This window comes from Macaca mulatta, chromosome 16, assembly GCF_049350105.2.
Source record: "Macaca mulatta isolate MMU2019108-1 chromosome 16, T2T-MMU8v2.0, whole genome shotgun sequence".
NCBI classification, from domain to species: Eukaryota; Metazoa; Chordata; class Mammalia; order Primates; family Cercopithecidae; genus Macaca; species Macaca mulatta.
Window position 1 is genome coordinate 54,542,674 of NC_133421.1, and position 72,089 is coordinate 54,614,762.

General features: G+C 42.2%; 1 protein-coding gene and 1 long non-coding RNA gene across 3 annotated transcripts; one reads left to right on the plus strand and one right to left on the minus strand.

Annotated features, from left to right (window-relative positions):
* Positions 1–3,261: 3,261 nt before the first annotated feature.
* On the plus strand, positions 3,262–32,349 carry MMD (monocyte to macrophage differentiation associated). Of its 2 annotated transcripts, none has more exons than XM_001103680.5 (7): positions 3,262–3,570; positions 11,031–11,112; positions 13,828–13,988; positions 17,428–17,502; positions 21,104–21,205; positions 23,412–23,481; positions 30,416–32,345. In XM_001103680.5, exons 1-7 carry the CDS (start codon positions 3,545–3,547, stop codon positions 30,614–30,616), a joined length of 717 nt encoding a protein of 238 aa, XP_001103680.1. In that variant the 5' UTR covers positions 3,262–3,544; the 3' UTR covers positions 30,617–32,345.
* LOC144335552 (uncharacterized) lies at positions 5,110–7,116 on the minus strand. The gene is made up of 2 exons (XR_013406486.1): positions 7,014–7,116; positions 5,110–5,141 (listed from the first exon to the last, which is right to left on the minus strand). It is a non-coding gene; the product is annotated as an uncharacterized LOC144335552 (long non-coding RNA).
* Positions 32,350–72,089: the final 39,740 nt, after the last annotated feature.

Consider the following 72,089-nt stretch of genomic DNA (forward strand, 5'->3'; position numbering starts at 1 on the left):
AAGTGATACCCAGCCAGCATCTCAATCAAAATCCATCTGCAGACTTCCTTCTTTCTGGCACCCCTTCCTCATTATGCTCGTCATACTCAGTTCACTTCTTATCTCTGCACACTCCTACGTCACTAATAAGATGTGATCTAGGCCAAGTGCAGTGGCTCAAGCCTGTAATCCCAGCACTGTGGGAGGCAGAGGTGGGTGGATCACGAGGTCAGGAGATCGAGACCATCCTAGCTAACACAGTGAAATCCTGTCTCTACTAAAAATACAAAAAAAAATTAGCCAGGCATGGTGCCGGGCGCCTGTAGTCCGAGCTACTCTGGAGGCTGGAGAACAGCATGAACCTGGGAGGCGGAGCTTGCAGTGAGCCAAGATCGGGCCACTGCACTCCAGCCTGGGTGACAGGGCCAGCCCAGACTCCATCTCAAAAAAAAAAAACAAAAAACAAACAAAAAAAACCACAAAGATGTGATCTGGCATCTGTTGGCTCATTGTGCTGTTGTTGTTTTCAGTTATTTTTTAATTAAGTTCATTAACTAACTGTTTATTGGGGACCTACTGCGTGTGAGTTTCTGTTAAAAGTCTCCAGGAAATACAAACATGAATAAGACAATCTCTGTGCTCCAGATATTTTTATTTCGACCTTTTTACAGAAAGTAAAATTTTTCAAAATCTTTTAACAGCTTTATTAAGATAGAATTCCTATGCCATACAATGTACCCACTTAAAGTGTATGGTTCAATGGCTTTTATATATTCACAGAATTGTACTTCCATTATCACAATTTGAGAACATTTTCATTAGACCCCAAAGACCATTACACCTCTTAGCCATCACTTCTCAATCCCCTCCCATTCCCCTGCCCTAGGCAACCACTAATCTATTTTAAAGATTTGCCTATTCTGGGACATACTAATGGAATTTTGTATGAATGGAATTGTACAATCTGCAGTTCTTTTTGACTGGTTTCTTTCATTTAACATAATGTTTTCAAGGTTCATCCATGTTGTAACATGTATCAGCACTGCCTGCCTCCCTGCCTTTCTGTCTGCCTGCCTTCCTTCCTTGCTGCCTTCCTTCCTTGCTGCCTTCCTTCCTTCCTTCCTTCCTTCTTTCCTTCCTTCCTTCCTGCCTGCCTGCCTGCCTGCCTTTTTAATTTTTTTTGACAGGATCTCACTCTGCGGCCCAGTTTCAAGTCATCCTCCCACCTCAACCTCCCAAGTAACTGGGACTACAGGTGCCTGCCACAACACCTGGCTAATTTTGTTGTTGTTGTTGTTAGAGATGGACTCTTGCTTGGGTGCTCAGGCTAGTTTCAATCTCCAGGCTTCAAGCGATCCTCCCACCTAGATCTCCCAAAGTGCTGGGATTACAGGCGCAAACCACCGTGCCTGGCCCCCTTTTAAAAAAAAAAACCAAAAGACTATTTTTTTCCAGAGAAGTTTTAGGATCACTCAAAAATTGAGAGTAAAGTACAGGGATTTCCCATACATACATAGCCTCTCCCGTTATCAACATCCCCCAACAGTGTGGTACATCTGTTACAATTGAGCTTCCTTGTTTTTTTTTTTTTTTTTTTTTTTTTTAACCCTTCTTATGTTATTTCACAAGGCTATTTTTCATCTATCTTTATTAGCTGTCTCCTTTGTTACCTTCACCTCTCGCACTGATGGCTTAGCCCAGTGGCCCAACATAGCTGATAAGAAGTAGACTTACTTCCAGGCTCATTTTCAGGCTCATTTTCCTGATTTAGTGTTGAGGGTACGGGTGGACTAAGTTTTGTTTTGTTTGTTTTGTTTTAGAGAAGTGTATTGCTTTAAAACAGGGAGAGACAGTCCCACTACTGAAAGGAGCTGGGTCTTTAATGTTAGAGAAAGGTAGGTAGGAGCCTTAGTTTTTGCCTTTGGCAAGTCTATTGACCACTGTGAGCCTCAGCCTCATCTGTTAAATGAGCTGGATAATGCCCATCCAGAGGAGTTCTTGGGAAGATTAATGCAGTAAGCATGGAAAGCACCTCTCTGGAAGGTTCAAGGAAAGGGAACTGGAATTATGGGTGACAGAATTCCCCGGCTTTCCAATGCATCACTGTAGGACGACTTAGCACTCCTAGCAGGCTGGCCTCATGCCCCTCCAGAGTCTCTAGCTTGTGGGCTGGGGGCCGGATATGGACAGGATATCTGGAAGCGAACACATTTAACTTCCATGGGTGATCCTGGAAAGGCTCGGCAAATCACCCATTCAGTGTGTGTGTGTGTGTGTGTGTGTGTGTGTGTGTGTGTGTCAAAGTCTCACTCCATCACCCAGGCTGGAACGCAGTGGCGCAATCTCGGTTCACTGCAACCTCTGCCTCCCAAGTTCAAGCGATTCTCCCATCTCAGCCCCCCGAGTAGCTGGGATTACAGGCGCCCGCCACCATGCCCGGCTGATTTTTGTATTTTTAGTAGAGACGGGGTTTCACCATGTTGGCCAGGCTGGTTTCGAACTACTGACCTCAGGTGATCCGCCCACCTTGACTTCCCAAAGTGCTGGGATTACAGGCATGAGCCACCGCACCTGGCCCATTCATTTATTTTTATTTGAACCTCTCTTCCAGGAGGCCCTCTGAGTTTAGAAGGTTTAGCGACAGGACCCTGATTCAAGTCTACTCGTTTATTTGAAAGCTGCTTGGATAAAAATAAAATAAAATAAAAAGTAAACTGGAGGATAACATAAAGGGATCCTTGCAGAGGATTCCTCCGTTCGTGGATCTCACTGAATCTCGGAGTTAGAACACGGCTCAGAGACCTCAACTCCCTCATGGGTCAGACAAGGACAGGTTTTTCATTCGGCCCTGGATCCTCTCACAATAGCCTCGCGGGAGCTGGCCCTCAAAATGATGAAGGAATAAATGAATGGAGGGATGGAGAAATGAATCATGAAGAAAAAATGAATGAGGTAGGCCTGCTTGTTTGCTGCTATTTTCTTCACAATGCTTTTAAGATTTCCTGGTCCATCTCCTCCTTCACCACTTCTCTCGCTCCCCTCGGTCTCTTCTCCCGCTTGTCTCTTAAAGAAGGGTGCCGCGTTCCCGCGCTCCTCCCCTTCCCCTCGCCCCGCCCCTCCCCCGCGAGGCTCCGCCCCGCCGCCCGACCCCAGCGGGAATGAATGGCAGCGTAGCCGCCGCGCCGCTCGGGGTGCCGATTGGCTGACAGGCGCGCTGACGCGCCGGCGACCGCGGGTGCACGCAGGCGAACAGAGCCGGCGGGGGCGGAGCCGTGCTCCGGGGCGGGGCGCAGGAGCCCCGGGGCGGAGGAGCCGGGGAGGCGGGAGGCGGGAGGCGGGAGGCGTCGGGGCCGTTGAAGCGGCCTCCCTCCCGCCCCCAGCCGCCCGGTCTGGCCCCAGCCCTGTCCCGACCCCCGGCCTGGCCCACTCCGACCCTACCCGGCCGAAGGGTTCCGCTGGACACGCAGGCGGCCTCCGGAGCAGCCCAAGCCCATGAGGGCCGCGCGCCCGGCCGCCGGTGCTGACGAGACGGAGCTCCTGGCCCCCGAAGAGGAGCAGAGGATCAATGCGGTTCAAGAATCGATTCCAGCGGTGAGAGGGATGGCGTCCCGGTCCCGCTGCCCGTGTCGGGAGCGGGTCCCCAAGTCCCGCCGTTAAGCGCACGGCTCCCCGCTCCTCACCTGGATCCATCCTGGGTGGATCCAGCACCTTGGCCCGGGATCAGCTCCCGGGGGATTCCCCAGCCTGCTGTCCCTGGGCGATCCCCTTCCTCCGAGGATGGGAGCTCCTGCCTGACCCGGGTCTCCCCTCGCAACCTGCGGACCTCGGATGGATTCCCGGACCTGGGACCCCAAGCCTGTCCTCCTTCCTGGGGATCCCTTTGCTCCTGGGGCTCACCCTCCCGATCCCCATACAGGGTGGGCTCTGGCTCTCTCTGGGAACCCGAACCCCAGCCCCGGGCGCCGCCCCCGAGTCCTCCGACTTGGCTTTGGCCTCCATCCCTTTACCTCCAGGGTGGGGGGTCTCCCGGGGCGCGCGGAACCGGGTGGCGCCCTGCGGAGAGATTTGTCGTAAAGCGGGGTGCTAGGCATTTTGGGTGCTTTGTCTGTGAACGGCCCTAGGAACAGGGAAACTGAGGCACGCTCCGCCAGCCTAGCCCTGCCTGGCCGTGTAGGGGCCCTGCTGGTTCTCCAGCTGAGCGTCCCAGGGCGGTGCTATTTTGGGCTCTGCGAAGGGGCATGTTAGCTTTCGGGTGGCGAGACCTGCTGTGGAGGCGCCGGTGTTCGGAAACGAGGAGGAGGAACCGTGGAGGCGCCACCGGAAGGCTGGCCGCTGCTCATTCACTGTAGAGCTGGTGGAAATGCCGGGCTGGGGGGCGCCATGGCCTTACTCCCCTCTGGGGCTCCACCGTCTAACAATGGATGGAGGTTAGCCCAAGGCTCTGAGAGGAACTCCGGGCTTTTCTTTTCTGTTTAAGTGGGTGAAAGTTCACCTCTCCAGGGCTTGTGGTAACTCCGCATCCCTTTGTGTAAATTCCCGGACCTTCACCGCCAGCAGGTTTGCTGGGGGTGCAGGGACAGGGGAAATTGTAAGAAATGCATGAAATCTTCCCAGAAGATTGCTGAGTTTTTAGACACTACCTTTTATTTCCGAATTTTAAAGTACACATTTTTTTTTTCTTTCCAGTCTCCATACCCTCACTGCCCACTCACCCATCTCATTCCTCCCCTAGTCCCAAAGGGTAAAGGAGGCAACAAATGCACAGAAGAGTTGACATGGTCTGGGCCACCAGGAAGGGGATCAGCTTGAAGACTTGGATTGACTTCTGAATATATTGCTTATCAGTCAGGGTGTTGAATGCCTGGCACTGTTCCCCCAGTGGGAACTCCATATCGGTGTGTCTAATGGCAAAATGGAACCATAGTGTTCCGACTTTAGAACCTGATGTCAGAAATGAAGACCGGAGGGGCTTTTAGAGAGAATGTAACATGCACTCAGGCATGATCAGTGAAGCCCTGTGCATGCGGTTTGTTTGATTTGGTTTTACTTCTCTACACGTCTGTGCTCTTCCTGTTTTCAGAGAACAGTAGCAATATTCTGTGAAATTGCCTCTTCCTTATTTGATTAAGAGTTTGTCTTTCTTACGTATTCCTTTGGATTCTCTAAAAAGAAAAAAAAAAAAGACCCTGTTCAATTATTTGTTGCACAAATGTTAAAACAGTGTTACAACAACAACAACAAAAAACTTCATTTAGGATGCTACCCTCTCAGCTTATCGAACTGACTTTTTAATTATTTTTGCTGGACACTGATCCATTCCTTATTAGACAGTTGTAATGTGATTTTTGCGCTCTCTATTATTAACTTAAAAACTAAAAATACAGGCATTTTCTTTTGGTGTGGCATAGACTGTAATTTTCTTGGGGGCTTGTGTTTTGCTCAGTGGATATTTAACAGTTTCTTTCTTGATGACATCTAGACCCACCCTGATTTTCTTTGAAGATTTGTGTGATCTCATAATTTCCTGGTTCTCTATCATAGGTTAGGTTGGAAACATATTTCTAAGCATCAATTTTAACTTGGAAATAAAGCCTATAAACAAAAAGTAATGTAATGAGAATGTCCTGATTTTTGTGGTTCACACATTAAAATGCTGAGGGTACTATTCTGCACCTTTTCATGCTGTGTTTATGATATATCTTTCTGAGCATTCCCAGGTAGGTAAATTACAAAGGAACTGGAGGACGGTACAAACACACTGTCTCTGAGGGGAGATGTGCTTCCTCCCTGATAGATTTATTGGGACTGAATAGAGGAGCACGAGGAGGGGTTTATGCAATGATGGCTTCTTAACAAACTTAGGATGTGAAAAATTCCACTGGAACACAGAGGCATATTTTATCTTCCTTGTTTTATCTGTTTCACACTTGACTATCCCCAAGATACCTACACACACATAGACAAACACAAAGTCGTCCTCTCCCCTTCACAGCATCTCTGATTGATGGCAATAACTGCTAACATTTGTTGAGTGCCATTTATCTATGCCAGGCACTGGCTGGGCACTTGTATATTACTCATCCTCAACTGTAACTCTGGAAGACATAAATTCTATACCCATTTGATAGAAGAGTAAATAGGTTTAGAGAATGAAGGGAAACTTGCCCATAGTCATACAGCTAGGAAGGGGTAGATCCAAGAGTTCAACTTCATGTCTGTCTCTCCACCACTCATGCTGCTAGCTCACCACTTTCTCTCTCTAACTCCCTGCCCACACCACATCTGTGTGTATTGCATATAGGTATAAGATCCACAGAACTTCTACTGTATCTTCTTGTTGGTGTGTACTCATTTCAACAGTCTTGCAACCAAAGATCCAAGGGAAAAAAAGCCCTTTTCCTCAGCCCCAACCTCATGATCATGTAGCTAGCTTCAAAAGTGGATATGTGGGAAAGCATTTTAATCTAAAGTATTAGAATCTTACAGGGCTACCTATTGTCTTTTTCCCCAAGTTCTTAAAGCACTAAATCATAGGCATGGGGTAGTCTCCTTATATACGCCATCTTCCTTTATTTAATAATGAAGTCAAGATTGGCACTATTGACAGTGGACGCTTTTCCTGAACAAATAGGCTCAGTCATAAAGGGGAGCTAATAGTAAGAAGGGTGCACTCATACATTGCAACATAAGAGATGTTGAAGGGGCCCTTGGAACATCCATTGTCTTGGCTTTTAAGTGTTTTTTTGTGAGATTCGGGGTTCTCTTGGTTCCAAGGCTGCGTGTTTCTCTTACTTACAGAACCTGCCGTGTCCACAGTAAAACTAATTGACTATGGGATATCTTTGTTAAGACGAAATAGTTCAGCAGTAGCTGGAATGTCTTTCTATTCTTTCAACAATCATTAAGCTCTAGCAATAAGCTGGGCATTGTACTTGAGTTTGGTAATGGAAAGGTGAACAAGATAGCCTGTGGAATTCACACTACAGTGGGAAAAGATGAAATAAAAAATAAGCTAAAACAAATCAAAGTCTTACCAATTGTGACACAGGGCTCTGGTTGGATATGGAGGGTTGAAATGATACTTCAGTTAGGATAGTCTGGAAAACCTCTCTGAGGAGGTGACATCTGAGCTGAGCTGAAAGGATGAGAAGAGAGCTGAGCATTCTGGAGAAGATCTTAGACAGAAGTAAACAGCAAGTACACACACCCAGAGGCAGACACAACCTTGATGTGTTTAAGGAGCAGAAAAGAGGTGGTATAGCCAGAGGGTGGAGAGAGAGAAAGATGCCACCCTGAGACTGGAGGGGGAGTGAGGCCCAGACCACTCAGGGCTTTTGGGCCTATGAACACTGTGTTTCAGTGCTATTGTAAGCACTTTGGGAAGCCAGAGGCAGACTTTAAGCTGGGATTGGGGTGTGTGATGTGATCTGGGTTTTTTGTTGTTGTTTGTTTTTGAGACAGGGTCTTGTTCTGTCACCCAGACTGGAGTGCAGTGGTGCCATCAGAACTCACTGTTGCAGCCTTGACCTCCGAGGCTCAAGCAGTCCTTCCACCTCAGTCCCAAGTAGCTGGGACTACAGGCGTACACCACCACACCGGGCTAATTTTTACATTTTTTGTGTGTAGAGATGGGATCTCACTATATCGCCCAGGCTGGTCTCAAACTCTTGGGCTCAAGCGACCTCCTGCCTCAGCTCCCCCAAAGTGCTGGGATTACAGGTGTGAGCCACCATGCCCAGCCCCTGATCTGTTTCTAATGGAAAACTGTAGCTGCTATATAAAGAAGACAGTCTATAGGGGGTCAAGCAGGAAGACTAGTTAAGAGACTATGTATTTGCACAGACTTGAGATGTTAGGTCTTTATTTAAGGTAGGAGCTGTGAAGCTGGGATTGCAGGTGCACGCCACCATGCCAGGCTAATTTTTATATTTTTGTAGAGATGGAGTTTCTCCATGTTGGCCAGGCTGGTCTTGAACTCCTGACCTCAAGTGATGAGGCGGACTTATTTGAAATATATTTTGAAGGTAGCGTTGACGGTACTTGCACTCGGAGAATGAGGAACACTTGCGGGATTTGATCTACTGAGATCAGCCTCTGAGATCTGCTGGTGGGCTGCAGATCTACTCAGTGGGCACAGTGCTTTGGGCTGAATTTCAAGTGTGTTAGTGTGCTGAGGAGCGTTCCCAGGCCTCTGATCTGTTCTTTCCCTCCACGGTTTTGAAATTCTGTCATGGCATGGGAGAGGGGTACGGGGGAAGGAGGAGGTGATAAGAACATTGGGCAAGGGGGAAGGCAGGAGAGTTTTGAAAGAGAAAGTGAAGGGATGAGTGAAAAAACCCTGCTTCACTAGTAGTTTTATTAAGTGCAATTCCCACTCCCAGGACTAAATCACCTTCCTTCAAACCCTCTAGAGCTTGCTGGTTACTCAGGCATTGAGTAACCATTAGGGCCACTCCGCCTTAAATAGAGATGTCTTCCATAAATGGATGCTGTTTTCCATAACCAGCACTTGAACCTTTCCCATTTCTTTTTTTGGGGAAGAGATGAAGGCCAGAGTGTGGGAGTTGATTTACATTTTACATCTGCTTTTCCATTTAGGTCTTAGGAGTGGTTTCTTCAGGAGGCTGTGGAGGAGGCTTGATTGCACCCTGGCAGGTTAGAGAGAAATGGGAAAATTGTATTGTACTTTCCCAGCAGAACAATTATGCTGTCTATCCTGCTGAGCCTCAGATTTAGAGAACTGCTTCCAGGATACTTACCCTTATCTTTCCCTATTGCCCGTGTCTTGCTCTGTGCATCAGGAGAGAGTGCCTTGAGTCACCATGGGTGGGATATTTTTCTGTATAACTTTCTATTTTATTTTTTAATGTGAATGATTCCAGGTGATCAGGGACTCAGCTGTCATAAACATGGCCATCCAGTTTATTTGTTTTTAGGAGAAAATGTGAAAGTCTATCCCTGTTGCTGGGTAATGGCTTGACTATTTTTAGATTGGGCTGCCAGAGATATAAATTGCTATTTTAGTCTGCAGCCTGGTGGTGGGTAGACAAATCCTACTTACTGCACCCTACACAGAGCACTTTCAATTTCATCTAACTTCAGCCATCTTGGGGCCTTGCCGTTTACCCTTGAAAATTCCTAATAGGGTATGCTACTTACAGCTCTGTTGTTATATCTCAGGGCAACGATGTGGTGTATCCTCCAATACTTGGGACACTTTTAAAGCATTCTTCCCAAGAGTGTAATTATTTTCTTTTTTGCTAATAAGAACTGTATAGCAACACTCTTGTCCCTTAGGAAATAGTAAAATTATTTAAAATATTAGCGGGGGAGAAAAGATGATGCTTGATAATAGTTAACTATATTTGAGAATAGCTTGGATAAATTTTGAAGCTAGTAGCTGTATATTTCTCTTTAACAGTTGATTTTCAAACCATCTGGTAGATTATACTCAGTAAGTACATATTTTGTACACTAGTTAAATATCTTAACCCATCAGTGGGCCAAGTGAAATATCTTCACTGTCCCAAATTCATTCCACAGTGGATTTTCCACCTGAACTATCTGTATTGTGTTAATAGTGGCTGCCACTTTATTTTTATTTATTTGATCTAAGGATAACAGGCTCTTCCTAACTCAGGGAGAGAGTATTGGATGGTCTTTTATTTGTAAACTGGGCACTCTCTAAAATGGCATGGTCATGCGTTTTAGCCAATTTTTGGCAACTTGGTTCTACCATTTGGTTCAGCCTTGTACCATTTTTTATTGTGTGTATGAATAAGGTAATGAGTAGTTACAACTCATTAGTGGCACAAAATACCAACCACCTCCCCCTGCCATTCACACTTCTTTAAACTAGCTTGAGCAAAAGGATGATTTATTGTGCAAAGCCTGTTGACGTCTTACAGACTCTTAAGCACAGGAATGCAGTGGACCTCTGCGACCTGAATGCTCTTGAAGTTGTTTTTTTTTTTTCTTTTTTTTTTTTTTTGCCTCCATCTGTTTCTGTGCATCTGTTTCTTTCTTTTATTCAGACAGCTGCTTTTTTCTCTTCTTCTGAGAAAAAAAAGGATGAGTTAGACTAATCCAGAGTCCCTCATGAAACCTGTTGTGGGTATGGGTTGGGTTTTTGGTGAGGAGGGCATCCTCACTCAGCATACTGAAATGGAAGAATGCTATCCTCTCTAGGTTCTGTGGTATTCATGCCTTTCGCCGTACTACTGATCATCACAAAGTTAGCCTAAAGGGAAGTGTGGAATATGGGCATATGTCTATATATGTAACAGATTTTGATATTTAGATACATACACACATTTGTGTGTATATATGAATTTTGTCGCCAAAAGAATCAGGTAGTAGTCATGTGTTTGGTCTTTAAAGCAGACTCTTGGAATTCAGGAATAATGAAGGTGAAAAACATACCTCCTGTTTTAAGTTGCCTGGAGGTAGCCAGGCATCATTTATTTAAGCTGTCTAGTGACAGGTAATACAATGTAGGGAAACTAGTGGGACAGGCCTGTTAATCATGGGATGTAGGGTTTAAAGATGTGCCTGTATAAAGTTTTGTAAATTTTAAGAGAGAAAATAGAAACTTTGTGTTTCAAATGTAGTCTATCCCTTTTCACTAAATGACAATAAAATTTAGAAAAATTTGTTTCTTTTTTAGTTGTACCGTGTGTGTGTGTGTGTGTGTGTGTGTGTGTGTGTGTGTGTGTGTATGTGTGTGAATGGAGGAGGAGGGTTCCAGTTGAAGGGGTGGATATGGTTTCTGTTTGCTTTTGGTTGTAGAAGTTTGCTTTTGGTTATAGAAGGTTTTTCTTTTGAATAAACTGAAAGACTGCTTAATCTAGTAAACTAGGGTATTTGCTTAAGGATCATCGCTGTTGGCTCGTTTGACTCCTCTTTAGTGGCTTTGGCTTTATTACTGCAACTAGATATTTCCACCAGTCACTTCCTCGCTTAGAATAGACCACATGCCCACTGGTAGGTTTACTCATTGTTCTTCACACACTTTGAGTTTTTCTTACGTCACGTTCTTTTTGTTTTTACAGGTTCATGAACCATCGAGCTCCAGCCAATGGCCGCTACAAGCCAACTTGCTATGAACATGCTGCTAACTGTTACACACACGCAGTGAGTACAAGTTTTCCGCCATTGCCACCTTTCCACAGGGCTTTGTGGGGAGGAAGGGGTAGTTACTCTAGTAACCTCAGCGCAATTAGTTGGATTTACCCATCTCTGTGACCTTATCTACCAGGAAATCAGTGCTGGGTCACGTCACCAGAAGCTATATAAGCATGTAGAACGCTTTGTGTGTTCTAACCTACAGTCAGCTCTGTCCTGGATTTGCTTTCTCCAACAAGATCTTTAAGGGAATAATAATAGTATATACCCTAGTTATAGAAAAACCAAAGACACCTATTTATGAAGACTCTCACCCCTAGAATGAAATGAATCGCCTTTTCAAGACAATCAGCTGTGTTCATTTGGCAAGGAGAGTTCACAATTTGTTGAAAACGATGCATTTTTAAATTAAGTGATCCTCTGAAATGGGGAGGGGAGCCATGGCCTCCCACCCCTACAGTGGCCACTGCTCCCCAGAGGAGATGTTATTCCATATTGGTGAAGAAAAAGCTGATGTGATCCATAAATTTTTTTGTTAATTTTTTTCTGCATTATAAAAGCAAAACATGCTCATTATTAGAAACTTTAAAAAATACTGAAAAACGTATACGAAAAACAAAACTAACTAGGAATAAACTGTTAACACTTTAGTGCATTTCTTTGTGTGTGTGTGTGTGTGTGTGTGTCTGTCTGTCTGTGTTGGGGATGTTTGTGAATATGTATGTATTTTCAGTTTTCCTGTTAATGTGACATTAATGGCATTTTCTTATGTCATTATAAATTTTTTACTTTATCTGTGGTTTCATTATTCCCTTGCATTTAGTGACTTTGAGGGAAAAATAGTGGCTGGGATACAGTCTGAAAACAAGAAATAGAGAAAAGACCAGTTTACTTCTTTAACAATGAATGTTTAGAACAGGCTAGTTTATGATAGACACTGTTGGTACAATACAATTATTCAGATATTGAGACACACAGCTTACCTTTAGGAATAATATTTACTCAGGATGAACCTGAATAAACTAACTTGTCTCTTCTGAGTGTGTCACAGGTTAAGGAACACTTGTGTAAACTGTAGTTAAGGGAAACCTGACAAAACCTCCATATTAAGTTTTTAGAACAGAAAATATAATCTTATTAAACCATATCTTGAATTTTTGGATTTCAGGGACCAATAATATTTCTAACACAAACAAAACACCCCTTTTGTCATCATTTCACTGGAGAGAACATACTTAAACATGAAAAGTAGAAAGGACATGGTCTCAAGATCTCAAGATAAAGGGCATTCCTTTCAATGAAATACATTTTGTTTTATGAAAAACTTTATTGTACTTAAATATACTTAAATCCTCTGAAATAGGGAGGGGAGCCATAGACTCCCACCCCTACAGTGGCCATTGCAGCAGAGATGCAATTGTATTTAATGTTCTAATTTTGCTTGGGCCAATGAAAACTTCAGCATCTGAAAAACTCATGCCAGTCTCATCTAGGGGATTTAACATTCTGTTGCAAGATGGCAAATGTAGGTTTGGGGAGAAAAAAGATAAGCAAATTGCTAACGATTGTATTCTTTGTCAAGTATACTTATTCTAATATCTAATAAAGTCGTTTATCCTCCTGGGAGTTTCTGTCATGATAAGATGTTTACTAGTCATAATCATACACGTATGACTAGACCTTAAAGTTTGTGACCATGTGGACTATGAAATATGGTGCAGAAAGCAAAATTCTCTCTAAAATTCTCAGGAGTTTTTGAATAGATGGGCCTTGGAAATGGATTGCTCTTGCTTATTTAAAAGGCTCTGTTAAAAATGAAGTGACCCCAAAACACTCTCTGCAGTAGTTCTCAAATTGGTGGAATGTACCGATCCAAAGTGAAAATCAGGGTGTATAACTTCAACAATTGACTTTTTGTATGTGTGTGTTGCTATGTACTTTATAATACCTATTACTTGATTTGTTCAATTATCTTGACCTGAAATATTGAGATATCAATTGCAACAGGACAGATGTTTTAAAATGAGGACCTCCCTGAAAACTCTGTGTATATGCTTGGGTTTTTTTTTTTTGAAACGGGGTCTCACTCTGCCTCCCAGGCTGGAGTTCAATGGTACAATCACGGCTCACTATAGCCTCAGCCTTTCAGGCCCAAGCAGTCTTCCCACCTCAACCTGCCAAATAGCTGGGACTACAGGTGTTTGCCACCATGCCTGGCTAATTTTTTAAATTTTTGTAGAGACTGAGTCTTGCTGTGTTACCCAGGCTGGTCTCGAACTCCAGGGCTCAAGCGATTCTCCTGCCTCAGCCTCCCAAAGTGCTGGGATTACAGTCATGAGCTACCACACCCAGACTGCTTGCTATTTGAATCTTTCAAGTAATTACTCTAAATCAGATTACAAAGTAGAATGAAACATGTCCTTATTTAATGAAATTAGGATAAAGAACATCTGTTTTGCAACAGCTGAATAATGTTGCATCCTTGATGGCTTAATTGTATCCCCACTGGTTGGCACAATTCCTGGGCCCTGAATGGTATTACGTGCTTTCCAGTGTAGCAGCTAATTTCATCTGGCTCTCGTTACGATTATCCAGGAGAGACAAATACTTGCTTTAAGATTATTTTACTAAAATTGTTCCTGGTAAACCTCTGTACTTTTAGTAAAAGACTCAATTCCATAAAAGCCAGAATATTCCATTCACCATTCTTTATCTTTCCCTCAGTTCCTCATTGTTCCGGCCATCGTGGGCAGTGCCCTCCTCCATCGGCTGTCTGATGACTGCTGGGAAAAGATAACAGCATGGATTTATGGAATGGGACTCTGTGCCCTCTTCATCGTTTCTACAGTATTTCACATTGTATCGTGGAAAAAGAGCCACTTAAGGTACAGTGGATGGCATGCTGTTTCAACAGATCCAAATAGTTGACTCAACATGTTTGGTAGCCTCCCACGCTGGCATGCTTTAGTCAAGTAGGGCAAAGAGTAGACATTTTTCTGCCTTGTAGACTAGAATACTATCCCATTATTCAGGACTTGTTCTTTGGACTGGATGAAGTTTGAGGACTCCTCCCCAGTATGCATCTAAAAAGGCAGGCCTTTGCTCAGTAACCCCAAACAAAACCTCACTGATTCCCCAGGACTTACCACTTAAAAACCTGACAGCTATTTTCCAATACTATCAAGCACACTAAGGATATGATGGGCGCAGCAGCTGTGGGGTAGTGACAAAGCACACTGAGCTTGGAGTCAGCAGGCAGGCTTTGAGGCCCAGCCCTACTCTTTAATGTTGGGTAAATCACTTGACCTTGTGGAGCCTCAGTATCTGTATCACTTAAATGAGAATAATAATATCTGAGTCACACAGTCAGTGTGATAGGTGAATGAGATAAGGTACTTGAAAATAACTTGAAAATTACAAAAGACCCCACAAGTGTGTGAAGTATGGAGGTATACTTATTGTTTGAGTTTACCATTTTGCAAAGTTTAGCTTTCAGAATTGAGTCTTGTGTGTATTATTCAAAGTTCACATATTTTGCTATTAATAGCCATCAAGCACTTTCAAAACAATACTATAGCTCTTGGCCTGCCAACAAGAAGAACATAAAAGCTTTCCTCCTCTGAGTGAAGGATTGATTTTGGAGCACCACACCATTGAGGTGGGAATGGGTTGCTTGTGAAATGGATTCTGCACAACCCTAAAGGGCAAAACTTCTTTTCAAAACAGGAAGATTCAGAGCAGAGTATGAGCAATTTAAAGAAATACTCGAATATGCCTTTTGGTTTTAAAGAATGTCCAAAAAAACCTCAAACTATTCAAACAATCTGATATTTAAAAGATATGCTTCATTTTCAAGCAGGATTTGAGATTTATGAGATGATTACTGGTTCCCTCACATGTAGAATCCTAGAGTTTTAGAGCTGGGAGGATCTTTATATATCATCTAATTCAAATCACTTAATTTTTATTTGGGGGAACTGAGGCTCAGAGAAGTGACCTGACTTGTCTGAGTCAGTGAAACCAGCAGAATCCGATTATTCCAAGACCTCAGACTCCAAGTCCTAGTTTTTTCCACCATATCTTTTACAATATTGCATATAGCTTGCAGTCTGCTACCTTTTCCTGTAAGGTGACAGTTTCCTGGGCTTAAAATAAAACTACAGCATTGAATCACAAGGGCACTCTGGGACACTCACAAGAGAACCACACAAGTGCCTGTCCTGGCTCCTTAGGACACACTGCCGCAGCGCCCAGAGGCCAGGTTAGAAGCAGAGTACTTTATTATCTTCCTGGCACAATTTAGTGCTTGTGGTTGTCTCAGCAAACTTGGCTTCGATATCTAGATTCTGGATCAATAAAAAGTTGTAGGTACCTACTTCAGTATTCTGGATCTTCCTGCCAGAGGTGTAATAGAAACTAGATTCTCTTGAACTTTGAATAGCACTGCTAGAATCATATGCCATGTGTAGATTTTTGCTCTTATAGAATTTTTAAATATCAAAAAAGGCTTATTTAAGTAAAAGTGAGAAGGGAATTAGCATTTATTACATGGTAGGTGCTCCCGTGTGCTAGGTACTATGCTAGATACATGGCCTACATTATCTCATTTAATGTTCACACATACTTCATGAGAAAGATCTTATTTTCACTTTAGCTATGAGGAAAGTGAGAGTCAGAGAGGTCGGTGGCAGATCTTGGATAAGACTCCAGATCCGTCTACCTACTCTAACAGCGTATAACAATCTAGAAAACAGAATTAGAAAGGCCCAAAACCTTGCTAGGAATCACAGTCATCCAAGGAGTTATAAAAACTTGTTCTTCCCCTTCCTCCAACCTCTATCTCACCTCCTAGCCCTTCAGAGTCTTCTGAACTGGAGACCATCACAGTATTTTATAAGTTCCCCAGGTGATGATGTGCAGTCAAGTTTGAAAAGCATTGATGTAGTGTTCACTTCTTTAGACCTATGGCGTAAAGTATCATCTATGGGTATGCTATAGCTTCTGATGACTAATAGACTGAAACCCATTCTTTCTCACAAATGTATTTTTCATTCCATTAAAACTTTTTTTTTTATTTTTAATTTTTGTGGATACATGGTAGGTATATATATTTATGGAATACATTTTTCTTTTTTTTTTTTGTGAGACAGACTCTCACTCTGTTGCCCAGACTGGAGTGCAGTGGTGCAATCTCAGCTCACTGCCACCTCTGCCTCCCGGGTTCAAGTGATTCTTGTGCTTCAGCCACCTGAGTAGCTTGGACTACAGGCCTGTGCCACCACACCTGGCTAATTTTTGTATTTTTAGTAGAGACAGTGTTTCACGGTGTTGGCCAGGCTGGTCTCAAATTCCTGACCTCAAGTGATCCACCTGCCTCAGCCTCCCAAAGTGCTGTGATTATCGGTGTGAGCCACCACGCCCAGCCTTTATGGGGTATATTTTTTCACTTACACAAGTCCTTATTAGTTTGCTTTGGTCAATGTTACGTGTAGGGGGAGGCAAAGTCTAATACTGGTGTTCCCTCAAATTATAGTTATACCTGCTTGGACAGTGAAAATAGATTCAAGATGATACTACAAATTTGTACTTTTAAATTACCTCAGTAAAGGGCAGATTCCGTCTAATCCATTTTATGAATAGACCTCAGTGAACCAAACTCTTTGTACGTAGACCCCTGACTTTTCAGTTTTGGAAGGAGGAACTTGCTTAGAAATACAGGTGGCCATGCTTTTGTAGTAAATGTGCCTTTCTTTGTTTTTGTTACTGTTTTTCCTAAGTTAGTTTCTGAATTTCCTTTATTACTATTTACTATCCACACCAGGGTATTTGAAGTAAAAACAGTAAATACACTCTAAAAAGATACAAAGAATGTGATTTCAGCTCAGGGAGTGTTTACTGAACATCAGGACTTTGCCCTGCACTGATAGGAGCTGGGGTGAGGGGGGGAAGGTGGTCTGCCCTCCAGGAACTTCATTTTTCTGTTAGATGGGATCCAAAAGAAATGGAAAACATCAGAAAAGACAGATTCTGTTTGTTTGCTTTAACCACTTCAGATTTCCTGACTATCATGGAGCTCTGTCCCTATGTCTCATATATGCTGAGAGTATCTATTGTATGTGCAACCTAAAAAATAATACAAAGCTTTTACTCATGACTTCATAACATTAGCAACAACAAAAATGTGTGTGACCTTGGCAGAACGAGTGTAAAGGCCATGAGAACAAGAACAAGAATGGAAATTGCAACATAGTGGAGTGATAACCCATACTTCCTATCTGAACACTTTCTGAAAAATTTACTTAACTTTTTTTTCCCCCTCACTAGGACAGTGGAGCATTGTTTTCACATGTGTGATAGAATGGTTATCTATTTCTTCATTGCTGCTTCTTATGCTCCATGGTAAGATACAGTCTTCCTATTTTTGAAGGTAGTGATTTTATGATTAGAATTCCTCACTCCTCCTTTCCTCTCTTCCTCTTGTCCCCACCCTCAGCCCTCATGTGTACACCACCTCCCCTCCTCCTGAATACATATATGCATGCATTTTTTTTCCCATTCGATGTACTTGGGTCAGATTGCATATTTGAAGGGGAGAATATTGCTGCTGTTTATAATATCTGGGTATTGGATTGTTCAAGAAGAAGTGCAAAGGTTTTGGTGGAGATAGGATTTCACCATGTGTGCAGATAGCTTGCTCACTCTTGAAATCTGTAACCTTTGCTCTCCATATTGTTTCCCTGTACCTCTGCTATTGTTCAGAACACTAGAAAATTGAATTGTTTAAGTGGAAATGCTGTAAATATGTATGAGGAAAGCGAGCTTATTTACTTATTTTATTGGTTTTTTTTGAGACAAGAGTCTCGCTCTGTAGCCCAGGCTGCAGTGCAGTGACATAATCTCGGCTCACTGCAACCTCCGCCTCCCGAGTTCAAGAGATTCTCCTGCCTCAGCCTCCTGAGTAACTGGGATTACAGGCACGTGCTGCCATGTCTGGCTAATTTTTGTATTTTTAGTAGAGATGGGGTTTCACCATGTTGACCAGACTGGTCAGGAACTCCTGACCTCAAGTGATCCGCCCACCTTGATCTCCCAAAGTGCTGGGATTATAGGCGTGAGCCACCATGTCCGGCCTATTTTTTTTTATTTTCTGAGACAGGGTCTCACTCTGTCTCCCAGGCTGGAATGCAGTGGTGCCATCTCAGCTTACTACAACTTCCACCTCCCAGGTTCAAGTCATTCTCCCATCTCATTCTCCCAGGTAGCTGGGACTACAGGCATGTGCCACCACACCCAGCTAATTTTTGATAGGGTTTCACCATGTTGTCGATACCAGGTTGCTATCAAACTCCGACCTCAAGTGATATGCCTGCCTCTGCCTCCCAAAGTGTTGGGATTACAGGCATGAGCCACCATACTCAGCCATTTTTGTTTGTTTGTTAGTTTTGAGACGGAGTCTCACTATGTTGCCCAGGCTGGAGTGCAGTGGCAGTGGCCCGTGGTCTCAGCTCACTGCAACCTCTGTCTCCCAGGTTCAAGTGATTCTCCTGTGTCAGCCTTTGAGTAGCTGGGGCTACAGGCATGTGCCACCATGCCTGGCTAATTTTTGTATTTTTAGTAGAGACAAGGTTTCACCACGTTGCCCAGGCTGGTCTCAAACTCCTGACCTCAAATGATCTGCCCGCCTCAGCCTCCCAAAGTGCTGGGATTACAGGTGTGAGCCACTGCACCCAGCCTGTTTTTGAAATTTAAGCCATTTGTCTTCAATTCACCTCAAGTGCAGTAGCTACTATATAGCAAGTGTGTTTATCATTTCTTTTGCGGAGTAAGAGAACCGGCCACATGAGTTAACTATTTAAAATACCTAGTATTCTGTTCAGTGCCTTTGATCTTTCTGCCTTTTTGGTGCTGATCAAATATAATCTTTTGTTGCTTTGAAACTCTTAAAGAAACATTAGCTTTCCTCTACAAGACATAATCCAGTTTTAAAAACTCAGAAGCTTATATTTTGCTGTCATCTACTGCAGTCATTAGAAACAGGATGCCTCTAGATTCTGGCTAATGCAGCATCCATGATTCAAAAGAAACCTGATTATCTGAAGGAGTAAAAAGTAAGTGCTATCTGTGCCCAGCATCTGACTAAATTATAGGTTGGCTTCACGTTGGAAGAAGCACACTGAAAGGCCTTTATGAATGGATATTAAATGCCCAGAACAGTGCTTATTTCAGTAGGAACCTACAGGGTTTTCCAAACAGGATTCCTTACTTTAGTTATTTTAAATTCTTTAATTTAAAATAAGTAAATGAATAAAAAGAATATAAATGTGAGCTGAGGAGTTAAATATCAGAGTAGGCAATTTGTTTACCTGTAGTTTTAGATATGTAGGCTGTACTTTTTCCATTTGGAAATGTGACTTTTGTAGTTATAGATAATCAGGACAACATTTGTTTTTTTCTCATTTATTCTTTTTTTTTTTTTTCTTGAGACGGAGTTTTGCTCTTGTTGCCCAGGCTGGACTGGAGTACAATGGTGTGATCTCAGCTTACCACAACCTCTGCCTCCTGGGTTCAAGAGATTCTCCTGCCTCAGCCTCCCAAGTAGCTGGGATTAGAGGCACATGCCACCATGGGCACATGCCCAGCTAATTTTTTTGTATTTTTAGGAGACACGGGGTTTCACCATGTTGGTCAGGCTGGTCTCCAACCCCTGACCTCAGGTGATCCACCCATGTAGGCTTCCTAAAGTGCTGAGATTATAGGTGTGAGCCACCGCACCTGGCCTCATTTATTTTATTTATTTTTTTGAGACAGAGTCTTGTTCTGTCACCCAGGCTAGAATTTAGTGGCGCTTTCTCAGCTCACTGCAACCTCTACCTCCTGGGTTCAAGTGATTCTCCTGCCTCAGCCTCCCTAGCTGGAATTACAGGTGCCCACCACCATACCCAGCTAATTTTTATATTTTTAGTAGAGACTGGGTTCCACCATGTTGGCCAGGCTGGTCTTGAACTCCTGACCTGAAGTGGTCTGCCAGCCTCGGCCTCCCAAAGTGCTGGGATTACAGGTGTGAGCCAAGTTCCCAGACTTCTCATGTATTCTTAATATGAAGTTAGTACAAATGAATTTGCAGCATTTTAAAATTCAGACCTCACAACAGTCCATGGTTAAATTCCAACAAAATGTCTTCCATAATATATGTTAGGAGTAATTCTTCTCATGTTCTCTCTTGGCAGAGAGATTGATAATGGAGACAGTTGGTTTGTGTATTAGGTATCCACTGCGGATATGTGATCCTGGTTCAGGATTTTGTTCCAGGTTCTCATTAAGCTTTGTAAGCAATCCACTCCCAAATACACAGTCAGAAATTAAAGGGCAAGCAGTCTTGACCTCATTCTGCCTAATAGGGTAAGTTAGGCATCACAAGAGTGCTGGGACTCCCTTCTACTTGTCTGCTTTTAGCTGGTTCTATTTTTAAACCATGTCGAAACTAATTCTAAGGGGTTTTTTTTTTTTTTTTTTTTTTTTTTTAGTCAAAATCTTGCTCTGTCACCCAGGCTGGAGTGCAGTGGTGTGATCTCAGCTCACTGCAACTTCCGCCTCCCGGGCTCAAGTGTTCTCCTGTCTCAGCCTCCTGAGCAACTTGGATTACAGGCACATGCCACCACGCCTGGCTAATTTTTGTGTTTTTAATACAGATGGGGTTTCACCATGTTGGCCAGGCTGGTCTTGAACTCCTGACCTCAAGGGATCCGTCCGCCTCGGCCTCCCAAAGTGCTGGGATTACAGATGTGAGCTCCCGGCCTAATTCTGAGTCTTAAAGGTTGACTGACAAATTTGTCTTTTAGTTGCTTAATTTTACCTAAATTGCCCAAATGCCTCCTTGATGTGTTGAGTGCCTTTTCTTCCTGCTCTTATCCTAAGTCTTTCTCAGTTTTCAATGACACAGGTTCTATTAATTCCCTTCATTTATCACTTCTATTCTTTGTTGTCATGTTTACATTTTTAGGTTAAATCTTCGTGAACTTGGACCCCTGGCATCTCACATGCGTTGGTTTATCTGGCTCATGGCAGCTGGAGGAACCATTTATGTATTTCTCTACCATGAAAAGTAAGAGAAAATAATTTACATTTGATAGTTTTAAAATCAACTGCCTAAATATTACATGCATTGCAATATAATTTACTTTTATTCGTACTTCAAAATAGTAGAAATACATAAATAGAATATGTTTTTTTAATAAATCTTCAAAACCATTTGGTATCCATTATTAGTGGAAAGATTGCTGTGGAAAAACAAGAGTGGTACAGGTGTGGTATAATGCAGTTGAGGGGACATGGTGACCAGCCCCTTTGGAGTCCGTCAGACTTCATTTCTATAGCATGAGGCAAATTGGCCTTATTCTCTGTGATTCAGTCATGTGAGAAAAACAGCCGCTTGTCAAGGTGTTTATGAAGATCGGAGAAAATAGGTATTAAATGCCCAGCACAATACTTACCTAAAGAAGGGCATATAGGGTATTCCAAAAAGGGTATCTTGAGAAAAAGGATGTTGGGAAGGACATTGGAACTCTTAATATCCTAGCTCTAGGTTACTGCTTTTTAGCCAATTATTCATAGCTGACAGTCCTAATTATTGAGCAATATAAAAACAAAAGCTTATTGAAATTTAGCATCTTCGCTCTAGAGGAGACCTTCAAGATCCCCTATTCCAGCTTCATGATTAAAAAATCAGAACATTTAGGATATGCATCAAATTAGTGACTCATCTGGAAATTAGGACCCAAACATCCCAGTTCTGATTCCATTGCTCTTTTTGTTACCCTGTATGTTTGGATTTGAGAAACACACAACCATGAAATCTTTGTCATTGGGTTTATTTACAGTTCATTAAATTCTTTATCTATTGTGCTTGGCAGAATGGCTCTCAGAATTGAACATAATTTGTGTTTATCAGAAAGTACCAAATTGTTTTCCCCTTTCAGAAGAAGAAAATGGTAGTTTTCACTACTTTTTGGCTCTGAAATTCACTTAAATACCTTTTTACCATAATTAGCATTGCTGAGTACTGTAATATATTATAGTATATATAAGTCCGAGGGAACAGTTTGCTTCTTGGACTCAAATCTCTTATTTATATCCTTGAATAAACTAGGAAGTCAAGAAAGGCAACTATCTTTTCTCCTTTTGCCGGCCTTCTGGTATAAACAAACCCCATAAACCCATTCTTCCCCTATATGATTATTTCATGGTAGGCTTTGAGTATAAAACACGATGAATGAGGTATGAGTCACCTTTGGCCATTCAGTTTGGCGGACATTAGGGAGTACCTAAATTGTGTCGGGTACTATTCTAGGATTTACAGATCAAAACATAATTAAATCTTGGTTCCTGCCTTTGAGGAGCTTATAGTCTGATTTGATTAGGCTAAAAGGTAATTTGAATTTCAGTGCAATGTATTTCTTGGAGTTTTTAAATCTTTTGTAGTCTAATGTGATGAACCTTAAAATTACAGTTTGTGCAGGTGCAAAATAAAGAGACAAACAGAATTACAGGTCCTTTCCTTAGGGTTTGCCGTTCCTTTTTGCTGATAAACTAGGCTCCAGGCTGCATCTCCATTCATCTTCTGAATTTCACTTATAGCTATGGATTGGAATGGTAATGAAAGCAGACACTCTAGGATCAGACGAGGAAATCTTTTACAAGGTGGAGTGGGTTAAACGATAACTACTTTTGGCAGAAAACATTTTCTTTTTTTTTTTTTTTTTTTTGAGATGGAGTCTCGCTTTGTCGCCCAGGCTGGATGGAGTGCAGTGGCGTGATCTCGGCTCACTGCAAGCTCCGCCTCCCGGTTTCACGCCATTCTCCTGCCTCAGCCTCCTGAGTAGCTGGGACTACAGGCACCCACCACCACGCCCGGCTAATTTTTTTTGTATTTTTAGTAGAGACGGGGTTTCACGGTGTTAATGTTAACCAGGATGGTCTCGATCTCCTGACATCGTGATCTGCCTGCCTCAGCCTCCCAAAGTGCTAGAATTACAGGCATGAGCCACTGCACCCGGCTGGCAGAAAACATTTTCTAGGTAGCATGTGGGATTTGATGCCTTTTCAACCCTGAAAGAAATGCTAGTTCCTTATTACTCAACTACTGTGTTTTAGTTAGAGGCCTAGTGGTTGCCTGCTGAGAAATAACGTTGTATTTGAATAGTTAAGAGTTTACATTTCTTTCTCAAAAGTAGAAAGGAAAGGCTGGTATGTAAATTGTTAGGTGTTATAGAAATGCATAAGTTAAATTAACTGCACTTCTGTTCCTACAGGTATAAGGTGGTTGAACTCTTTTTCTATCTCACAATGGGATTCTCTCCAGCCTTGGTGGTGACATCAATGGTAAGACATGGCTTCAGAATTTTAGTTATTTTCTTTTAAACTGCTGGAACTTAATATGATTATAGATATGATATATAGCTTTTCTTTCTGAAGTTATGTCCATTAAATAGAGACTCAAAAATAACTTATAAATAATGAAGTGTTTAGCTGGGCATGGTGGCATGTGCCTGTGGTCCCAGCTACATGGGAGGCTGAGGCAGGAGGATTGCTTGAGCCCAGGAGGTTGAGGCTGTGGTGAGCTTTGTTCATGCCACTGCGCTATAGCCTGAGGAACAGAGCGAGACCCTGTCTCAAAAAAATAATAAAAATAATGAAGTGTGCCAGCAACTCGTAAGCTTGCACTAGGCACCATGTACATTTCGGGAAAGCTATAAATTTAGGTATGTTTATGTCTTTATGGTACTTTCCTGAATCAGAACCAGAATAGGTTCAGAGAGATATTTTTCAAATCCCTTTACTCTTACTTTTCCTTTCCCTTGCTTTTAAGTCATAAGTCAAGCACTTTTTTTTGTTTGTTCTGTTTTCTAAGGCAAGCACTTTTTTTTTTTTTCCTTTTACTTTGCTTGACTATATCTTTTGGGGATTTTTGTGGGTAAAGTGTAACATTACCTGTAATAGGCAGTTGCATGTATATATTTGAATTCCCTTTCAAATTGAATTACTGTTGAGAAGTCTGTATGTCTCTGTCCTTTTGAAATGAAAATATATTATTACAACTTCATGGTTCCATCCACCTGGTTACCAGGCCTTTGGCTTATATATTCCAGTATCTTAGGCTCTAGGCACTATATTAATTAAAGAGGTCCCAATGAGTTTAGTTTGAACTCTTCTGAGCCTATGTCATTCAGAAGAACTGTACTTATGATTTCACTCCTAATCTCATAGGCACATTGTAAGAACTTTTTTTTTTTTTTGGGGGGGGGGGTCGGGGGACAGAGCCTTGCTCTGTCGCCCAGGCTGGAGTGCAGTGGTGCAATCTTGGCTCACTGCAACCTCTGCCTTCTGAGTTCAAGTGATTCTCCCGCCTCAGCCTCCTAAGTAGCTGGGATTACAGATGCCGGCTGCAACCCTTGGCTAATTTTTTGTATTTTTAGTAGAGACAGGGTTTCACCATATTGGCCAGTCTGATCTTGAACTCCTGAGCTCAGGTGATCCACCCGCCTCGGTCTCCCAAAGTGCTGGGATTATAGGCATAAGCTTCACGCCTAGCTATAGGAACATAATTCTGTGATAGTTTTTTTCCTGGTCACAGAAACACCTATAAAAGGTTTAAGACTTTCAAATCTTGTTCTATTTTTTCAGGGGATGTCTTTATGAGACTATAACAAAATACATTTCTTTGAGATATGAGGTTTATGATGGTTTTAATAATTACCTAGCACCCAAAATACATATAGATGGTATAAGCAACAGGGAATGGTTAGGAGGAGGAGTTTAGTGACAGAAATGAGAAAATCAGCCTTGAAGGCCATGTAGTTAGAGGGCATTTCAGGACACCCAAAGCAATATAAGCAAGGTTTGTGCAGCCTAATTATTAGAGTAGAATTTCAAGCAAATTCCCTCTGGGTATCATAAGAGCAGGTTTATCCAGTAATTTTACTAGCCTAAATCTGTAATTGATATTTCCATAAGTGGTACAATAGCGGGTGAGTAATGTTTCTGATAATCAAGCAGGATGATCCCCCACATTGCCTTCATAGAAAGGATAAAATTGATCCTCTAGTAAATAAACTGCCTAACAGAACGAAACTCAACAATTTTTAAAGGAATACAACAGAATCTTTACTGTAACAACCTAGCATATACCATAAGTAAATATTATCAGAAATCAATAATAATGTAATAAAATAAATAATAAATATATAATAAATAAATATTACCAGTTAGGCAAGAAACTGGAAAATGACACACACCTAAGGGAAAGCAAATCAATAGAATCAAGCAGGCAAATACAGTTCCTACTAAAGAAAAAGAGATCATGAAATTTGATAAAATATTTTTTTGGGAAAGTTCAGGCTGCTATGGGAGCATTACAGGAGTACCAGAGGAAGTGATATTTCAGCTGATTTGGAAAAACATGTAGGAGCTGAGAGATGGAAGGGGTGAGGCAAATGTTACAGGTAGAAAATACAGCATGAAGGAAGCCCAGAGAAGGGGAAAGCACCAGCATCTTTGGAGAAATGAAAATAGTTCATTGTTTGTAACATAAAATACATGTACCAGCTTCAGTTACGTACATATGCATAGTGGGGGCAGGTATGCAGGTAGCACAAGTCTTGTAACAAAGCTGGAGAGCTAGACAAGAGTCCAGATCAAAAAGGACCTCATAAACCACTAACAAAGTAACAGAATGAATGAAGTAACAAAGCAACTAACACAGTAACAGAATGAATGAAAATGCGAATCTTTGGTTCTGGTCAGAATCATGGGTACTATACTTATACTTATCCTTCTGCCATAAAGAACTGTAAAACTGGAAAAGGAATAAAGGTAACTGTTTTTTGGCTCTGAACACAGTACAGGACTGTGATCCCTGAGGGAAGAGAAACCAAGAAAATGAGCTTTGAATTCACCCAGTTGTTTCCTTGGAGACACTTTCCAAACAACAACAAAAGGAGGTAAAGCCCAGAGAATAGCAGCCTGGGTGGAGGAAACAGAAATTACACTTCAAGCTACCGACAAGGCTGCAGTTTGTGGGGCAGGGTATGGAAGAGGGGGGAGCTGCTCAGGGAGGATGCTTCAGAAATCCATAAAGCAGTTTCCTTGAGTCGTTGTCCAGATATCAAGCTGAATTTGTGCAGGGCAAAACTCTGCAAGCTCCAGTTGCAAATAACTCTTAGAAGGCTGGAAGATAAATGGAGATTCCAGACAGTGCCCAGTGCTGAGAGACATTGAAGTTCCAACCAGCCAGAGTTCACAGATGGTGCTGGACATCCCAGGCACTCAGCTGACGCTGCCAAGGCCACAGCTTAGGCGTAGAGCTACTCTATCCCTAGAGAGAGGGCTACTCTAGAACTACCATAACAAGGCCCAAACAAACCTCGAAAGGATAAAATTGATCCTCCAGTAAGTAAACCGCCTAACAGAACAAAACTCAACCATTTTTAAAGGAATACAACAGAATCTTTACTGTAACAACTTAGCGTGTACCATAAGTAAATATTATCAGAAATCAATAATAATGTAATAAAATAAATAATAAATATATAATAAATATTACCAGTTAGGCAAGAAACTGGAAAGTGACACATACCTAAGGGAAAACGATCAATAGACACAGATCAAAAGACGGGAGAGATATTGAGATTCCCACACGAGGAGTTTAAAACAGATGAGGAATCTCAGGAAATACATGGAGACTATGAAGAAGAATCCACATGGAGATTCTAGATCCCAAAACTGTGATGTCTTGAGAAAAAAAAAATTATTGGAGGGATTTAATAACAGATTGGATATTGCAGAAGCAAAGGTCAGTGAACTTGAAGCCAGGTCAGTAGAAACTATACAAACTGAAGCATGAGAGAAAAGAGTGATTTAAAAATGAACAAAAGGAGAAAGAAATTGGGGCAGTTTTTGGTTTTGGGTTTTCTGTTTTATGGGTTTTTTTTTTTTTTTTTTAAGAAATAATAGTTACAACTTTTCCAAATTTGATGAAAAATATCAACCTAGAGATCCACAAAGCACAAGGAGGCCTGAGCACGATAAACACAAAGAAAACTACACTAAGACACATTAAAGTCAAATTATTAAAAAACAAAGGCAAAGAAAAGATCTTAAAATCAGCCAGAGAGAGAAAAAAGAGCAAGGAGAGAAGATGACCACTGATATTTTATCAGCATTCGTGGGAGCAGGAATGCAATGTACTGGCACATTTAAAATGCTGAAAGGAGCCAGGTGCAGTGACTCACGCATGTAATTCCAGCACATTGGAGGCTGAGGCAGGTGGATCACATGAAGTCAGGAGTTCAAGATCAGCCTGGTCAACATGGTGAAACCCTGTCTCTACTAAAAATACAAAAATTACCTGGGCATGGTGGCAGAGCTCCTGTAATCCCAGCTACTCGAGAGGCTGAGGCTGAGACAGGAAAATTGCCTGAACTCAAGAGGCAGAGGTTGTAGGAGATTGTAGTGAGCTGAGGTCAGGCCACTGCACTCCAGCCTAGGCAACAGCACGAGACTCCATCTCAAAAATAAATAAAATAAAATGCTGAAAGGAAAATAAAAAACAAAAAAGCCCTATCAACTTTAAGTTGAAGTTAGCTCAGTTTAGTAACATTAATGTCAAAAATTTAGCCAGGGAGGCTGAGGCGGGCAGATCACTTGAGGTCAGGAGTTTGAGACCAGCCTGACCAACATGATGAAACTCCATCTCTACTAAAAATACAAAAATTAGCTGGGTGTGGTAGCATGCACCTGTAATCCCATCTACTTGGGAGGCTGAGGCAGGAGAATCCACTTGAACCCAGGAGGCAGAGGTTGCAGTGAGCTGAGATCATGCCACTGTACTCCAGCCTGGGCAACAGAACGAGACTCCGTCTCAAAAAAAGAATAACTACCACCACCACCACCAACAACAAAAGCAAAATAAATGTTATAGTTACGTAATCAAGCGAAAAGATAAAATGGAATCCCAGTTATTCAATTTAATCTAAAGCAGGTGGGGAAATTGGAAAATGGAAACAAAGGATAGATGAAACCAAATAGAAAACAGAGAGCAAGACGGGAGGCTTCAATACAACCATATCAGTAATTAGGTACCTCTTATATAGTAACAATTACATCACAGTGGACCGAACACTCCAATTAAAAGGCAGAGATTGTCAGACTGGATAAAAAAGTTTTCTGATCTGTATAATGGGGATAATAGTACCTAATTTTAGGGTCGTTGTGAAGATTAAATGAATAAATATATGAAGTGCTTCAAACAGTGCCTGGCACATAGTTACAATAATGATAATGAAAAACAATTCTGTTTTGATACAGAACTAGCTATGTTCTAGGTCTTTGAAAGTTGAGATAAATGTGGTATCTTAAGAATACTTGTTAACAGAATATATGTCAAAACTAACCTGTGTACTTGGTTTGGTGTCTCGCTTGTTCTGGCAGAAAGGAAAAAATAAAAAAAGGGTATTTTGGAACAGTGACCAGCCACGTGATTTTGTTCAGGCCACTTCACTGCTCTGGCCTTAGTCTCCTCACTTCTGCAATAAGGGGGTTGTGTTGGATGAGTGACTCTTACCATTTGGGAGTCCCTGTGCCCCTTTGGGAATCTGATGACAGCCTTACCCCTATCCTAGAAGAGGGCTCCTAATACACACACAAATAATTTTGTATAATGTGTATTCATTGCTGTATAACCTTGAGGAATTAATAGCATGTGGTATTTTGTCTGTGTTACTTTTTAAATAAAAATAAATCTGGCTGAAGTGTTTCCTTACCAAGGTTAGGAAGAAATCTGATGTCAGTCCATTCGGATTGGCTCCTTACCTTTTTTTTTTTTTTTTTTTGAGATGGAGTCTCGCTCTGTCGCCCAGGCTGGAGTGCAGTGGTGTGATCTCAGCTCACTGCAAGCTCCGCCTCCCAGGTTTATGCCATTCTCCTGCCTCAGCCTCCCGAGTAGCTGGGACTACAGGCGCCCGCCACCACGCCCGACTAATTTTTGTATTTTAAGTAGAGACGGGGTTTCACTGTGTTAGCCAGGATGGTCTCGATCTCTTGACCTTGTGATCCGCCCGCCTCCGCCTCCTAAAGTGCTGGGATTACAGGCATGAACCACCGTGCCCAGCCCCCCATCTTTTGATCCCACACAAAACATGGGGGCTTCTGTGAACTTTGAAAAAGGACTGATGCTCACGACTGGTCCTAGATCCTCACACGTGGTCCTTAGCTCATGATGGTCGATTGTTGCCTTGCTTTTAGCCGAGGCCCTTGGGGCCTATTCTAATTAGGTGCCTGAGTTAGAGCTTCCCTTTACTCTTGTGGGGCTCACAAGACTGCTGCTCAGTGCTTAGGCCTCTGGGACACCCACACACCTATCCCCTTCCAAGGCCCTGCCATGATCTGCCTTAGGTTTCCGCTCACTCCGAAGAACTTGTCTCCTTTCTATTCCTAGTCCTCAGAAATCCAGGGGACTGACTTGCTTCTTCAGCAGCTTCTAAGCATTGCCTGTATTCTCTCTCCTCATTCATACAAGCCATTTTAATCTTGTAGATGGGCCTTGATCTTTGAAAACCAAGAACGGCCTAAAATATTCTCCCTTCTGCCCTGAGACACACAAGAATATTAACTTATTGCTAAGATAAGCAATGGCCAGGCTCAAAGACAAAAAGGCCTGGAGACATCTAGAAGGCTAGGAAATATCTTGTACTAAGTGATCTATGATCTCAGAGGTCACTTCTAGTTACTCTTTTCTTGTGTCAGCCTTAAGGAATCTGTAAGCTCACATAAGCAGGGGAAGTCTCAAAGAAGCAATCAGTGTAGAACAGTGTTTGAGAAGGACAAAGGGAAGTGAATACCCTGGCTGAGATGTAAATTATAAATAGAGCGGCTTGGGCCTGCCTTAGTAGGGAAGAAAGCATTTAAAGGGGAAGATGAGAACAGAGGATTGCACTTTATTAAAATGAACTTCTGTGTCTGGCTATGATTGCAGTTTACTTAAATATGCTGTAAATGAGCAGAATGTTCTGCTTTTTCATTTGGGACCTGTAATGTGATTGCTTGCTCAACTCAAGATTGTCAGTCCAAAGGGCAATCCAGGTCGATGTATGAGAGACTTTTTTTATGTTTGGTTCATGTTTACAGATCAGGATTGTGTTCACACAGCTTCTTCATTGTCTAGAAAATCAAGAGCCTTAGAGAGAATTACAGTTATCTGCAGCGTGCCATGCAGAGTAACATCAAACCCTTTTTATTTATTTTTTTCCTCTTTTGACAGAACAACACTGATGGACTTCAGGAACTTGCCTGTGGGGGCTTAATTTATTGCCTGGGAGTTGTGTTCTTCAAGAGTGATGGCATCATTCCATTTGCCCACGCCATCTGGCACCTGTTTGTGGCCACGGCAGCTGCAGTGCATTACTACGCCATTTGGAAATACCTTTACCGAAGTCCTACAGACTTTATGCGGCATTTATGACCAATCTGTACTAAGTCTCCAAACCAGTATTATTTCAATTATGGCACTTGGGAGTGGGGTGAGAGCTGAACATTGCACAGGGAAAGAAAAAAAATAAGATAACTGCACTGACTTTCTTTATATATTTTGAATATAATTACTGTGAAAGTATAAAGGCTGTGTTCTGGAATTTTCCCCCTCACAGCAAATAAATAAGGTAGTGAATTAATTATTCATTCCATTCCACTATCATGAAGGACTCTGAATAGACTTGGCCAACTGATGTTTACAAACCAGAATTTTGTATTTTAATTTTACAGATTTTACTACATGATTTTTCTAAATTACTATGTCGGGTTGTAAAAGTCAGTGCAATAACAAAGCTTCCTTTTTAAGAAGAAAATTGTTTCTATCACTTTCCCATTCACTAGGTAAAGAATCATGGACAGAACTTACACTACTTTTTACCATGTTTCATCTTGGCATAACATGGTTCTTTTTTAAATAGAAACTTTAGTTTTTTGTAAATTTTTAAAAAAATATTTCATTGATACGCATCTCTGCGGGTCCTCATTCATGTTGTGAATTTTTGCAGCAAGCAGTTAACATTCCACAAATGAACAAACATTATACCTCTTCTGATAGTTTTATCAAGCATGGAGAAATTGCCAATTTTTAAAAACTGCAGTTTTCCAAACTTTTCTGCCAACCTCTTACTCTGAATTCAGTGCTGCTTTGGGACACATACTTGACCTAGCTTGGTTTACCAGTGATGGAAAAGTATTTTGATATCATTAACTTTTTCAAAAGATCTAACTTTTTCTCTATGCCTTTGCCACATTCTCTTCAGGGTCTCTTTCCACAGTGGATGAGTATTTTATCTGTATTATGACAATATTATTGGGATGGCCATCTGCTGGAAACTCCTGAAGAGCTTTATGTATTACAGTGAGCAGTTGTATTGCCTGTTTGGTGCCCAGTGGTTAAGTCATTGTCACTTAGCTTGATATTGTCAGTTTGATATTTATTTTAAATTGTGGAACTAGATGCATACATTCACATTTCTGCCTTTCCTTTGCATCTTCCAATATATATTGTGTGTGTGTGGTTTTTTTTTCCTAGAAAAATATTTAAAGCATTGTTTGACAGGTAGAAACTCATGTATCTGGTAGTCCATGAGTTATATCCTGGCTCAGTGGAGTGATATTTATGTATTATTTTTACTTTTCTCTCAGTGTCTTATATTAAGATTAATATGTTGTTAATAGTTGCTTTGTCGGTTAATCTCTCTTGTTGGTGTTTTAATACATGAAATAGGCTTGCCTTTAGATCGGGTGCTGATATTACCTGTTTCCTAGTAATCGGCTGAGCAAATGGTCAGTGGAATTCTTGGTTTGATGATAAGCTTATTAATTGAAATTTTTTACTGATGGGGCTTTAAAAGAGGTTTATTTTGTGTATGTTTAGAACTCTGATTTTGATGAATTATATGGGAACGAGAAACAGAAGAAGTGGTATTTGCTGGTGAGTTAAATAGGCAAGGTACCCAGTGATAACACCAACCAGACCACTCCTATCTGCATGATTCTGAACATCTGGTTGCCTGTTGTTTTACTGTGTATATTTTATTTTTAATATATTAACTTTGTGGATTCATCTAAGGTCTGCTCAAAAGTAACACTGTCAAAACCACTATTATGTATGTAAAAATTGTGCTGTATACTACAATAAAGTTGTTACTTGGATTTGTTCCACTGTCTCTAAATTAGATGACTGTGAAAATAATAATGCATATTTGAGAGTTTGAGCTCATCCAGCATTTGTAATTTGTATACTAGTCTTTAAAAAAAAAAAAAAAGTCCGAATGGAAAGAAAAACAAATATGCCCTGTCACTTAGCACTTTCTAGTCTACTTTTTTTTTTTTTTTTTTTTTTTTTTTTTTTTTTGAGACGGAGTCTCGCTTTGTCGCCCAGGCTGGAGTGCAGTGGCGCAATCTCGGCTCGCTGCAAGCTCTGCCTCCCGGGTTCACGCCATTCTCCTGCCTCAGCCTTCCGAGTAGCTGGGACTACAGGCGCCCGCCACCTCACCCGGCTAATTTCTTGTATTTTTTTTAGTAGAGATGGTGTTTCACCATGTTAGCCCGGATGGTCTCGATCTCCTGACCTCGTGATCTGCCCGCCTTGGCCTCCCAAAGTGCTGAGATTACAGGCTCTAGTCTACTTTTTAATAATTGAAATGCCAGAGCCAGCTCAAACATTAATCAACAGATATTTTCAGTTTAAAATACACTAGTCAGGACCAATGATTTCAAGTTTTTTAGATGATGTGTCTTTACCAAGATAAACCTTTTGGTTTAGCATATAGAATATTAAAATATTCTATAGGACTGAGGTTAACAGTCTTTTATGTTACCAACCAGACAAATAACAGATTATAAACCTAAAAACTCTCCGAGTGTTAGACGCCATTCTACCTCTTCTGTAGTGCGGGAAACCAGGGCCAGAGAAGTTTAACTGCTTCATCCTAAATCAGGGAGCTGGAACAGCAGCCAGCTCTTATCTGATTCCGAAGGCTCCCATTCCCTCTATACCACTGCATTTCTAGAGTCAGCAGAAACAAATAAAACAAACTTGAACTAAAAATTCATCAGGCATGGACAGAAAAGAAAACACTATTCACGTGGTTTACAACCTCAATAATCCTTCAGATAACTCTCCGTCAAATCTAATTTTGAGGATCGAGTGTCTTGAAGTGTAATGATTCCCAAGAGTTCTGTCCTCTAGGTCAGTGGTGTGACCTCATCCATTTCTAGAGTGTCCCCACTATTGTGCTGTCACCTCAGTATGTCCAGCCTTAAACTATTTTCTAAGGACTAGACCTCTCTCTAACCAGCTGCCTAAATGCTCCCAGACATATTGAATTGACACAAGCCATCCCAAACTGATTTCATTATCTTTCCTCATCCTACCACCAAACCTATTTTCTGAAATTTCCTAACTTAGTTAATGGCATGGCCACAGCCATCTGTTCATTCATGCATCCTTGATTTCTTGCACCCCCCAGATCCAACAGGTCAGCAGAACTGTCACCCCTGCCTTTCTCACAACTCCCTGATCTAGTTCCTCACCTCTCTTCGCACTGCAAGGTCCTAAAAAGACCTACTTAGCAGTCATCAGACTACAGCAGCCACCTCCTCATTTGTATCCCTGCCACTGCTTACACCCCTCAAATGAGCTCATCCTCCACACTGTACCAGCATTATCTTCCCAAAATAAAATCTGAGCATGTGTCTCGATGCTCCAAAACTTCCACTGACTATTATCCTGTAAGATTCACGCCAGATGCTTTAGCATGGACTCTTCACATGCTGACTCCGCCTGATTGGCCCTCTCCCCAGCTGAACCCCACTTGACATCAGCCCTGCTAGTGATTTTCACAGCCTCCCCCACAACACACATGCCCTCATGGTGCTTTTGCAGCTGTGTTTTTGTACCTGCTGTTCCTTGGCCTGGAATGCCCTTACTCCAGCCCCTTTCCTACCTGGCAAATAGTTGCTTATTCCAAGCCTTCATCAGGTGCCACCCACCTCCCTTGTGCCATTGACCTAGTCCCACCGGCATGATTAGTGGTGCCCTCCTTTGACCCCACAGCACAGATATTCCTTCATGGCCCCTGTTATGGTGCGTTGTGATTGTGTTTACTGTCTTTACCTCTGGTCTTGGGACTGAACTCTTTCAGGCAGGGACATAGTCTCATCCACTTCTGTTCCTAGCTTCTAGCATAGCCCTGGCTTATGACAAGAGTGAAGAAGTTTTATTGAATGAAAGGGGCTGGGTCGGGGGAAGGTGGAGAACGGTGTGGAAGGGAAAGACTGAGAATAAAGCATTTTTTAGGACAGACTTTGATTTTAGCGAGTTTATCCTGTCCATCACAAGCACTCTTACTAACTGGCAACTGACTTTTAGCTTCTTTGGCCTTACAGGCTTTTTTGACCACAAGGGTCAGCTAGAACATTCGTAGCAACCACAGGAAAGTTGATGAGAAAATAGAGTGTAAATATTAGAAAGTATATCCTAAAGGAGAAAATGTCCAGCATTTTTATTTGTGCTTTTATAGGAATAACTATCAACAATTTACAAAATTATTTGGGGAAAAAAAGTATTTGGCCTAACTTATTTCCCTCTGGTTCTCTTTTCTGAATATAGCAATAAAAAAAGTTAAAACAATTGTGCAATAATTGGGTCTTAGTGCAGATTATACTCAAGAAGCAACAATTTAAATTTTTAAAAATATTTTCAATATTTTCACTTTAAAAATCATACAGCTATATAAAACCCTTTGGAAAATAGAGAAAGCTAAAAATTATCCAGCATTCATTTATCATAACATATTTTAATATACTTCCAATCTTTTATTTCCCTATTTTTATTATACAGCTGTAAATATGCCACATATGTAATTTTATATACTTTTTCCTACTTATTATAAGCATTTACAAATACTATTATATTGGCCGGGTGTGGTGTCTCATGCCTGTAATCCCAGCACTTTGGGAGGCCAAGGTGGGCGGATCACGAGGTCAGGAGTTCAAGACCAGCCTGACCAACATGATGAAACCCCTTCTCTACTAAAAATACAATAAAAAAAAATTAGCTGGGCTTGGTGGCACACGCCTGTAATCCCAGCTACTCAGGAGGCTGAAGCAGGAGAATTACTTGAACCTGGGAGGTGGAGGTTGCAGTGAGCTGAGATCACGCCATTGCACTCCAGCCTGGGCGACAGAGCAATACTCCACCTCAAACAGACAAAAAAACCAAAGAACTGTTATTACTATTATATCATTTCATAGCAAGAATTTTCAATGATTTCATCATCTTTCAGAACTGGATATGTAGCCTATTTTGCTTAATCATTTGCCTAATTTTGGATTTTTAGATTGCTTTAGTTTTTTTATTATAAACAATGCTGCAGTGAACATGCAGCTTCGTCCACATTTATGACTGGGTTTTAAAGGTAATAATAAACAAATGAGTGTTTCGTATGTATCGGGTACTGCACTAGTTTACGTGGATTATCTCATTTTATGTTTACAAAAACCTTATAGGTAAATCATTTTCTTATTCCCATTTTACAGATGGGGAAACACATACAGATGAATGACTTTCCTTGCCCAAGGTAAGTGGCAGAACCCGAGTGAACCCAGGAACCCTAGATCTGTTTCCATTTTCAAGAGAGCCATTCCTGGGGCAAAGGTGTACTAATGGGTTTACCCAAAGGAAGACCTTTTAAAAATAGAGCTCATTTCCAAATCTCTACATTTATACTTGGCGTCTTCTGTTTATGTCTACTATTCTCACGTGCCAATGAGATGGAGCGTGGAACAGGAAAATCTCCAAAGGAAACTGACCTCGAAGAAGCTGGTTCACCTCCCTCCTTGTGTAGCAAAATAAAAGTTTCTCAAGGGGCCCCGAGGAATGTTTTTAGTTTAACAAGGTTAGAATTACTGCATTCATGTCTTTCTACTGCTTTTGCTATTTTAAATAGACAGTGCCAATATGTTCTTACATTCTGTGCCATTCCCACCTACATCCCTGCAATGGATTGGTGGTGTTATTTTTCCAAGAAACAGTGCCACTGTGCACTCTCGCCACTCTGCAAGGGGAGTTAAGCTATTCTCATCAGGAGCCTGTTCAACACAACAGAACGCTTTCTCATTCTGCCACACAGCTCATTATCACTCAGACTTTCACTGCAGTCAGACTTGTGAAGTCAAAATAGACTGGCAAGGCTTAAGGGGGGCTTGGGAAAGTAGGCTTTGGAGCCTTGCCCTATCTCCTGGGAGAGGTCACAGGTCCTTTGCTGTTCTGTGCCAGGCCACACTTAACACACCCGATCTACTGTGTCAGTCACTGAAAAGGTCGGGAAAACTTTTTGATCCCTAGGATTTGGTTCTCTTAAAGTCACACTAGTGTTTTTTGAATCCCATCTATGAGCTGCGTGTTGAGTCAGGGTGCAAGCAGACAGCCTGTGACAAATTGGCTGGGTGAGCTTCGGCAAGTTTGGTACTACCTTTGAGCTTCAGTTCCTGTCTGCCAAAGGGGTATATCACTTCTCTTGCAGTGCGGTCATAAGGATTAAATAATGTGGGTTGAAAGTGTCAAGTTTACACAGTCTGGCATATGATTGACACTGGGGAAATAATCCTACTGCTTCTTTCCCATATGGCCAAGCTTTTAAAATTATGGTTGAAGCCCACCTGGGGATATTTTTCATGCACAAACAACCTGAAGAGCAGTTCAGTACCACTCTTAAAATTGTTCTGTGCATTTTCTAGCTCTTATAAATGGTTCTGGATCAAATGATGGCTGAGGCTAAACTGAGGCATGTGGTTAACCCAGGCTTTCTAATAATTTTGTGTCATTTTAAACAATGCTCTTTAAATATTCAACATTTTTTTTTAGACGGAATCTTGCCCTGTATCCCAGGCTGGAGTGCAGTGGCACAATCTCGGCTCACTGCCACCTCCACCTCCCAGGTTCAAGAGATTCTCTTGCCTCAGTCTTCTGAGTAGCTGGGACTACAACTGTGCGCTACCATGCCTGGCTAAATTTTGTATTTTTAGTAGAAATGGGGTTTCACTATGTTGTCCAGGCTGGTCTCGAGCTCCTGACCTCAAGTGATCTGCCAGCCTCTGGCTGCCAAAGTGCTGGGATTGCAGGCGTGAGCCACCATGCCTGGCCAAATATTCAACATTTCTTTAGACAAGAACATGAGTATTCACAGAGAAAGGGTAGAAAAGGAGGAGGCTGGGGCGGTTCTTTATGTCCAGATAGGAGCTGCATACTTTGCTTAGCAAAACAAAAGGCCTTCAATACAATAGACCCACACTCTGTCAAACTGGACAGCAATTTGGTCACCATCTGTTGTTACCTGAGCTTGCCTCCTGGGGGACTCAGACCAACAGACTCTGAGTGGCTTATTAAAGAATTCCTTCCAACTATAGCCGTATAATGCCTTCTCCACCTTGTTTCTTTCCCAGTGATGTTGTAGGGTCCTTTATTCACACATTCATTCAACAAATGTTTATTGGGTATCGTCTCTGTGCCAGGGACCAGTCTAGGGACTGAGGATGTTATAACAGGAAAAAAAAAAAAAAAAACAACACAGCAACAAAAAGGCCAAATTCCTGCCTGTTGCTCAGACTAGATGATTCTCTGACCCCCAGCTTCCTTAATCTGGATTTGACGTTTTGGGGAGCTTTTGTCAATCTGTTTGTTGGCATCACACAGATAGATGACTGTGGCCAGTGAACGTGACAGTGTGGATGGGCAAGTAGAAAGTGATGCTGATTTACCTGTCTTTTCAACAGGGGTGCTGTACTTTGTGTTATTATTTGTGCATCTGCTAATGTGAAGTCGAATTGCCTGTTTGCAAGATGGCTCTTACTTTTGAGAGCACCAAAGCAGCTCATTATTTAAAGAAACTTGTGGTGAACTCTGCCCTCAAATGAATAACCTTCATGTGTGAATGAATCACCCTTTCCTTTAGCTGAACATTTAAGTGTGCCAGGTTCATTTGAAGCAGGGTTTACCTACCCTCCCAGGCAAAAGATGATGAATGGGCAGCACCTGTGTGGGCTGAGATATTTTTCTTTCCTTGTTTACTGTGTCTGGGATGCCTGAGGTCCATCTATGATGCCCCGAGTCCTGCCATGTGTCATACTTGTATTAGAGGCTGGGAAGACAGTGTCCAATAAGGTAAGTCTCTGCCCTCAGGGGAGAAGGATGTGGAAACAAATGAACAATTATAATGCAACATAATCTCCACCTGTGTATTGGATGCTATTATTGGAGGAGGCAGTGATTAACCCTGTCTAGGGGAGTCAGAAATCCTCTGTACAGGAGCAATAGTATGGCTGACACTCAAAGGGTGAATGAGGAATTGCCAGGGAGTCAAGTGAGGGGGCGGTGGGCAGAGACAGGCTCAAAGAAAGACATATTCCAGGAAGAGGAAAGAGCAGGCTTCAGGAAAGCGTGAAGTGTGTGGAAGGGGACATAATAATAACGGCTAATATTGACTGAGTCCCTACAAAGGGCCCAGCTCATTCTTTATGTTTGACATACATACTGCCTCATCTATAATTTTGAGGAATGAGGAAGACAATCATGTATACATATGAACTCTTCTGCAGCAAACTAAATCTTAGATGATGCGTTATTCAGTTCTTGCGCTGCTATAAAGAAATACCTAAGACTGGGTAATTTATAAAGAAAAGAGGTTTAATTGGCTCACCATTCTGCAGGCTGCACAGGAAGCCTCAGAGCTTCTGCTTCTGGGGAGCCCTCAGGAAATTTACAATCATGGCAGAAGGTTAAGGGGCAGCCAGCACTTCACATGACTGGAGCAGGAGGAAGAGGCGGGGGGAGGTACTACACATTTTTAAACAACCAGGTCTCACAATAACTCACTCATTTTCACAAGAACAGCACTGAGGGGATGGTGCTAACACATTCATGAGAACTCTGTCCCCATGGTCCAATCACCTTCCACCAGGCCCCACCTCCAACACTGAGGACTACAATTCCATGCAAGATTTGGTGGGCACACAGATCCAAACCATGTCAGATGGATTTCTTTGTCTTAATATTTGGACCTTCTTTTCCTTTTTTGGACCCCTTGCAAACATAGACTTCTTTTGGAAGGCAAATATTTTGTCATTCATCTGAGCTAATTTCTGTGATGCTATATTAAATGGAAACAAAGCATGATGAAGTATATTATGAATTGGTTGGACTACTGGGGATTTCTTTACTACAGGGGATTTCTTTGCCTTTTATTTTTTTCTTTTTTGAGATGGAGTCTCGCTCTGTCACCCAGGCTAGAGTGCAGTGGCGCAATCTCTGCTCACTGCAACCTCCGCCTCCGGGATTCAAGTGATTCTCCTGCCTCAGCCTCCCGAGTAGCTGGGAATACAGGTGCTTGCCACTGTGCCCAGCTGATTTTTGTATTTTTAGTAGAGACGGGGTTTCACCATCTTGGCCAGGCTGGTCTCAAACTCCTGACCTCATGATCCACCCACCTCGGCCTTCTAGAGCACTGGGATTACAGGCATGAGCCACCACACCTGGCCTATTATTGGGGATTCTTATCCTTTGGTACTGACATAGATCATCTGGATCCGAGGGTATTCATAGAGACCCTCATCCAGGTGTCCAATTCATTTAAGGGGTGAGCACTCGTAGGTGCCAGATGCTGCTTCTGGTGTTGAGGATAGAGCTGTGAACAGAACAGACACAAGTTACTCCTTCATAGAGCAGACATTCTGGTTGTGGGGAAAATAGCCAATAAACAAATATATAAAGAAAATATGTGGTGTATAAATGGTGCTAATGTGCTAGGGTGAAAAATCAATCAGGGAAGAGGTGGAAAATGCTGAGGGTGGGTAAACGTTTGCTCATAAACATGGCAGCTAGGGACAGATTCATTGAGAAGGGGATATTTGGGTACAGACCTGAAAGGTCAAGGGCCCTGGCCCCCAGACACCTGCTAAGAAAGGCATCCAGGCCTAGCAGGTGCAAAGGCCTGAGGTGGGCATAGTCTGGTGCAGAAAGAGGCCTGTGATGTAGGGCCTTGAGTGAGGGGAGAGCAGGGTTGGCAGTGAGGTCAGGGATGTGACAAAGACTCTCTCTTTTGACCAGACTTGATTCAGGCTTCTCTGAGCCCTCTTTCTGACTAATACCTGATCTTGGGCACTGTCTTCCAATTTGGTCCAGTTTTAGCAAGAATCCTAATGGGTCATTTTGGCGAAAATTCCCCACTCTTGATATCTGATCAACCTCCTTATTATTACCCTGAACTGCCTTCAGCAAGAATCCTTCAAGTGGTGACATTACTTCTTAGTAATTTTCCATCCACTGACCCCTACCCTGCTCCTTGTCTATAAATCTCCACTTGTCCTTGTTGTTTTTGGAATTGATTCTGATCTCTCTCTCCTACTACAAAATCCCATTCCAGTAGCCCCCCTGAATAAAATCTGCCTTAGCATCTTTAACAAGTGTCATGAATTATTATTTTTTCTTTAGCAGGGGTACTGAATGTTGGGATACACAGGGTCTTGTAAGCCATGGTAAGAGCCACAGGCACAAGTGCAGGGTGATTATCAGTGGAAGAATCATTCATGCTTGGGTATTAGAACATCCCAGCATCTGGATTCATAGCACTGAGTTAAGACCTAGCTCCTAAAGCCAAATGAACGTGGGCAAGCCCCAGAGCCTCTGTTTATCTTTAAAATACAGATTATACTAATCAGACCATCATCAGCCTCACAGGGTAGAAAAACGCTGTGAACATAAGAGTTTAAGCTTGACACTGTCAACCCAAATGAGAGAATGAGGCAGGAGTCTCAATCACCCAAGGTTTATGGAGCCAGAGCCTGAGGGAACGCCTGGGAAAAGTAATACAAGTCGTAGAAGCCCCTGTGGCCTGTGCCCTCCAAAGAGGTTTTTAGGAGGCTCAGCATTTATATGTTTCTTTAAAGGGGAAAAGCATGCAGGAAATGGGGACTAGGCGGTGAGGCAAATGGTTACATTCTTGTGAGGCTCTACTTAGTGCCCAGTAAATCTACATTTTACACAAGATTCATTGAACATTTAAAGAAGAGGGAGTAAAAAGGAAGAGATAATTATGTAGACATGGCAGGGTGGAGGAAGGAATGATTGACCTTGTCTAGTCCTTGTTCTGTACCTGGGAAGATAAACTCGATCTTTGTCCATGTGAGATTTAACAGACTTTAGTTTTAGGAGTTAAATTCAGGTTACAGACCTAAAGTTACAATTGACATGTACTTGTCTTATAGGAGGATATGCGTCTTGAAAGGTTAAGGGGTCATTCTTTGTGAGGGCAGTCATCTGGAGGGGTGCAGGAGGCCTTTTGCCTTTGTGGGGGTCTGATTAACGTATAATGCTTTGACACAAGGTTGGGAAGTAATCGCTGTCTGTTTGGCAAAAGGATGGAAACGTTACCTGACTCAGGCTTAACTCTCCCTTTGGCATAATGAGTTTGGGAATCCTGAGACTTTTATTTTGCTTTACATCACCAACTTTCAGGATAAAAAAGTGAACCAGGTATTTCCAAGCAGCCTTGAAGTCATCCTGGTTGACCTCCCTCCCCAACATCACCCACCCACCTTGTGCTCCCCTCCCCCTAGCTGTCCTTTGCCCCTTTGAAAGAAAGCATCTTTGTGCAGTGTCTTCTCTCTCTTCTCCCCATTGATTTAACTATGTTCCTGTGAATGTGTTTGTGGTAGAAATAGCATCCTACATCTGGCCCAAGTCTATCTTTATTTTCACTTATTGGCATTAGGAGCTGGAGCCAGTGAGAGATAAAAGGCTCTTCACAGATCTGTTTTGGGGAGTGTGACCTGGCGATCAGTGGAGAGGAAAGAGACATGCAGTTGACTTGGCCAAGCTGAGCCTTGATTTCCTCATCTTGAAAGGGAGGATTATGCTGTCAGCCTTGAAGGGCTGCAGTGAGATGATTTACATAAAGTATCTAGCACAGGACCTGGCAATCAATTTGTGCTGAATTCCATTCCCAGCTATGCATCTTCATCAGAGGTGCTCTGATGAATGTTGAATAGCCCTTGGTTATGAAGGGAAAGGGGTACAGGTAGATTGTTCTTATATTTATCCCCTTTCATTTCATATTAGGGAAAAATGGCCCTCCTTCTATCTAAGGCTCTTCTTCAAGCCCATCAGCTATCTGGGCCTTATTCTACCAACCCTCTCTTCTTTTCCCCATTTCTGGCCTTCATCATACTTGTCCTCCCTAAGGAACTTGACAGCATTGTGCGCTTTCCCTTCTTAAATCTCCCCCAGGCCTGGCTTCCCTGACATTACTGCCTGGTGTCTCTCGTGCATTTCTGGCCTCTCTCTTAGTCTTCTTACCTTGTTCCTCCTGCTCTGTTTACCTTTAAACCTTGGTGTATCCAGGGGCCCTTGGCTCTCCACCCACTTTCCCATGGTGATCTCACTTACGTCTATGGTAAGAGTCTCTAGCACTAAACTCTGTCCCGATTTCCAAATCATTTTAAAAATATTTATGTATTTATTTTTCAGAGATGAAGTCTCACTCTACTGCCCAGGCTGGAGTGTAGTGGCATGATCATAACTCACTGCAGCCTCAAACTCCTGGGCCCAAGTGATGCTCCCATCTCAGCCTCCCAAGTAGCTGGGATTACAGGGTTGAACCACTGCGCCCAGCTATGACTTGTAAAGCCTTAAACCCTTGTCCACTGGCAATCTTCCCACAGATGCCCAACCACACCCACCTTACAGTCAGTAGTTTCAGAGCTAAACAAATCATCTTTTCTCCCAATCCTGAATCTCCTCTTATATTTTCTATATAAGCCAACAGTATAACTATCTCCACAGTCAGTGAAGCCCCAAATCTGGGAGTAATTCTAGACTCTCTTCTTCACATCTATCCTCCACGCTCCATGGTTGCCAAGTCCTTTATACTTCTGCCCAGATCTCTCTCTCTAGCCCTCTCACCTCCACAGGCACTGCCTTAGTAAAGGTCCTTATCCATTCTCAGGTGCTTTACTGTGGTGGCTCCCAGTAGGTCTCTCTGCCACCCACCCTGCACCTTCAATCTCACATGCCTCTAACCAATTCACATTTCTACCAGTGCCCTTTTTAAAATGAGACTCTGATTCAATTAAGTCTGGAGGAAAATCTCTGAACTAGTTCCCCTTCTCCTTCACGATAGACCCAGTCCTGAATCTGGCACCACTTTACCCGTCTGGCCTCATCTCTTGCTCTTCCGCAGCTGATCAAACTGCTTGCTCAACTCCTTGAATATGCCACTGCTTTATCATGCCTCCACACCTGGGCATGTGCTGCACCCTCTTCATAGAACACCTTCCCTTAGTCTATCCACATTGAAAATTTCTCCCCATTAGCCGGACATGGTGGCGCACACCTGTAATCCCAGCTACTCGGGAGAGTGAGATGAGAATCGGTTGAACCCCTAGGAGGCAGAGGTTGCAGTGATTCAAGATTGCGCCACTGGACTCCAGCCTTGGGGACAAAATGAGACTCTGTCACACAAAAAAATAAAAAAGAAAGAAAAGAAAAAAGAAAGAAAGAGAAAGAAAGGAAGGAAGGAAGGAAGGAAGGAAGGAAGGAAGGAAGGAAGGAAGGAAGGAAAGGAGGGAGGGAGGGAGGGAGGGAGGGGAGGGGAGGGGAGGAGGGCAGGGAAGGGGAGGGGAGGGAAGGGAAAAGAGAAAAGAAAAGAAAAGAATAGAAAAGAAAAATTTTCCCTATTCTTCAAGTCCAAGTGTCACCTCCTCCTAAAAGTCTTTTCTGATCTGCCTGGGTTTGGAGAGGGCTCCTCCTTCACATTCCCCTAGGGCATTCCATTATGGTAGTCATTAATGACACTGTAGTTTATTCATCTGTTGCTCACAATGGATCCCAATGTCAAGGAAATTTTCTAATTTTTGTTGTCTCGATCCTTAAGAAGTTATTGACATGTAGGAGTCACTTGGAACTTGCCTATTAAATGAATGAATGAATGATTTTGAATGCAGACTTGATGGTCAGTGTAATCAAAAAGATCATTTGTTGAGAGAATATCAGTGGTGTTAAGAAGACAAGAAGACCTGGGAGACCAAGCTGTCAGATGCACTGCCAGCATGGGTACTGAAGTCTTCAAAAGTGATGGCAAAGAGAAGAAAACCTTGAGCCAGGATTAACCTCAATCTTCCTCCCACCACCCAACATCTATCTGGGCCACTGCTTCCTTCCCTCTTGCAAAGCTCAGCCTGAACAAAACAAAATAAAATTATGAAGATAAAACTTTTAAAAGTATTATTGCAATGCTGAATTTAAATGACTCACACTCTTTGAGATTATCTGCTCTTTAAGATTATGCTGTGCCCTTAGCAAGGATAGTCAAGGACTGACTATTTCTCTTTCTCAGATTCTCTTTCCTGATGCATCAGAGCAATTTCTTAACACTCTATGAGATGAAAACTGTCAAACCAATCAAATCAACCAGGAGACATCCTGGAGGACCAGAAAGAGCACAGGATTCAGAGCTGAGGTCCCTTCCCAGCCCACGTAGATCATGAAGACCCTGTCAGCTTTAATGCCAGGGCAGCAGAGGGCGCTGTCTGTAGTAACTCACAGACTAGATGGTTCTGAGAAATGTTCTAATGGTAATGTCTCCCAACCTAAGACATCTCTCTATGGAAAATGTCCAAGTGCCTTTGTGGCTATTACCTACCTTCTTTTCCTTTTTCTTGAGGCCACTTAGTGGCACATGTTCTAAATCCGATGTTGCAGTTGGAGAGACTGAACCATCCAGGAGGTAAATAACAACCTGGGATCACACAGCGAACTGGAGATCAAGCCAGGACCTGCACCCAAGCAGAAATAACCTATGAAAGGCTATTTTACCAAGTCTTCTATGAAGCATCATCTGTTCTTTATTTAAGTCTGGGGGAAAATTAAATTTGGGAAAAAAGAATAGAAGCATAATTAAAGGATCTGGCAAGAGAATATAAAACCCAGAGGGAACAAATCATTTCTTTGTGTCTTTTTTTTTTTTTTTTTTTTTTTTAGCTGCTTGAGCACACATATGATTTTCCTTGTTCCTTATTCCCAAATGTTCCTCCTTCTTTTTTAAAGTTAAATCTTAAAGGCTGAAGCCTAAAACCTTCAGCACCTGACTCCCTTGGGGCCTCACCTCCCCTGGATTTACTCTTCCAGGGGCTGACCAAGCAACTCAACTCTATTCTTTAAAATTTCTTAAAAGTTTTATTATGGAAAGTTTTACATGTGTACAAAAGTACACAGCAACTCAATCCTAAACAGAAAAAATAAATACAAAACAAAAAACCTAGCCCTAAGCAGTTTTCGATGTTATTTTCATCTCAGGACATCATTAGCCTATTTTTCAATGGTGTAAGATGAACTCAGGATTCGAAGGAGAATGAATATCTGGATCCAGCTTTCCCTTGTCTTAACTGTGTGGTGTTTGGAAAATTGCTCTGAGGCTTGTTTTTTTTTTCACTTTCAGAATCAGAATAATCAAACCAGCCCCGCAGAATGGCTGTGACAATGAAATGAGATAATGTCTGGGAACATGTCCTGTAAGTTATAAAATAGTCTTAAAATGTGAAGAACTATTATTCGTATTTCACAGGGCCCTTGGAGCATCACCATGCAAAAGTGTGGGTAACGTGCTCAGGAATGTGGGCAGAAGGTGCATGTGCCAGGAGCCCATGGGCCCACCCTGCTGAGACTCCATCCTGAACCCTTCACCTCACACCATCGTATTTTTCACCCACTTTACTACTGACCTCGCTGTCACTACCCCCTTTCCTCCTTCCTTCAAGAGTGATACTTTTTATCAATTTTGTCTCCCCCAATTTACTCCAGCTCCTCTGGTCACCTGTCCTGTTTTTCCACACTGACTATGCCAACTTAGGCTGTCTTCATTTAGAAAGATCCCCTTCAAGGGGCACCTGTGATCTTCTTTTTTTTAGGCAGGGTCTCACTCTGTTGACCAGGCTGGAGGGCAGTGGAGTGATCATGGTTCACTGCAGCCACAACTTCCAGGGCTCAAGAAATGCTCCTGCCTTAGCCTCCTGAGTAGCTGAGACTACGGTCATTCACCACTACACCTGGCTCATGTTTTTCTTTCTTTTTTTTTTCTTTTTTTTTTGTAGAGACAGAGTCTCACTATATTGCCCAGGCTGGCCTCAAACTCCTGGGCTCAAGTGATCCTCCCATCTCAGCCTCCCAAAATGCTGGGATTACAGACATAAACCGCCTGTGATCTTTCATTCCAGCAAAATCCTGATTGGTAGCAACCTAATCTGTGTCAGGACCCAGGCAGGAAGCACCGTGGGCATAGGAAGGAGGGCAGAGACGGAAGCCTCCTCGTAGCAGGCTCAGCCTCTATCTCATGGGCTAAAGAGGGACCCACTCTCCTTAGAAGGTGGTTTAAGGAACAGTGGTGAACAAAATGAAATCCATGCCCTCATGGAACTTAGATTTCAGAAGGAGAGTTGAGTATCAATGAGTAGATATGCAAATAAATAATAAGTAAAATAAAAAAACATATAATATTTCAAATCATGTAAAGAAATGATACAGAGTTAGGGACTAGCAAGAGACTGGAGGTAGGGTGGCTAATTCAGATAGTGAAGTTAAGGTCATGGGCTGTGGCTTTATTTTATAAGTGCTACCCCCCACTGCACCCCATTGTCAATAGGGAAGCTAAGAGCCCTAAATGCTGCTGGCAGTCATCCTAATAACCACGGGGGAGGCCATTTTAGGATGAAGCCATTGCTATAGATAACAGAACGGAAAAAGATAAAACTGAGTCTTTGATGCTGTGGTAAAGCCACCATACATCATTGATTCCTGAAGCCCACGCAGGTCTGGGCCTTTCAGTTAGGTGAGCCAGTGACTTGTTCAGGCCATTTTGATTTGGGTTTTCAATTCTAATAACCAAATACATCATAACTGATGCATGCTTCTAGTGGGCTATCATTCCCCAACCTGACAGCTTATCCATCTAGCCACACACAGCTCTTCTCATGCGAATTCCGAGAAGTCCACGTTTCTCCATCTTCCTATGTTTCCATGCCGTTACCCCGCTGAGGCACTTCTTAATGTACCTAACATATGAATGATACTTGACAAATATCTGTTGAACTGAATTGAGAGAATAATCCAGAGAGCTGCTTAAGGAGAAAAGATGCACAAAGTCCTAGCCTCCCCAAAGACAAGGACATTTCAAAATAAAATTTTGCAGCCCTTTCTAGGTCACAGAAAGCTTTCACATACATTATGCCATTTAATCTTGTGATACCCCAGGGACCATCATTATCTTCATTTTATGGATGAAGAAATAGAGAATGAGAAAGGTTAAGTCAGGGGCATGGCAATTAGGTGATGCTCAAAGGTTTTCCGACTCCCAATTTCCCACTCTTGTCTGGGCTCTGAAAATAAACCAGGTGATGCAGTAGGTGATCCAAATTCCAGGTAAGCCAGAAGAAAGACCAAAGTGATGTGCATAGGCTTATTGATCCAGGAGAACAAAGCTTTTAGAGATGACAGCAGGAACAACATGTTTATCTAGGATCAGCCAGTCACTGGAAGGGCTGAAGATTTGTCAGGGACACAGAAGTCCTTTTTCTGTGCTGCTGCAACCAAAGCTGACTGTCAACCCCAAAGAATGAGGAGAAAGCAGAATAAAGGCTTGTATAGCACGTTTCTCCTACCAGTCCTCCCTCCACTTTATTACACCAGCAGTACATTGGTTGTGCATTTTCCATTGCACAGTTCATCTTTTTAAATTTTATTTTATTATTTTATTTTATTTTTTTAGGGATGGGGTCTTACTATGTTGCCCAGGCTGGAGTGCAGCGGTTATTTACAGAGGCAATTAAAACACACTGCGGCCTCAAACTCCTGGACCCAAGTGATCTTCCTGCCTCAGTCTCTCAAGCAGTTGGGACTACAAGTGCACACTACCATGCCTGGCTCTTTTTATTTATTTATTTATTTATTTATTTATTTATTTATTTATTCATTTATTTTTCCAAACAGGGTCTCGCTCTGTCATCCAGGCTGGAGTGCAGTGGCATGATCACAGCTCACTGCAGCCTTGACCTCCCGGCTCAAGTGATCCTCCCACCTCAGTGTCCTGAATAGGTGGGACCACATGTGTGTACCACCACTCAGCTAATTTTTAAAATTTTGTAGAGAGAGGGTCTCCCTATGTTGTCCAGACTGTTCTCAAACTCCAGGGCTCAAGCGATCCTCCTGCCTCAGCCTCTTGAGTGCTGAGATTACAGGTGTGAGCCACATTAGGATGGTATATGAGTCACAATGAGTGAACCAAAATCGATCAATTATTATGCACTAAAGTTCATACTTTGTTCAGATTTCTTTGTTTTTTACCTAATGTTCTTTGTTCCAAGAGCTCATCCAGGAGACCACATTGCATTTAGTCATCCTGTCTCCTTAGGCTCCTCTTGGCTATGATAGTTTCTCAGACTCTCCTTGTTTTTTCTAACGACCTTGACAGTTTCCAGGAGTACTGGTTACATATTTTGTAGAATGTCCCTGATATGGTTTGGCTGTGTCCCCACCCAAATTTCATCTTGAATTGTAGCTCCCATAATTCCCATGTGTTGTGGGAGGAACCCAGTGGGAGATAATTGAATCATGGGGGTGGTTCCCCCATGCTGTTCTCATGGTAGTGAACAAGTCTTGTGAGATCTGATGCTTTTATAAGGGGAAACCCCTTTCACTTCCTCTCATATCCTCTCTTGCCTATCGCCATGTAAGACATGGCTTTTGCCTTCCGCCATGATTGTGAGGCTTCCCAGTCATGTGGAACTGTGAGTCCATTAAACCTCTTTTTCTTTATAAATTACCCAATCTCAGATGTGTGTTTATCAACAGTGCGAAAACGGACTAATATGGTACCTTAATTGGGATTCACCTGATTTTTTTTTTTTATGATTAGACTGGTATCATGAGTTTTTGAGAGTGACACCACAAAGATGCAATGCCATTCTCATCGCATGTTACTAAGGGACGTGACTTATCATGGCTGATGTTGACCTTGATCAGCTGGCTGAGATGGTGTTTGTTAGGTTGTTCCACTATAAATGTACCTTTTTTTCCCTCTCTCCCCACTGGACTCTTAGGAAGGAAATCACTATGTGTGGCCTGCACTTGAGTAATGGGGAATTATGCTCTACCTCCTGGAGCGTGGAGTGTCTACACAAATTATTTGGAATTCTGCTGTAGGGAGATTTGGCTATTCTCCCCCATTACTTATTTATTTTGTCATTTATTTGTATCAGCATAGTCTCTTGGATACGTACTTTATACTTTGGGGTATAATCCAATACTACTTTATTTATGTTGCTCAAATTGCTCTAGCTTTGGCCATGAGAAGCTCTTTCCATTGGCCAATTGCAATTTTAACCCAAACAAATGTTCTGATATCTTTCTACCTAAGAGTATGAACCAGAGTCAGGAGAACTGCGGGTCGTTTGTCACGCCATCTCTACCACAAATTTTTGTGTCACTTTGGTAAAAGCTCAATTTGTCTTCCCTTTTCTTCACCTGTACAGGGAACTTAACACCATCTGCTTCCCTTCGCCTCTGCTGTGGCTGTGAAACTGTAGTGAGATGACAAGTAGGACAGGACTCTGGAAAATTAAAAACAAAAACCAAGAAACATGCAAATCCAAAGCCTCACTTAAAATCTCCACTTCTTTTTCTCACTTGCATCTATAGAGCTTCATAATTCAAGCACACAATAAATATTTCCATATTTTCTGAGTAAATGAATGAGTGAAAATGCATACAGGCTTCTGAGCTGTAACAGCAGATAAGTAAGGGGGAAGAAGGGCCACAGGCCAGGTATGTTGGAGCATACTGGCTCCAGCTCAACTCACTTCAGAGTGATTTTGCAAACTTTGCAGGTAGGCCTGTGATGGGTATATTAGGCCATTTTCTTTTCTTTTCTTTTCTTTTCTTTTCTTTTCTTTTTTGAGACAGAGTCTCGCTCTGTCTCCCAGGTTGGAGTACAATGGCGCAATCTCTGCTCACTGCAACCTCTGCCTCCCGGGTTCAAGCAATTCTCCACCCCAGCCTCCCGAGTAGCTGGGATTACAGGCGCTCACCAGCATGCCTGGCTAATTTTTTTGTATTTTTAATGGAGATGGGGTTTCACCATCTTGGCCAGGCTGGTCTTGAACTCCTGACCTCATGATCCACCCACTTCGGCCTCCCAAAGTGCTAGGATTACAGGCGTGAGCCACCGCGCCCGGCTGTATTAGTCCATTTTCACACTGCTATGAAGAAATACCTGAGACTGGGTAATTTATACAGAAAAAGAGGTTTAATGGAGTCACAGTGCCACATGCCTGTGGAGGCCTCACAATCATGGTGGAAGGCGAAGGAGAATGTAGTAGTTTGTTTTCACACTGCTGATAAAGACATACCTGAGACTAGGCAATTTATACGAGAGAGGTTTAATGGACTTACTGTTCCACGTGGCTGGGGAGGCCTCACAATCAAGGCAGAAGGCAAGGAGGAATAGATCACTTCTTACACAGATGACAGCAGGGCAAAAGAGCTTGTGCAGGGAAACTCTCATTTTTAAAACCATCAGATCTCCTGAGACTTATTCACTACCACGAGAACAGCATGGGAAAGATCCACCCCCATGATTCAGTTATCTTCCACTGGGTCCCTCCCACAACACATGGGAATTATGGGAGCTACAAGATGAGATTTAGGTGGGGACACAGAGCCAAACCATACCATTCCGTCCCTGGCCCCTCCCAAATCTCATGTCTCACATTTCAAAATCAATTATGCCTTCCCAGTAGTCCCCCAAAGTATTAACTCATTTCAGCATTAACTCAACAGTCCACAGTCCAAAGTCCCATCTGAGACAAAGCAAGTCCCTTCTGCCTATGAGCCTGTAAAATCAAAAGCAAGTTAGTCACTTCCTAGATACAATGGGGGTAGAGGCATTGGGTAAATACAGCCATTCCGAATGAGAGAAATTGGCCAAAATGAAGGAGATACAGGCCCCATGCAAGTCTGAAATCCAGCATGGCAGTCAAATCTTAAAGCTCTGAAATGATCTCCTTTGACTCCATGTCTCATATCCACGTCATGCTGATGCAAGAGGTGGGCTCCCACAGCCTTGGGTAGCTCTGCCCCTGTTGCTTAGCAGGGTACAGCTTCCCTCCTGGCTGCTTTCACGGACTGGCATTGAGTGTCTGCAGCTTTTCCAGGCACACGGTGTAAGCTGTCAGTGGATCTACGATTCTGGGGTCTGGAAGACATGGCCCTCTTCTCACAGCTCCACTAGGTGGTGCCCCAGTAGGGACTCTGCGTGGGTGCTCCGACCCCACATTTTCCTTTTGCACTGTCCTAGCAGAGGTTCTCCATGACAGCCTGTCCCTGAAGCAAACTACTGCTTGGACATCCAGGCATTTCCATACATCCTCTGAAATCTAGGTGGAGGATCACAAGACCCAATTCTTGATTTCTGTGCTCTCACAGGCTCAGCACCATGTGGAAGCTGCCAATGTTTGAGGCTTGAAACCTCTGAAGCCATGGCCTGAGCTCTATGTTGGCCTTTTTCAGCCATGGCTGGAGCAGCTATGATGCAGGGCACCAAGTCCCTAGGCTGCACACAGCACTGAGACCCTGGGCCTGGCCCAAGAAACCCCTTTTTCCTCCTGGGCCTCCAGGCCTGTAATGAGAGGGGCTGATGTGAAGACCTCTGACATGCTCTGAAGACATTTTCCCCAATGTCTTGGGGACTAACATTTGGCTCCTCATTCAGTAGCCAATTTTCTGCAGCTGGCTTGAAATTCTCCTCAAAAAATAAGATTTTCTTTTCCATTGCATTGTCAGGCTGCAAATTTTCCCAACTTTTGTGCTCTGTTTCTCTTTTAAAACTGAATGCCTTTAACAGCACCCAAGTCACATCTTGAATTCTTTGCTACTTAGTAATTTCTTCCACCACATACCCTAAATCATCTCTCTCAAGTTCAAAGTTCCACAAGTCTCTAGGGCAGGGGCAAAATGCTGCCAGTCTCTTTGCTAAAACATACCAAGAGTCACATTTGCTCCAGTTCCAATCAAGTTCCTCATCTCCATCTGGATGCCCTCAGCCTGGATTTCATTGTCCATATTCATTATCAGCATTTTGGTCAAAGCCATTCAGCAAGTTTCTAGGGAGTTCCAAACTTTCCCACATTTTCCTCTCTTCTTCTGAGCCCACCAAACCATTCCAACCTCTGCCTGTGACCCAGTTCCAAAGTTGCTTCCTCATTTTTGGGTATCTTTTCAGCAGCGCCCCACTCTGCTGGTACCAATTTACTGTATGAGTACATTTTCACACTGCTGATAAAGACATACCTGAGAGTGGGCAATTTACAAAAGAAAGAGGTTTAATGAACTTCCAGTTCCATGTGGCTGGGGAGGCCTCACAATAATGGCAGAAGGCAAGGAGGAGCAAGTCACATCTTACACAGATGGCAGCAGGCAAAAAGAGCATGTGCAGGGAAACTCAGTTTTAAAACCATTATATCTCGTGAGACTTATTCACTATCATGAGAACAGCATGGGAAAGACACGCCCTCATGATTCAGTTGTCTCCCACTGGGTCCCTCCCTTAACACATAGGACTTATGGGAGCTACAAGATGGGATTTGGGTAGAAACACAGAGCCAAACCATATCAGAGGCACAAAGGAACATCTTACATGGCGACAAGTGAGAGAGCATGTGCTGGAGAACTGCCCTTTATAAAACCATCAGATCTTGTGACACTTATTAACTATCACGAGAACAGGAGGGGGAAGCCGCCTCCATGATTCAGTTATCTCCACCTGGTTCCTCCCATGACACGTGGTGATTATGGGAACTACAATTCAAGATGAGATTTGGGTAGAGACATAGACAGACCATACCAATGGGCAAACCCTAGGCTTGTGGACAGCAGTAATGCATAAGCTACACAATTTACAATCTAGCAGGGATCCAGACACACAAACAACTGTTCATAGAGAGTGATATTTCTTATGGGTACCAGAAATGCGTGTCTACTTGGTTATTTTTCCATAACTTAAATTTCTATAAATGTCTCCATCCCCACTCCTGACCGATCACTTAGTCAAGCCAATTCCAGGTTGCCTCAGTCAAGCCTTCTCCTTTGACTCGGGTCTTTCTCCCTCCCAAAACACTCCTCCTGAGGACTGCATCTGAATTCTAAACAACATACACTGAATAGGCATTAGAGGTGGGGAGGCATCTGATACCTGGGTGTCACCTGGCACCATTGTGCTGAACTCTACCTGATGCCCAAGTATGGTTACCTGGGGTGGGGCTTACCTGTCCCTCTCCTTTGCCATGGTGCTGGTGCCATCAGGATCTGCCTGCTGGCTGTCTTTGTCTTTAGTGGAGATACAGGGAAAGTTGGAATTCTTTCACACCGCTTTGGAGCCTCAGGAAAGTGAGGGTGGCTACTTCAGATCCTTTCTGCCGTCAGCTTGTCTCATAACAGTCTTTGCCTTCTGCTTTTAGGCCACAGGGGTATGAGGAACACCTGCATGATGCCTGGGTCCCAGCCAAGAATTAGGGCACAGTTCCTGAACTCTTCAATACCCACACTTATCAGGGGACACTATCATCCCGCCCTCTTTGAAGCTGACTCTGGGGAAGAGGGCCCCTTCTCAGGTGCATTCACCATTCACCATCTGCTTTCATTCTAACCCTCTCAGGTTCTTCCTCCTAGGAGATGGACATGGGTGGAGGGGAGCCTAGCTCAGCAAATTTTCTGTTAAATCAATGCTGCTTAGACCTGGGCTAGGATGTTTATCTTAAGATGCAATAATTTGACAAAGTTCTTCCTGCTTTTTATTCTCATCTTGGACTCCAGAGACTTTTCATTGAGCCACCTGTATGCAGAAAGACCTCAAGAGGATGAAAGAGCCAGATGCAGTAATTGGGTGACACATCATAACCAATGAGCATAAAAGCAGCATCTTTTCCTTTCAGGAACATAATACAATGTGGAAAACAGGACAGAGGGGCAGTCGATGTCTTCATCAGGGACCACATTCTTGCAACGGAGTTAAGTGCATGATCCTTCAAAAAGAGCTGATCATTCTCTTCTAGTCTGTGCTGGTTACCTTCTGAGATTAAATAATAATAGGAGCTTAGGTTTGCCTAACTCTTCACAATTTACCAAGCAGGACCCTATAAGGCAAGCACTTTATCTCCCTTACTGCATTTGATTACTACACCCTCGTGAGCAGGGAGGTCTAATGATCCTTATTTCACAGATGAGGAGACCAGGGTTCAGAGAAGTTAAGGGACTTGGCCCAGGCAAACCATAGAATGACAACAGTTGTTAGAACTGACCATCTCCAGATTCTGTATTCTTCGTGGTGGGTGTACTCAAAAGTGTGGCTCATCACCTTTGGAGAAGGAAGAAAATGGCAAGGCAGAAAGCCCATCTCACTGCTAGGGCTTCAGGGAAATTGCAATTATGTTACAATCAAGACAAAAGCACTAATTCTTCAGTGCTGGTAAACTGCTGCCCTTCAGGTCCATGGAGGGGACGGGAGTGTGTATGTCATAGCAAAAAGGGTTTACGTTTAGGTGTGATTTATTCATTCAACAAACATGAATTAAATGTCTACTAGTGCTGGGTGCTGTTTGGGGTGCTAGGGGTACAAAGGATGAGTACCACAAGATTTGAGCAGCTTATCTCTAGTAAGGGAGATATGTGAACAAGTAAGTGAAATCCGATCTTACGAGAATCTTAGAGGTTGACACAGAGCTCGATTTGGCTCAAAGGAGGGATTTTTTTTTTTTTTTTTTTTTTTTGAGACGTAGTCTCGCTCTGTTGCCCAGGCTGGAGTGCAGTGGCACGATCTTGGCTCACTACAACCTCCGCCTCCCAGGTTTACGCCATTCTCCTGCCTCAGCTTCCCAAGCAGCTGGGACTACAGGCGCCCGCCACCTCGCCCAGCTAATTTTTTGGTGGTGTTGTTTGTTTGTATTTTTAGTAGAGACTGAGTTTCACCGTGTGAGCCAGGATGGTCTCGATCTCCTGACCTCGTGATCTGCCTGCCTCAGCCTCCCAAAGTGCTAGGATTACAGGCGTGAGCCACCGTGCCCGGGGGCTCAAAGGAGGGATTGAACAGTCCTGGGTATCTGTACCATGACAGAGGTGGGAGGTATCATAGAGGAGGTGCCTCTTGAGCCAAGACTAAAGATGAGTGGGTTTTTTTAGGAGTGCAAAAGGCTAAAAAATACATAAATAAATAAAAATAAATGAGTGGGTTTTCACCAAGTGAATAGGGAGATGAGGGGAAGGGACCCCACCTTATTTCTCCTAAATCAGACTGTCTGAGGGTGAGGCCGGGGAATCTGCATCTTAAGCCTGGCCTCTATGTTATGGGGGAAGTCCAGAGGCATGAAGTGACGTGAAATATCTTGAGAAATGCACTTCCATGAAACCGAATCCTTATGTGCAGCAGGGAATTAAATGGAGATAAGACTGAAGAATTTGGAAAGAAGCTAGGTCCTCGATAGCCTTGTAAGCCATGCTGAGAGGTTAGAATTTTCCCTCTAAGCCCATGCTGACCAGAACAGCAGCCACAAGCCACATGGGTTGATAGAGCGTTTGAAATGTAGTTAGTGTGAGTGAGGAATTTAATTTTTAACTTTAATTAATTTAAATGTAAAAACTGATACTCAATTCAGTTCTTGGAAAGCTTTTTGTTTTATTTTATTTTTGAGATAGGGTCTCCCTCTGTCACCAAGGCTGGAGTGCAGTGGTGTGCCACCACGCTTGAGACAGGGTCCTGCTGTGTTGCCCAGACTGGTCTCAAACTCCTGGGCTCAAGTGATCCACCCACCTTGGCCTCCCAAAATGCTGGGAGTATAGGCGTAAGCCACTGTGACTGGCCAGAAAACTTTTAAGTATGTTCGGAACAGCTTGGATAAGTACATCTACTCTGTCAGTTATGAAATCTAAAGACAAATCGAGTCATTTCAGTGAAAATATAGCATCTGAATTGAGGTGTGCTGTAAGTGAAGAAATATACGCCAGATTTCAAACATCTGGCATGAAATATTAATGATTTTTGTATTGGTTACAGGTTGAAATAATACTTTTGATACATTGGGTTCAATACTATACATTTTTATGTGAATTTGACATTTCTTTTTATTTTTAAATTTTCTAGTAGCCACATAATATTACATATGTGGTCCACATTATATTTCTATTAAACATTACAGATAAGGACGATAAGAGCATGCATCAGATTCCCTGGCGGGCTTAAGATGCAGATTCCCTGGACTCACCCCCAGAGAGTCTGATTTAGGAGAAAGAGGGTGGGTCCCAAACATTTTCATTACTAACTAGTTTCCAGATCCTGCCGCTGCTGGTGGTGGCGGTTTGGATACCTCACCCTGAAAACCTTTCCTTATGATACTTGGTGACCAATTGGATATATCAAGAGAGGGAGAAGAAGTCTATGAAGATGTCCAGATTCCTGCTATGACTATCTGAGTAGACAGGGACTAAAAAGAGGAGAAGCTTATTCGAGAAAGAGTAGGATAGGTTTAGTTTGGGATATATTGAGTTTGAGGTCCCTTTGGAGCTCCTAGGAGGAGATATCTCAAGAGTAATTGTATATCTATGGATCTGGAACTCAAGGAAGAGATCTCACTGTAATTAAAGATTTGAAAGTCATCAGAATTTAGTTGGCCCTAAGTATGAGCAATATTGCCCAGAGAATCAGTGCAGTACGAGAAGGAAACAAGCCTCAGGATAGATTCCCATAGTGAAGCTATGTTTTGATAAAAATCATTAGTGTTCAAGAAAAAGAAGATAGGCATAAATTTCCACTTGTCGTTTTTAACCATCTGCCTCTTGTGTTTGATCACAGTGACCAAGGTTTAGGGAACAGTTTCATAGGGCTTCAAGATCCTTCTTAAGATTCGAATCAATGGTTAGCTGTTTCATCAATGACACAGAGGAAGTTAAACAAAGGCTTTATTTATAAATTTGATTATTAATAAAATAGGCTTGACCAAATAACAGAAACCACAGAGCTTCAATGTCTTCATCTATAAAATTGGAACACTGATACTTCTCTCACAGAGTTGCTAGGAAAATGGCAATAATGTATGTGGAGCATGGCACCTGATCTACCCAGAATAGCATCTCAATAAAGGTAATCATTATTGCTATGAGACCAGCTTCCAGGTGAGTCTGCTTCCCTAATTAAACCTTATGGGAGATGGGCCAAGGAAAGACTCCATTTACATGGAATTCCACCCCATGCAAAAGAGTGATTTAAAGCACTGAAAATAGCAATAATAATTTCTGTACTATTGTAATAGTAATTTTATAATTCAGAGGGGGAGAAACCCAATTACTTAGGACAATGTGTATTGTACATGGTTTCACTGTGTTTTTGTAGCAATTGAAGTAGAAGGAAAATAGCCTTCCTATATGCTAGACAGTCTGGATATATTATTGCATTAAATTTCACTATAATACCTTTAAAATAAGGTCACAGTGAATGGCTCCAAGTGTTTCCTGGGATGAACTGGGTCTCTTTGATCCCAAGAAATGACATCGCTAAGGCAGTCAAAAGCTGGGTCATTGCAAGTGGCTTGTTGTCATGTATTCAGAGTAGCAGATGGCTGGCCACAGTTCTGATTCAATTGATGGGCATAGCCAGACCTGGTAGACAAGCACAATCTTTCTTTTGTTCATTTAAGCCATTTTCTCTATCACCCTCTTCTGTTCTCATTTTCTTTGGGAGCCTCAGCACTTTCTTTGATTTGCCTGCTATTTTTTCCCAAACAAAACCCTTCTCCACCTGAGACAGAAAGTCTTCCTCACATTACCTTTAATCTGAATATCACTTTCAGCGTCTTAACTAGAGAGGCTTATCAAGTACAGCTGCTTTGATTTAGATGTGGTCTGGAAAGAAGAACAAATTGAATTTGTGGGACATGACTGACATCTCTCCTAGTCCTCCTCTACTTTTCTTTCCAGAGGATTCATCCTTCTCCAGGTCTTGGTGTGCTAATGAAATAGACATTTTGTTTGTTTGTTTCTGCTAGGCACAAAAGGAGACCCAAATGTATTTATGAACGGTTTGTTTTTGAGGTGGGCTGAACAGAATCAAAGCCACAAATTCCACCAACGAAGACCCAAGATGTATAAAAGAACAAAGGAAACCATTAAAAATGACAAAAATAAAATCAGAGGCCCATGAGATTCTCTGTAGTTATTTTATTAAGGAGTGGAAGGAGATTATTTTATATATATATAAATGTATGTCATTAACAAATTTTATATTATTTACCAAATGACCAGGTAGGCTGTGCTGTTTAAAAAAAAAAGTGTATCTAACTAACCCTGTTCCATACCTCCTTCCTAACCTCTACCACTCGGCCACAGAGAACCTACCAAGTGATCAGCAAACTCACTTTTATGTGTAAACACTTCTCTGAATATTACCTATACCTCCAGGCCTTAGTTGAAATCCAAGGTAATTGTGTGCCCTCTGTTATAGTCTTAATGTTTGTTTTACCCCCAAATTCATATGTTGAGATCCTAATCCCCAAGGAAAGATAGTTTTTTTTTGTTTGTTTGTTTTTGTTTTTTTGAGATGTAGTCTCCCTCTGTCGCCCAGGCTGGAGTGCAGTGATGCAGTCTCACTCACTGCAACCTCCTCTTCCCAGGTTCAAGTGATTCTCCTGCCTCAGCCTCCCGAGTAGGTGGGACTACAGGCATGCACCATCATGCTCAGCCAATTTTTGTGTTTTTAGTAGAGACCAGGTTTCACCATATTGGTCAGGCTGGTCTCGAACTCCTGAACTCATGGTCTACCCTTGTAGGCCTCCCAAAGTGTTGGGATTACAGGCGTGAGCCACGGCGCCTGGCCAGAAAGATAGTATTAAGAGCTGGAGCCTTTCAAAGGTGATTAGATCATGAGAGCAGAGCCTTCATGCATGGGATGGGGATGCTTACAATAGAGGCCTGAGGAGCTTGTCTGTCTCTTCCACCACCTGAGGACATAGCAAGACAGTGCCATCTACGAGGAATGGGGTCTCTACAGACACTGAATCTGTTGGCACCTTGATCTTGGATTTCCCAGTCTCTAGAATTATGAGAAATAAATATCTGCTGTTTATAAGCCACTCAGTTCATGGTGTTTTGTTACAGCAGCCTGAATGGACTAAGGCATCCTCTTACTCTCCTACAGCTTAGGGCCAGATGGTAGGACATGGATTCTCCTTGTTTGCCATTGTTACATCCAGACAATTATTTCTCTATCCTCTTATTAAAGCAAAACTAAAACAAAAACACACAACAACAACAACAATAAACCTAGCTCCTTTGAAGCTCATGATGTTATACTTTACCTTCATCTCCCCTTTCTCGTCTGATTTCTTTTCCTCATTCGCTGAAGTATTAAGGACCTGGTTCAGGGTCTTTGTGTCTTGCAACCCGTGCCATTAATCTTCATAACTTTTGCAAGTAGGCATGCAGCTTGTTCCAAACCTTCTGCATCCACTCATCGGCCATCTCAACTCCACATCAGCCCACAAACTCATGACCCCACCCTGAATGTTGTTGTATCAACATATCTTAACCCTTCCAAAATCATGATTTTACAGATCCATATTTTAGACCACATTTTCCTACCTTGCCAAGACTTCTTCAGCCTCATGGAGGCCGCCAATCAATTAATCTACTTATTTTTTTCCTTTGTCCTTCTGCCCTCTCTTGACATCACTTATGTCTTTATGACTTGTATTTCATGATTTGTCCATATCGTCATCCTTTGCCACCACCTTTGTTTATATTTATTTATTTATTTATTTATTTAGAGATGGAGTCTTGCTCTGTCACCCAGGCTGGAGTTCAGTGGTGCAATCTTGGCTGACTGCAACCTCTGCCTCCCAGGTTCAAGCAATTCTCCTTCCTCAGCCTCCCGAGTAGCTGGAACTGCAGGTATGCGCCACCACCCCGGGCTAATTTTTATATTTTTAGTAGAGACGGGATTTCACCCTGTTGGCCAGGCTGGTCTCAAACTTCTGACCTCAAGTGATCTGCCTGCCTTGGCCTCCCAAAGTACTGGAATTTCAGGTGTGAGCCACTGTGCCCGGCCACCACCTTTAACTATTTTGCCTTTCTCTCCTTTCATCACATTTACCTTACGCACAGAACAGTTTCTGTACCAGTACCTCTGGGAATGGATATAGAAAAACCACACAATGGAGCAAATTACCATCACTTTAAATGAAAGATAACTCACTTCCAACGCATACAGCACGATGCCTAGGATTTCTACTGTAACTCTCTAGTAAACTTGATCTCTATTATGGTTAATTTTATGTGTCAACTTGACTGGGTTAAGAGACACCCAGATAGCTGGTAAAACATGACTGCTGGGTATATCTCTGAGGGTGTTTCTGGAAGAGATTAGCACTGGATCAGTAGTCTGAGTAAAGAAGATCTACCCTCACTAATGTGGTCAGGGATCATTCAATCCCTCAATGGCCCAAATAGAACAAAAAGGCAGAGGAAGGCCAAATTCTCTCTCCTTGAGCTGGGACATTCATCTTCTCCTGCTCTTGGACATCAGAACTCCTGGTTCTTGGGCCATTGTACTCTGGGACTTACACTAACTAGCACTATCTTTCTCTCCAGGTTTTACCCCTGGCTCTATGGAGTCTTATTCTTAGAGCCTGTGTTGATAGTTGTGTGTGTGTGTGTGTGTATGCACATGTGCATGTACACAAATCCACTCTCTGGCCTTCTCCATCCTGCTCTGTGCCTCTGTTCCCTGGCAGTGCTGGCCCATATGCATCTGTGAGCTCATTTGCCCCTTGTGTTCCTGTTGGACCCAGCCAATGGGATGTTTCTGCAGGAAATCAAAGGGTAAGGGGAGAATGAGGACGTCATATGTAAGTCCCAGCTTTAGCCCAGCTGGATTGCTGTGGGTTGACTATGTCCCTCTATCAAAAGGCTGCCACTCCCATTGGGAGCCTTCTATGTTCAGCTCTCCTCTCAGGGTTCTGAAACTGCTCCTTCCTCTGGCTTCTTCAGCCCTAGGGATAGTAAACCTCCAACTGTTTTTAACCCTGGCAGAATTACGCTGTCTTTTTCTGTTTCCCTAAACCTTGCCCACACCTTTGTAAGTAGTCTCTTTATAAAATTCTGTTCAAACAACTTAGTTTGAATGTGCCATCAGATTCCTGCCGGGTTCCTATAGTTTCTCCTCTACCTGAACTATAAATATTTAAATTCCTCAGGCTTTGGTCTTAGACCCTTTTCTTTCTATATTTTTCCTAGTTTACTTCAATCACTTCTATTGTTGTACACTGACACTCTAATAAACTATATCCCTGACTGAGAACTCTCCTTTGATTTTGAGACTTGTATAGCCAGCTGTCTATTTGGAAGTCCTGTGGACAGTAACCATACTAAAAGAGCATGCTCCATTCCCTAATGTAAGTGTTACTGTCTGCCTAGCATCTGCTTATTACTATTGTCATTTCTGAGAGTCTGTTGTTACAGCAGGACTCCAGCTATTCCACTCCAGGTCATTCCCCTTACCCCCAATCATTTGTATTGTCTCTTCTTCTAAATTGGCCTCTACCCAAAGGCAGTAGGGACAGTTTATTCAAAGTACAAGGTATTCTCAATTAAAAGAGGACTTTGTTCTGAAAGCTTATCAGGAGTTTAGAATTCTTAATGCTTTTCCCCATAGAACTTATGCTATAGCTTATGCCTTGATTTTTGTTTACCTCACAAAGATTGCTGAAGGCATATTGTACTCGTAAGCTTCTCATGGGCAATGATTGTATCTAATTTATCTTTAAAAACAGCTTTATTGAGGTAAGGTTCAAACATCATGCAATTTGTCCACTAAAAATAAATAACTCAATGTTTTTTAGTATATTCATAGTATACCATCATCACAATCTAATTTTAGAATATTTTCATTCCTTCCTGCAAAACAAATCCCACACCCATTAGCAGTCATTTTCTCATCCTACCACACCCCATTTCTAGGCAACCACGAATCTACTCTCAGTCCCTATAGGTTTGCCTATTTTGGACATTTCATATAAGTAGATTTATACAATGTATGGTCTTTTGTGACTGGTGTCTCTCACTTAGCATCATGTTTTTAAGGTTTATCATGTTGTAGTATGTATTAGTACTTCATTTCTTTTTATTGCCAAATACTATTCTATCATATAGATATATGACTTTTGTGTATTCATTCATTCATTGATGGATGTTTAGCTTGTTTCCATTTTTTGGCTATAAGGAATAATGCTGCCATGAACATTATGTATTTTGTATAGAAATAAGTTTACATTTCTCTTAGGTATATAGCTAGGAGTGGAATTTTCAGGTCATGTAGTAACACTATGCTTAACTTTTTGAATAACTGTCAAATAATTTTCCAAAATAGTTGTACCATTTTACATCCTTGATTAATAGATACTTATTTCAGCACTTTATGTCTTCTTCCTGCTTTCTGGCCTCCTCTGTTTCTGATAAGAAGCTAGTTTAAATTTTACTGGGTTTCTTTTCATGTGATGAGGTGTTCTTCTTACTGTTTTTCAAGATTATCTGTGGCCACGCGTGGCGCCTCACGCCTGTAATCCCAGCACTTTGGGAGGCCGAGACAGGTGGATCATGAGGTCAGGAGATCAAGACCATCCTGGCTAACATGGTGAAACCCCATCTCTACTAAAAATAATAATAAAAAAAATTAGCCAGGTGTGGTGGCAGGCACCTGTAGTTCCAGCTACTCAGGAGGCTGAGGCAGGAGAATGGTGTGAACCCGGGAGGCGGAGCTTGCAGTGAGCCGAGATGGTGCCACTGTACTCCAGCCTGGGCGACAGAGTGAGACTCTGTGTAAAAAAAAAAAAAAAAAAAGATCATTTGTCTCTCAGTATTTAACTAGGAAGCGTCTGAGTGTGGGTCTTTTTGTGTTTATCTTATTTGGCATTTGTTGAGCTTCTTGAATGGATAGATCAATATTTTTCACCAATGTTGGGAAATTTTTAGCCAAAATTTCTTCCATTTTTTTATCCCTTTTTCTCTCTCCTCTCCTTTCGGTGCTCTCATTACGTGTATGTTGGTGTGTTTCATGGCATTCCACATGTCTCTGAGGCTCTGTTTTTCTTAATTCTTTTTCCTCTCTCTTTATCAGATTGCATAATCTTTATCACTCTATCTATCTTCAAGTTTGCCAATTCTTTCTTCTGACAGTTCAAGTCTGCTGTTGGGCCCTCTAGTGAATAATTCATTTTCACTACTGTACTTTTTGACTCCAGAACTTCCTTTCAGCTGTGTGTGTGTGTGTGTGTGTGTAATTTATCTTTACTGATCTTCTGTATTTGATGAGATATTTTTACCATATGAGAGCTCTTCAAAAAATTCATAGAAAATGCATACAAAAAAAACTATGCATGAATTTCAAACTTCTTTTTTTTTTTTTTTTTTTTTTTTTTTTGAGATGGAGTCTCGCTGTGTCGCCCAGGCTGGAGTGCAGTGTCTGGATCTCAGCTCACTGCAAGCTCTGCCTCCCGGGTTTTTACGCCATTCTCCTGCCTCAGCCTCCCGAGTAGCTGGGACTACAGGTGCCCGCCACCTCGCCCGGCTAGTTTTTTGTATTTTTTAGTAGAGACGGGGTTTCACCGTGTTAGCCAGGATGGTCTCGAACTCCTGACCTCGTGATCTGCCCGTCTCGGCCTCCCAAAGTGCTGGGATTACAGGCTTGAGCCACCGCGCCGGGCCGAATTTCAAACTTCTTTGCACCAAATTAAACTCACACTAACTTGTTATGTCTGAACAGGATCTAGTTTGAGACAATAGGAAGGATAAGACATCAGCTGGAAAAGAGTCGCATTAGAGAAATATAAATTCTGCTAAATTGAAGCTGGAACAAACATCAAATTTATGGTGAATCTTCGGTGGAAGAATGGTGAAATCATTGATGCTTTACAAAAAGTTTATGGGGACAATGCCCCAAAGAAATCAGTAGTTTACAAATAAATAAATACAGAAATCAGCAGTTTACAAATGAATAATTCTTTTTAAGAAGGAATGAGACTACGTTGAAGATGAAGCCTGCAGCAGCAGGCCATAAACATCAATTTGTAAAGAAAAAAATTAATATTGTTAATGCCCTAATTAAAGAGGACTGATAATTAACAGCAGAAACAATAGCCAACACCAACACCATAGATACCTCAATTAGTTTATCTTAAAAACTTCTGACTGAAAATTTAAAATTGAGCAAATTTTCTACTTTATGGGTGCCAGAACCGTTGCACCCAGGTTAGCTGCAGACAAGAGCAGAGCTTTCAATGGAAGTTTTAAATAAGTGGGATCAAGATCCTAAAGCGTTTCTTCAAAGAACTGTAGAAGGAGATAAAACATGGCTTTACCAGTATGATCTTGAAGACAAAGCAGAATTAAAGCGATGGCTACCAAGAGGTGGACGTGGTCCAGTTGAAGAAAACATGGGGGTTGGGCGCAGAGCCTCACTCCTGCAATTCCAGCACTTTGGGAGGCCAAGGTGGGCAGATCACCTGAGGTCAGGAGTTCGAGACCAGCCTGGCCAACGTGGCAAAACCCTGTTTCTACTAAAAATGCAAAAATTAGCCAGGCGTGGTTACAGGTGGTGGGCACCTGTAACCCCAGCTACTTGGGAGGCTGAAGCAGGAGAACTGCTTGAATCCAGGAGGTGGAGGTTGCAGTCAGCCAAGATCATGCCACTGCACTCCAGCCTGAGCGTCAGAGCAAGACTCCATCTAAAAAAAAAAAGAAAAGAAAATGTGTGCTAGTTAAGAGCAAAGATTATGGCAAAAGTTTTTTGGGATACTTGAGGCATTTTGCTTCTTGGCTTTCTGTAAAATTAAAGAAAAATAACATCTACCTATTATGAGAGTGTTTTGAGAAAGTTAGCCAAAGGTTTGGCAGAAAAATGCCTAGGAAATCTTCATCATAGAGTCCTCCTCTGCCACAAAGCTCCGCTTATGCCTCTCAATAAACAAGGGCAATTTTGTAAGTTTAAATGGGAAATCTTTAAGCATACACCCTCCAGTCCTGATTTAGCTACTTCTGACTTCTTTTCCCCACCTAATCTTAAACAATCTTTAAAGGACACCCATTTTTATTCAGTTAATAATATAAAAAAGACTGCACTGACATGGTTAAATTCGCAGGACCCTCAGTTCTTTAGTGATGGACTAAACTGCTGGTATCATCACTTACAAAATTGTCTTGACCTTGATGGAATTTATGTTGGGAAATAAAGTTTATATTTCTTATTTTTACCATTTGTTGCTTCCACTTCCCAAGAACTTTTTGAAGTCCTCTCATACTTTTAATTTTATGCATGTTTTCTTAGAACGTATTTACAATAACTACTTTGAAGTCTTTGTCTGCTAAGTACAACATCTGGGCCCTCTCTAAGGCTATTTCTGTTGCCTGCTTTTTTTCCATGTATGGGTCATATTTCCTTGTTTCTTTTAATGTCTCACAACTTTTTACTGAAAACTGGCCATTTTAGTTCATATATCATAGCAATTCTGAATACTGATTATCTGGGGCTCGTTGTTTCCTTGGTCATTTGTTTAATAGCTAAGCTTAAGTACTTCTTCAAAGTCTATTGCAGTGTGCAGCTTCTAAGGTCCCTGCTTAGATCTTTTCCCCTTATTTTCATCGTTTTTTGTTTTGTTTTGTTTTTGTTTTTGTTTGACAGAGTCTTGCTCTTTCTTGCCCAGGCTGGAGTGCAATGGCACTATCTTGGCTCACTGCAACCTCTGCCTCCCATGTTCAAGTGATTCTTCTGGCTCAGCCTCCTGAGTAGCTGGAATTACAGCCACCCACCATCGTGCCCAGCTAATTTTTGTACTTTTGTAGAGACAGGGTTTCACCATGTTGGCCACGCTGGTCTCAAACTCGTGACCTCAGGTGATCCCCCCCTCCAGCCCTTGGCCTCCCAAAGTGCTGGGATTACAGGTGTGAGCCACCACACCTGGCCCCCTTATTTTTATCTTTTAGCCTGGCTACACAGGGGTTTTCTCTAGGTCAGCATAAGCCATTTATTAGTCAAAGGTTATGTCTCAGTGTCCTTAGTCTGTTAGGTTTTTTTACCCTTAACTGTTGGAAATTATATGTGTAATGTGGAGGCTCTTATCACAGTTCAGGGAGCTTCCTGCTTTTCTCCCTTGTTCACCTAGGAACTAGCAGCCTGGTGGTTCTCTCTCTGATTGCTTCTTGGAGGATGCAGCCTTGGGTATGCACACAGTCTTCCAGACTTTCAGGGATGACTACGATTTTATTTTTAAGCTTAGCTGTCTTGGAGTCACTCCTGAGTCAGAATAACATATTGTTCCGTCAGTTGTTAATCAGAAGTTGTGCTTATGCCCTTTTTACCAATAAAATTTCCACCTCTATGTTGATGGCCTGTGGGTGACTTGAGAAATGCTATGAAATCTGCCCCACATCCTTCTCTGATTTTTCCCAAGTGAGTGCAGCCTCGCACAGTCTTTCTGCTTCCCAGACTCGACTGTACTCATAGAAGGGCTCTTCTTGACTGTCTCTTTCCATGGACTCCCTATTAAACTTCTGAATACTCTGCCATTTTGTTTGTACATGCACATACCAGCTGCCTCTTCATTCCCCTCCCAACAAGATTACCTTTTTTTTTTTTAAGAATGCCCTTACATATGGAGTTCACCCTTTTTTCCAAATAAAGTCAGTCTCCTCAGGCAGAGCTATGATGCTTTTGCTCTTTGTGGCTTGCCTTTCCCCCTAGGTAGAACCCCTGTGCCACTGCACTGAAGCTGGGACAGAGATCCTCTTTCCCCAGAGTGACATCCCTGCTCCATGAGTAGGTACTGGGGGAGGGGACTGTGGAGACCCCTTGTCTTCTCATCTTACCTCTCCCAGCATGTAACCTCTCGCTTGCAAGTGAACTGAGGTGTAGGAAACCAGTCCCCCAGTATTCTTGACTTGCTGTGCCTACAACAGAGCTTCTACCTTATAACTGGGGGCTGGATGACACTTCTTGGCTTGCTTATGTGGAATAGAACTTCTGCAGACTGGGGCTTACTGGGGTGAGAAATACTAGCATCCTGTCTCTTCTAGGGTGAAACCACAGCCTCAAACTAGGATGTAGAGAGAGATGGGGCCCTGTCTTGGCTGCTCATATACTGGGTAGAGTGTTTCATAATAGGGAGGAAGATTAATGGGCAAATCGCAGCTCAAATGCCACAGACTCTTGCTATTATGATTGAAATTTTGTAGATTTTCTTGAATTAATGTTTCTTATTTGCTGCATGGCCCTTATAACACTTTCCAGAGACTTTGAATGATGGATAATTTAAATAATTTTCTCTAATTCAATTGTTGTTTTTCTGGGGAGAGAGTCCACCAAGCTTGTTATTCCATTCTCCCAGAAGTCCCACCTCTTAATTCCTCTTTATGTATTCACCATAATATCTCTTTGCACCTAACATAGAAGTGAAAAGCACACGCTCCAGTGTAACCAGCCTGAATTCAAGTCTCTAGTCTGACCCTTGTTAGCTGTGTTACTTAGCGCATGTTGTTAAACTAATAGTAGCTACCTCAGGGTATTGTGGTGAGAGTAAATGAGCTAATCCATGGAAAATGACTAGCATGGTATTTGTCTCAGAATTAGCCATCCCCTAAAGGATCGCTGTCATGTTCATCTTGGTAACCCTGCATGATGACAGATTGCCACAAGGGGGCACCAAGAACCAGGTGTAATGATGAAGGACGAGCGGGATTCAGTTAGGTTGCCCCAACAGTTACATTTGTAGGCTCACGTTTACATTTGTAAGCTAACCAGAGGTAGGTATTTTCCCAGAAAATAAAAGATGGAGGTTGAAGGCACGTTATAAACATTGCCATACCATTTCCCACAGAAGATGGAAATTCAGGATCCTTCCTAAACATCACCAGGCCATTTCCCCAACTTGGAAACTTAGCTATGCAAAAGGACTTACGCTGTGAAAGGGGGAGTGCCTCTTTTGATTTGCAAGGTACTTTCCTGTGTACAAGATACTGTTCCATGAGTTGAGGGGATTCAAAGGTTCCCTTAAGGAGCAATCAACTGTAGTAATTTGGCATTTGCTTATTGAGTGTCTGCCATATGCTAAAGATTCTCAATAGCTTAAGGCATCATCCTGCCATTCCTTTTGTTTTTATTGAAGAGTTCCCCAGAGGCTTGGCTGAGGATTTAGCCCATTTCCAGAGGATGACAAAAAGTCAACAGACAATCTGGAGCAGGGAGAGGGCAACTTAATGAAGAATTAATTTAGTATGATTGATTGATTTTTCTTTCTTTTTTTTTTTTTTTTTGAGACAAGGTCTCACTCTGTCACCTAGGCTGGAGTGCAGTCGTGCGATCTCAGCTCACAGCAACCTGTTTCCCAGGTTCAAGAAATTCTCCTGTCTCAGCCACCTGAATAGCTGGTATTACAGGCACACACCACCACACCTGGCTAATTTTTGCATTTTTAGTAGAGACGGGGTTTTGCCATGGTGACTAAGCTGGTCTCGAACTCCTGACTCAAGTGATCCACCTGCCATGGCCTCCCAAAGTGCTGGGATTGCAGGTATGAGCCACCGCACCCAACCAGAATGAATTTAGCTCGATTTATTTAGAGTGGAGGAAAGAAAAGCGTCAAAGGCCAGGGATGTCCCCGGCTATGTTGAAACAGATTGATGCGAAGTCAAACACTGTTAAAGCAGAAATTCCTAATACAACTAAATTTTAAGAGAAATCACAATAGTTAACAGAAATAAAAATGAAGCTGCTGTTCTGGCTGAAACAAGAGTAGCAAGCCTGGGTCTCCACTTACTAAGCTGCTTTCTCACCTTCTAGCAGTCCAGAAAATGGTAGTTTTTGAAAACAAAATTCAATGTTGGAAGAATCTTGCGTGCATCTCTGTGTAATACAGTTTGAAACCGGCTCTAACGGTTCAAACAGTAAGGTGAATGGATGAAGACCCAGGATAAAGGATGGTTGTGAGGATGGAGAAAATGAGGCAGAAGGATGGTCCAACGCCTTCACCCCGGCTGCCTCAGGGCACCCTTTCTGTGTCACAGCTGCATCCTTTTCACTTTGCATCCTTCTTCTTTGCACTATTTCTTCTGTTTTTCTTCTCATTCTGTCCATTGCTTCATGCTAGTCTAGATTGGTCTGAGCCTAATCTGTGGCATTAACCTTGTTTCTTGTCTTTAGTTATAATTCACATTTGCATCTTACCTCCCAGAAATAACCCAGTCTTCTCACGGACCTGGGAAGCCACTGTGTTGTTAGGATTTTTTAGCTTTTGTGAAAATGAGAAAAAAAAAAAAAAAAAAGAAGGAAGAGCATCTAGCAACCGATTATATATTTCAGTTTGAAATACATATATGTTTGTTTATACACACACGCACGTGCATGCACCCATGCACGCACGCACACACACACACACACACACACATTACTTGCCTGGGATTAAATAGCTAACTAGGAAGTGGCAGAGCCAGGGCTTAAACCCACATCTGTCTGACTCCAAAGCTCTCATGCTTGGTATTTATGGATTCTAAGCTGCTTTGCCTGTTTTCCAGACCATCCATATTTGAGGTCCCTCCAACAATCCTACCCTGTTTCACATTCTAGTCAAAAGACATCTACCAACTTGAACGCAGTTAGGAAGGCTTTTGTACACAGCATTATCGTACATTCTCACGTTAATATCTTAGTTTGAGGATTACACTTTATTCCATTAAATTGAACAAATATTTATTGGGTGATTACTGTCTATCAGGTACTGAATAATAGAAAAAAATATATAGAGAGAGATTAACTGATCTCAAACCACTTTCATACTTTATCTCATTCAATCTGCATAGAAACCTCATAAAGTAGTTATAGTAGGTAAAATTATCCCAATATTCCAGATAAGCACACTAAGGTTCAGACAGTTTGATTGTTTGTCTAATGTCACACAAATCTTACCAATTCACCAAGGTCCAGCTAAGAATCTCCTGCACTAAGTCTTCTTTCAAGAAGTATGGCAGTGATGTGGCTCTACAGTTAGCAGCTTCCTGATTTGGTTTCTGGCAGTAGCATCAGCAGCTCTCCTAGCAGAGTGATCTTAGGGGCTGGGAGCTGTTCCTAGAAACTTAACTAGGAACCTGATCCTTGGACCTTCCCAACTATTAGTAATTCATTTAATACCTGGTAATAATTTCTTAGTTTTTAAAACCATCTGGAGTGGTTTCTAAAGTCTATAATTGGACCCTAACTGGTAAAATTACTAGCTAAAAATAATGAAGAAAAAAAAGAAAGAAAAATAATCATTATCAAGGTCATTCTTCCCTCATTCAAAAGCAAAAGAACTGCAGGAGAGGAAAGATAGCTGTGTAGTTAAATACCATTTCTACTCAGTGACTTGAGCAGAATAGTGTTGACTTTGTATCCTGTAATCTACCCATCTCATCCAGTTTCTATCTGGAGTTTCTCTGATGGAGAACCTTTTGCACAATCCCAAGAACAGTCACTTCTTTCATTTATAGACAGTTGTAGATTAAGCCAAAATGTGTCTGTCTGTCACTTGTACCCATGGGTACTACCTACCTCCATCTTTGAGAGCTAGATAAAATTGCACTGATTTTTACAGAAGCCCTTTCAAAAATATTTTTGACCCCTATTAGACCAGTTGAAATTTTTCTTTCCAGCCGGGCATGGTGACTCATACCTGTAACCTCAGCACTTTGGGAGTACGTGATATATCTTTTTCTATCTTTTTACTTTCAATTTGTTTATGTCTTTGAATCTGCAGTTTGCCTCTTGTAGACAGCATGTAGTTGGATCCTGTGATTTCTAGTTTTTTTAAATTCATTCTGCCAATCTCTGTCTTTTGATTGGAGTGTTTAATCTACTTATATTTAATATAATTACTGATAAGATAGAATTTACTCAGGCCATTTTGCTATTTGTTTTCTATATGGCCTATCTTTTTTACTTTTTCTGTTTTTCAATTGTTGCCTTGTTTTGTGTTACATAGATATTTTCTAGTGTACCATTTATATTTCCCATGTCATGTCTTATACTATATATATTTTTAGTTATTTTCTTAGTGGGTGATCTGGAGATTACATTTAACACTTTAATTTTTAACAATCTAATTTGGATTAATCCCAATTTAACTTCAATGGTATACAAAAACTGTGCCTATATATCTCCATTTTCTCCCCCGTCCTCAGTGCTATTACTGTTACAATTATACAAGTCCATCAACACAGTTTTATAATCATTGCTTTATAGAGATGTCCTATAAATCACATAGAAAAAGAAAAGAATTACAAACAAAATACATTCATACTACATTTTGTATTTATCTACATAGTTACTTTTACTTATGTTCCTTATTTTTTCTTCATGAGTGTTTGAGCAAGTCTTCTTTCCTGTCAGCCTGAAGGACTCTTAGTAGTATTTCTTACAGGGCAGGTCTGCTGGTAATACATTCTTGTTTTAAAAAAAACCTGTCAATGTGTGGTTTTCTCCTTTATTTTTGAAGGATAGTTTTTTTGGTGAATACATAATTCATTTTTTTTTTTAAGAGATAGGATTTTGCTTCATGGCCAAGGCTGGAGTGCAGCATCATGATCATAGCTCCTTGGAAACTTGAATCACTTCTTGGACTAAAGTGATTCTCCTGCCCCAGTTTCCCAAGTAGCTTAGGACTACGGGCATGCATCACCACCCCTGGCTAATTAAAAAAAGAAAAATAGAGATAGGGCCTCACTATGTTTTCCAGGCTAGTCTCGA

Coding starts and splice junctions, on each gene's coding strand:
- MMD (XM_001103680.5), top strand. CDS start 3,545: ATGCGGTTCAAGAATCGATTCCAGCG. Junction 21,206..23,411: donor GTATTTCTCTACCATGAAAA/GTAAGAGAAAAT, acceptor CTGTTCCTACAG/GTATAAGGTGGTTGAACTCT. Junction 23,482..30,415: donor CCTTGGTGGTGACATCAATG/GTAAGACATGGC, acceptor CTCTTTTGACAG/AACAACACTGATGGACTTCA.